General features: G+C 34.6%; 1 protein-coding gene across 1 annotated transcript; it reads right to left on the bottom strand.

The window, feature by feature from the left end:
• Positions 1 to 51,411: 51,411 nt before the first annotated feature.
• LOC128220656 (interferon-inducible GTPase 5-like) lies at positions 51,412 to 55,149 on the bottom strand. Its single transcript, XM_052929138.1, has 3 exons — positions 54,494 to 55,149; positions 53,320 to 53,979; positions 51,412 to 52,784 (listed from the first exon to the last, which is right to left on the bottom strand). The coding sequence occupies exons 1-2, from the start codon at positions 54,881 to 54,883 to the stop codon at positions 53,338 to 53,340; spliced, it is 1,032 nt and encodes a 343-aa protein (XP_052785098.1). The 5' UTR covers positions 54,884 to 55,149; the 3' UTR covers positions 51,412 to 52,784; positions 53,320 to 53,337.
• Positions 55,150 to 72,089: the final 16,940 nt, after the last annotated feature.

The following is a 72,089-nucleotide window of genomic DNA, read 5'->3' on the forward strand; positions in this document are numbered from 1 at the left end:
CCATGAATTTATTAGGTGATTGTTTCAAAAGTTCGCTACATATTAAGGAGAATTATATTTAAATTTCAGGAAATTAATTGATGTGTTGCCATTTGTCGCGTTCATATACACTGAAGCTTATTGAAGTTACGACTTTTTTATTGAAACGGTACCTTGACTATTCGTTTTTTATCGGATATGATCTAACTTTTAATGTATCTATTGGCTTTACTGAAATTGGTATATTGAATTCATTGGTAATAAAATGCCGTTCTTGGTATTTATTGGGCAATATATCCTATTGGAAATAAAACTTTAGCATGTTTTACGTTAACAAATTCAACTGCTTTCTTCCCGAAATAAAGCCACATTATTAACTGCATTTTCTTTTTAATGTGAATTTTATTACAGCCATTCGATGCAATAGCGAATTTGCATCATTATTGATTATATTACATGGAAAATGATATCTGTTTCTTCTTAGTTGCTATTTCATTAATATTGTTTAGAAAGCATCTTTTCCAAGAACCATAACTAGCAAACACCAAGGTATTGTTTACCGATTAAGGAAGGTAACTTTTGTTAACCTATACATTTGAAGTTTGCGTATTTGTGCCATTATATAATTGAAATACAAGCATTAAATAATGTTGATCTAACATATGTCTGCAATAGTCTCCAACATAGTAACTTTTTGTGGATTTTCTGCAGTTTACTTATGAAAGCTCTGAACGCGTTGACTGGTTGTAGACGCAACAAATGTCATTTTACTTATTTACAACTCTGTCCACAGGCAATGAATATTAAGTCCAATAATCATTTATGTAATTTTCAAAGAATAAAAACTGTATGTTTGAAATATCTTGGCTGCCTTTAATGGGTAATAAATGTGTAGTTTTACTCACTTATTTCTTTATCATAAATGAGTAAAATATTCGTTAGAATATAAATGTTTTGAACATGAGCAAAGCAAATGTCGACATGAAATGCTTATTTTTTAGGATCAAGGTCAAGATCAAGGTCACATATTCACATATGAAATGACTAATTATGAAGAGTAACATAAATAATTTACTTCCGGAAATTTTCATAAAAATCTAACAACACATAAGCAACGGCAAGATTCACATTTTAGAAGAATTCTCACAACAAAACAACTGAACAGCTTATAATCGCTAAATTTGAATTTATTAATAACATTTTGTGTCAAATTTCAATAATATATGTTATGAAGTAAAGTATATACTTTACTCATGCGCAAAAGCTCATTTAAAGAAATGCGCGCAGCTTTTCACACTGAGCACTAAAAACATGCACGTATCTAGGGCCAATTTGAAATTAAGCAGATCGATGCCTTGGGGTCACCGGTTTTTATTTCAAATTCGGGGTTTTTGGTATGACAAAAAACTTTTAAATGTCAAAATTTCAAAACGCAACTGTGTGTTTGCGAATAGTCAACTACGCGCCTGAAGAAATTAAGCATTTGGTTTTGGTATACGAATCGATTAGTCTGAGCCGAGCTGCTCCTGCCATACCGATTAAATCGTTCAGAATACCAAAAATAAACACTTAGGCCGTTTTTGTTGATACAAAACCAGTTTCAGTTTTAGTTTGAATGGTTTCAGCAGCTTCGAAACCGGTTTTGATAGTTTTGCTTGAAGTAACAAATGCATGGTTGTGTATACAGTTTCAACAACATGGCGGAGCTACTGCATGTAGCCATTATTTCTAAATAATTATAATAGCTTTATCATTTAGCTCAGTTGTCCATTGTAAGGCATTGTTATCAAAAATATTGAGTTTCAACAAACGTGGTTGATCACTTTCCGCTATGTTGGTTTCAAAGTGAACTAGTTTTCGGATGGAACGAACCGATGAAACCGCCTCCGGTAGGGGTTTCGATAGTTTCAAAAACCGGTTTCGGTTTTCGTTTGAAAAAACGATAAAACTGGTTTTGGTTTTATTTGTAACTGTAACAACAAATACACAGTTCGTGAAACCGATATAAAACCGAAACCAGTTTATAACCAACAAAAACGCCCTCAGTTATACTTGTTCTACAGAATGTTTAACAATAAACATTAAACTGGCATTTATCGGTTAACGCGAATTCAGAAAGTAATACCATTGTCGGTTTTTAAAATAGCTAGATACTGAAGACATGTATTATTTCAATAAAAGAATTTTATAATGCAGAAGACTTCGCAAGCAAAAGTAGCTTAGTATATTCATTTAACTGTATTATCATCAAAATACTTGTATTATTAACAATATTACTTCACTTTATATGACTGTTTTTAGATATGAATGAAGTGTTTAATCATTATGTAACTAAAATGATGCTTCGAATAAAATAAGAGACAAACAAAATGGAATAAATGTGAAAAATCTAATGCTCGTGCCTTAATACAGTATGTCCATTAGGGCGCGAGCGAACAACTTTCCGAGCAGGTCTAGCACGTGAAATAGACATCATTCTTTCAGCGAAAGGCACTTGATATTTATTCAATATAGTGGAGATGGCACAGACTGTTTTAGTAACAAACATTTTCTTAAACTAAGATGAGCCGAAACTGATAATATTAGAACCAAGTATTTGTGTCGAAACAAATGAACAGCTGACGAAAGCCTTTTTTTAAAGTAAACATACCGAGGATACAGATACCCATTGGATTCGTTTTGATCTACTTGAAGACTTAAAAAATGTTTTTAAGCTTTTTAACTCCATTGTCTCAAACTAAGAGTCCTTGTTACAACAAACACGAATTCAAAAATTAATCGATCAAGCAATAAAACATGAGTCCAGCATCACTAAACCCGTCTGATGGCATATTAATTCAGCTTGTTTATTTTAATTGATACTAACATGAGCCTTTTGCTTGCTAACATTGGGTTTATAAAACGATAAGAAGCCTATAATAGAATATTTGTACAAAAAGGCCGCATTCTCTGAACTGTTGAAGAATGCTTATCTAGGGTTATATACGGTCAAGGCTCATGCTTTTCATGTTCTAAGCCTCTACATAGTTCAAAAGCGCTACTAAACAAGGCAAATGTAATTTGAGTGTACTCCATCAAACGGTCGTTACCCACATAGTTGTAATTTCAAATGCAATTAAGCACTGACTTTGGTCTAAGTTTATTAATGTTCATGGGCGTATTGCCTAACACAGTAATTCTAAGCTGCGGCATATTAATGTCAACCAACGTATGTTATTTGCACATGGAATTTTGCCTGCAGTAATTATCTTTCTTGCTTTCTTTTGTTTGTAAAGTAGTTTTCGTCACAGTACAAACATGACAATGATGGAAGTTCACTACTTGGATCTACCCCTATGTGCATTAAAATGGATGCATTTATTTGGTCATATTAAAAAGGCAAAATAAAATTGGATGAATTTGAGGAGGAATCAAACTAACAACGTTGTCTGTGTTTGGTTAGCATAAAGGTAGAATGAACTGGATTTTACCAAACAATTGTCTGACCTTATTCGAAAAAATAGTATTATTTCGCGTTTAAAATGCTAATTTACCAATACGTAATTGTAGCATTCGGTTAAAAAATAATATAATTTTAGTTTAATTATTTTATTCAAAATAAGGCGATTGGATGAAATCCTTTGTAGTAGTTATTTAGTTATTCAGGCCAAAAGGTTGCATGAGCAAGTAAGTGATCTCTTGTCAGCATAGGTCTCTTTATACGATACTATCAGTTAAATAAAAAAAAGTATGTTCACTACATTAGCTGAAGTAAAAACACCCTTAAGAATCAAACTTTCAAAGAAGACTTACTGCTACAGAACATAAAACAACCTATTACATATGGTGCACAATAATACATACAGCATAAACGTACATTATTATGAGTTGTATTGACTCATATCCTTTGATCTAAAACGACCCAAAAGTGAAGTTTTTATTTAAAGATGACACTATTAAAGATTAAAAAAAAATCTAAACTAATTGAGATGCTGGATATTCTAATTCAATGCTTTTTAGGCTTTTGTTTCGATGTCTATTATATCTGCATTGATTCACCTAGAAAAACTGTATTGTAATATATATAATTATATATGTTCACAATGATCATGGCCTTCTGGATAACCTTTAAATATCGACACCTTGCAATCATATAAAACAAGTTTCATGAGAAGTTTGGACCGTTACAATTGGGGTGTTTTAATATGTAAACAATGTATCATACAGAATCACAGAAGTCACTTATCGTTTTTATAAGAAGGCAATAACAGTCACTAAATGCAGCATGAAGTCTCTCTACTTCACAAGAGCATACGTATTCTTCACACTGTTTAGCCTTTGACCAAAACAAATCTTGTAAAGATTTTCAAAATAAAGTTTAAATATATTGTTTTTACCGTACTTTTCTTTCTTTCTTTTTGTTAAGTGCTTGTTTGAGATAATCGCATTTGATGATTTGATTTTTTTTGTTCCTTCATGCAGTATGAACGCTCTGACGCGATTTTGCAAATTTTCGAAGAAGCGCTAACTAAATCGGTTTTGGGGAGATCCTTTGTTTATATTTAGCAATACCACAAAATATAATAATTCCAAGTCGTCATCTAAAAGTGCCGACAAACATTGACCATAAACCCTCATATGTAGACAACTTCATAGGATTTGCCAAGATTATTAAGAGTATCTGCCTGCAATGGTATCTTAAAAAACTTTATACACTTCTACAATTTTCTAGAAACAGTTATATATATATGATAGCATATCAATTATACAGTGAAAATAGCGGGGGCGCGCCAACAACATTTTCTTATAAATCTGATGATTTGCACTGTCTTTGGTAAGCACATAATAAATCATTACTCATCCTTCCAGTAAATTACTATTTCTCGTTATAAGGCTACGAAATGACAGACGATGGTAATCGAAAGGGTAATCGCTCAGAAAGGAATCTTTTTGCTATAGTAAATCTGATAAATGTCTACTTATAAAAGAGATAGAGCGGAAAAGGACCAGTCCATTAATTGAATGATTTTATGATAAATGTTGACATGAATTATATAATGCTGTAAGTAAAAATTGTAATAAGACTAAAATTGTTAAACTAAAATCCGGTTAATAGGAACAGAACTTTTTTGTCAGGCTGCCAAACTATTTTTTTATTAAAATAAATTGTGTAAATGCCAAAACTTTTTAAAGTTAAATTGAATAACCTGGTCGAACTAATCAAGTAGATCATTAAAATGCCAATGGTCGGATGTTGGTTGAATAGCTTTACTGTCTGAACGTTTCTGAAATGAAATGTGAAGCAAATATTTTAATTATGGTATATAGATTATGGGAAAACGATTCTGTCAAAATATTCACATAATTTATACTGGCATGGCAGTCCATTGTTTATAGGACTTAAGACAGTGGATGATTTTGGACAGGTGGGAATAATTTAATACGGTCCGCTGACCCTCTACAAACTATTGACTTCTATTTTATCAAATGATTTTAGATGCCAGAAAACCCCCAAAATATCAGACTTATTTTATTAGGATAAATTAGGATAAATTAAAAAATATAAAATTAAAGAACGACATCTTTATTGCGTGTTGTTGTCTTATAAAGCATGGATGGTCGTTTTAAGGCTTGAAATAAAACTATTATGCAAGTGGTTTAATACTTACACATATAAAAACAAACCCACAGTACACGATTACTCATCATCAATCCCTGCAAAACAAACCATATACCTACTTAGCCTTAGAATTCAAATATAGAGGGAAAATACCCGCTTAGAAGTGAGTAGGTATTGTAGTTAAGCTTTAGCCGCTTTTTAACAAAGTACAACAAAGTTGTCTTTATGCATCCTCCATTTACATTAAAGTACTTCAGTTGTGCAATAACGTTTTTAACACGTATTTTGTGTGTCATTTTGTTCAGGAAATGCAAGGCTAATAATGCGTGTCCGTTTTCCCATGAAGCTCATATGTTAAAATGAGCTGATGGCATGTTCGTAAAACATTGCTTCTAAGTCAAATCCGGTTTGAAATTGCAAAGATAATTTCATCATGTCATCTACCGTTATGCAAATAGCAATATCAGATTTTTCATTATATTTGACCTAACTGTATCGATTCTTCTTATATATTGTTATTCGATGTAGTTGAATAATTACAATACTCAGTATAATAAATATTATTCTAAATCGGTAGTTATCTATCTATGGTGCAAAGTTTGACAAATTGTTTCTAATTCTGGCTGCCCATGGTTAACTCTCATTATAATTGTCATGAAGGATATAATTATTTGTAACCAAAACGATACATAACGACACATATCTGGCACAATTATGCACGTCCTGGAAGAAATATCCTCTGAAAGCGCGAACTTCAGAAACAGTACGAATCATCAGACTTGGTTTCATTTGAAAAAAACTTGTTTTCATCCAATATAAGTGCAACGATGCCAACGTGTCCTAGCAACGGCTTAAGAAATTGTTCATTTTTCATGATTTAAGGATCATACAGAGCCAAACTCAGTATCAAGGACGTTAACAATGACCCTGTTTAAAAGTGTTTAATTCGTTTGATTGAAATCATTTGAAACCAAGACATTCTAGACGATGTTCATGTTTTCTTCAGAACATAGTAAACGTATCTGGCTTTCTAAAGTAACAAACAGAACTGTTACCGTAAGAAGCTTTCCTTCCAGAATGATATTGAAACTACCAATATTTCATCAGACAACGACGCTTTTTTCGGTTTAAATTGACAGTCCAGATGCTAATTGTCTACAGTTTGTCTGGTAAAACTGTGATTTATTTGCAGAAACCTGACGCTAGTTTTGGCGCTTATTATTTCTTATGGAGTCTGACAGTTGATCGTATTTCAAATGCTAATTATAAATCTGTGTGTACAGTAAATATTTTCGTCACTAACCATTTCTTCCCGAATGGAAAATAAACTAGTTTTTAAACATTCAGAGAACTAATTTTTACTTACCGTTCTGAGGCGATTAACCAAACCAAAGGTATTTTGTTTATTGAATATGTTTTGCCTCTCGTTTAGATTGGCCTGTACCTTGTGCCTTTTAACAGGGTTAAATCATTCAAAGCTTTATTTTTTAGTTTTCATTATTCCATGGCACAGTGGCAACTGCATAGTCAAGTTAAACCACCGATAATTTATTTTTTATTGCAAATGTGTTTAAAGACATAAGAACAAAGACTAAAAAACATACACTCGACAAGAAACAAACATTCGACCAACAAGAGCAATATATTAAATACACATTTAGACATTCAAAAACAGACGGACATGCCATCAAGAAGAGCCAGGAATTATATCAACCTGAACTAGATAAACATTCAAGAGCTGGGCATAATATCAACATGAGCCAGGTTAATATTCTAAAAGAGCCAGGCATACTATTAACATGAGCCAGATAAACATTCAACAAAAGACGGAAATACCACCTATATGAGCCAGGCATGGAATTATGGTGGTACCAAACAAACACGCAAAAAGAAACAGACGAAACTACTAGAATAGGCTTCCTAATAAAAAAAATAATATACAGCTTTTTTTCTGGGAGGTCAGTACAAACCGCATTGTAAGAGGGAGGGAAGGATGTTTAGCAGTTGACGAGCACACAACTATACACTTATACTGCTATAGTAAGTTGCATTTGAACTGTCAGTACAAACCATTTATAATATATATGATATACTAACTGCATAATGAGACAGGAGCGGGAGGGGGGAGTAACAACCGTTAACGACGCTAACCTTACATTAATCAATGTCAAGTATGTCGCCTTTAGACTTTCAGTACTAACCGAGTAATTTACGGCAGCTTTGTTGGAGGCCGTGTAAAGTAGTCTAGCGCTCAACGTCACAATTGCCCAAACGAATGCAACTCCCAAGTCAAACCTTATTATGAATCTCAATACTTCAAGACAATTTAGAGTGTTATGTAAAACTAACAGATAGGGATATTGTGAGCGCCAATATTTTTTCTAGTAAAGATTCTCAACGAGCTTTCATTGTATTACCTAATATTTAATAGAGGTCATTTACTGACTATGACCAATGTACGTCCCAAGGGACCAGTACGGCAAAAATTTATATTACATTCACTCACTACAAGATTTGAAAATAGTGGATATTTAAGAGGAAATGCTAAGGGCAAACATACTTTGAAATTAACTACATATTCTACGATGTAGTAAACTCTAGCCATTTTCACTGACAATTAGCCGCATTCAGTTTCTCCAAAGGGTGAAGGTTAAAATGAACTGAATTTAAACGTAAGAATAATGTATTAAGGCAGCAAGCGACATTACAAAACAAGAGATTTTAGTATCGACTGGCATTAGCGTCATTACAAAAAACATTCAGAACCCCCCCCCCCCCCCCCCCCCCATCTTTCTGTGCTATACATTGTTTTAGGGGCAAAATTGGTCTGGAAACATTGTAAAGATATGATGTGACCGATATAATATGTGTAAAGCGTCCCTGTGCTTATTCGGGTCTTAATAAGTTCTTAATATAATATCTATTTACATTAGTTTATTATTTATTAAGACCATTTTAGCCGTAAAATTAATTTATCGTGTGATTGTTTCATTCGTTACACATTTAAGTGAATTTAACTTGCACAAGTTTTCAAAGTGAAAACAAAGTTGAGGAAATCAATTAAAATGTTGCCATTTATCACCTTCATACAGATGAATGATTATTGAAGTTACGACAAAAAACATTATTAGAACAGCACCCTGACAAGTCTTTTTTGATCGGATATGATCTAATTGTAAATGTTTATAATTGCCTTTCCTTATATTGCTATTTGTATCAACACTTCACAGACATTGTTTATAAATTACGGTTCTTGGTATTTATTTGACAATATATCCTAAATTCATTGGTACTTATGTGCCAATCACCGAGGCAGCGTGTTATCAACCTTCAGTTTCAATACATTTTGTCGGTGCCCCACGAAAAGTGCCACAATTATAAGCATGGAACTTGTGCATTTACGTATAGCAGTGAAAATTATGTATAAATTGTTTTCATTATATACATAGAAGAAACAACAATTACAATGAGACATGTCTTTAAACAGAATAATCTTTAGTGTAACCTAACGACAGATACAGTTTGCTTAAATTTCCAGACTCTAAAAGGGTTTATTTCTGCTTTTGAAATTTGATTCAAATACTTTTAAGATCAGATTTTGTTGAATTCAATTTCAACTAAAATGGTTTAACCAAGACATTCAATTAATACATTACAATTCCTTATTTCCATATGGTTGGGAAACCTTTTAAAATCTGGCTCTACCCTTGAGATTTAGCTAAAGCCGAGATTTAACGTTGCAGCTTAAATTGCATTTCAATGCATTAAATTGATTCAAACAATATTTTTTGGAACCAATTTAAGATATCTGAGAAATGCTGAAGCCGTGCATTAGGACTTTTAACTTTATTTGCTTTAATGTTCCTGTTGCGAATTAAGGAATAGCTATATCTTTAATTGACGTTTTGGTAAAGCTAAAAGCCTTCTCAATCGAATTAATACTACTTCTTGATCGGATTTATGGAATAGAAACGTGCTTCTCAAACCAAAACTTAATTCTGAAAGTCACTCTCTTTATTTCAAGTTTGCATCTGCAAATATGTGTAACCTTAATGATCTTAGTAGCCTACTTATTGAGAGACATTGACAAGAATATAACTGTTGTCATTTAAGTGTATGGACTTGAGATAATGATGGTGTACTTTAATTGTATTGAATAGAGACAACGAGATGGTTGAAACTAAGTGTTTGGGAAAGATGCTTATCAACGTTTACCATTTAAGTATATTGACCGAAAATGAAGCGAATGGATGGAGACTAAGCGAGGGTTGGAATATACGTGTATTGTATCGAAACTAAATGGGAGTTGAGTTATAACGTATGAGTTCAGACCTATGTGATAATTGCCATTTAAATATATAGATTAGATATTATGCGAGGACTGCCGCGATGTAAGTGTGATAGAGACTAGGAAATTAAATATTTTTGGTGTCCGTTTTTCGTCTAAACGGAGCATAGCTGACCACTGTAAGAGAAGGGGTTGAACCAAATGCCTTATTACCGTGGATGAATAAAAATATTGTACCTAATAGATAAAAAAAAGAGTTTTTCAACAATAATTCGTTGGCACTTCCCCCAAAGTCTATTTCGATAACTCCAAAGTTGATAAAGGATATCAAATCCCTACATAAAAAACTTGTATTTGTACCAGCTGATAAAGCAGCTAATAATGTAATCATAGTTTGACGTTTATATTATGTAAATACTATTATTGGAGAGTTACAATCTTCCAGAACTTACATTTCTAGCCAACTCGATGAAGAAAGTGTTATTAAAAATCATATTGATTATAATGCTAAATTTCAATTTCTTTTGAACGATGATCATAAAAACATTCCTACAATACACTGGTTGCCTAAGATGCATAAAATCCGTATAAATCACGATTTATTGTTAATTCTATTTCTTGCTCTACTAAACAAGTTTCATTTTTACACTCATCCTGCTTAACTGCTATAAAGTTTCATGTGACAAAATACTGTAGTAAATGAGAATTCTGGAATTAATCTCTTTTGGTCTATCAATAATGCTTTAGATTTAGTTAATGATTTTGAAAATAGACTGTTGTATAAAGTCTCAGTACTTAATACTTATTACTTTACAACGCTCTATACATCTATTCTACAATCTTTAGTTACAAACAAATTGACTCCTCTTATCGAAAAAAACTTTTGCGAGGGAGAAAACTACTTACATGGGAATTAATGTTAAAAAGGATTTTTTTTACTAATGATCGCTCAGATAAATATATCTATTGGACATGCACTGATGTCATTGAAGTTTAAAATTTTGTACTCAATAATTCTTTTCTTAAATTTGGTAAATGTTTATATAAGCAAACTATTGGAATCCCAATGGGTGCCAATTATGCACCTTTACTTGCAGACCTCTTTTTATACTGCTATGAAAGTGAATATATGTTAAAATTATTTAAGTCTTGAGATTTAGCTCATGTTGATAAATTCGATAGCACGTTAAGATATATTGATAATATTCTAGGTTTAGATAATCCTGTGTTTACAGATAACATTCATTCGATATACCCTTCACAATTGCAACTTAATAAATCTAATACATTCGTTTTAAAAGAATCCTATTTATATTTGCAACTAGAAGTAAAGGAAGATATATTGAGCATCAATCTTTATGATAAACGTGATGATTTTATTGTAGCTTTTCGCATAAATATTGGGCTAACCTGATAAATAAATGTCTAATATGTAATCATTCGTCAGCCCTGATGTTCTCAAGCCGATGTTACTTTTGGACCCATTGTGAATTGAAATACAACGAGTTCCTGTCCTTGTCATGCCAGAACAATGGGCGATGTGTGGACCGGCCAGATGCTTTCGAGTGTCGCTGTTCTCATGGACATACAGGCGACCGGTGTGAACATAAGGTATCAGTAAGCCCGCGGTACGATTAGTCTCACGGTACGAGTATTCTCACGGTACAAGTAGTCTCACGGTACGAGTAGTCTCACGGTACGAGTAGTATCACGATACGAGTAGTCTCACTGTACGAGTAGTGTCACGGTACGAGTAGTATCACGGTACAAGTAGTCTCACTGTACGAGTAGTGTCACGGTACGAGTTATGTGACGCTGTGAGTAGTCTCACGGTACGAGTAGTGTCACGGTATGAGATATGTGATGGTGTGAGTAGTATCACGGTACGAGTAGTGTCACGGTACGAGTAGTATCACGGTACGAGTAGTCTCATGGTACGAGAAGTATCACGGTACGAGTAGTCTCACGGTACGAATAATGTCACGGTACGAGTTATGTGACGGTGTGAGTAGTGTCACGGTACGAGCAGTGTCACGGTACGAGTAGTATCACGGTATGAGTAGTCTCACAGTACGAGTAGTCTCACGGTACGCGAAGTATCACGGTACGAGTAGTCTCACTGTACGAGTAGTGTCACGGTACGACTTATGTGACGCTGTGAGTAGTCTCACGGTAGGAGTAGTCTCACGGTACGAGTAGTATCACGGTACGAGTAGTGTCACGGTACGAGTAGTATCACGGTACGAGTAGTGTCACGGTACGAGTAGTATCACGGTACGAGTAGTCTCACGGTACGAGTAGTCTCACGGTACGAGAAGTATCACGGTACGAGTAGTCTCACTGTACGAGTAATGTCACGGTACGAGTTATGTGACGGTGTGTGTAGTATCACGGTACGAGTAGTGTCACGGTACGAGTAGTGTCACTGTACGCGAAGTATCACGGTACGAGTAGTCTCACTGTACGAGTAGTGTCACGGTACGAGTTATGTGACGGTGTGAGTAGTATCACGGTACGAGTAGTCTCACTGTACGAGTAGTGTCACGGTATGAGTTATGTGACGGTGTGAGTAGTGTCACGGTACGAGTAGTGTCACGGTATGAGTAAACCATGATATTATAAATTATGCCACATGTAGACAAACGCTCAAGGCAGTTTGACTATCTTTCATCGAGATAATATGTGACGAGGCCTTTTAACAGTTCTTTATATTTCAATTACAAGGTACGAACTGCCATTAGGCATATAAATATACGTGATAACTTAATTTTATTAACGTGCAGATAGTCACAAATACGAAGATCCTAAAACTATGAATGACAAATACGGAGATAATCAATGCACGGATTGCCACAAATACGGAGTGACAAAAGGTACGGATTGACTTATGTTATGGGAAACGAAGGTTGTGACTGAAACACTAGTCCTTGATTAATTACAATCTCCACGATGTGTTGTCACATGATATTTCTCTTACCATTGCAATTATACAAATTGACATATTTTATTTATTCATTATATGTGTTATTTACTATGTACAATGTGCAAAGCGAAATTTAACAGTCTGTCTGTCATTCTGTCTCAATATGTTCGTCACCAGTGAGTTCTTATCAAGTTTGGTAAATAACTACAAGTGATCGTAATTTTACCTTTCAAAAAGACAGGTACACACCAAACCGTTGTCACATAAATGTTACATGTACAAATCTCGAGGATGGAATTCATTGCGCATGCCATTACGTATTTATATGCCTATGTAAAAGAAATGGAAAGTTTCAGGTTGAGAGTTCTTTTCCTATTATTTTCATTGCCCTTGAACATTGCATGGTCATTGGTTTACCTAGCATAACAAACATAAGAATACAATATTTCGATAGGTTTCAGAAACCGTTTGAGAGTTTTGACTTGAAGCTGCACTCTCACAGATTGAACGTGTTGACAACGTTTTTATATTTTGTCTTCGAACAAGCCGACTTTTGCGAAAGTGCATGGAAATTACTGATATAAGACTGCTGACAAAAAATAAGATCGCGGATTTTTATATTTAAGTTCAAAAATACTATAACGGTTTAAGCCACAAAACATTAATTTTTGAACGGAAATATTAAAATATGCGATCTGATCTTTTTTTGATCATTAGTTTGCAGATATTTACGCAAAAAAAATCTCTTTCCAAGACAAAAAATAAAAAAAAAGTTGTAAAAACGGTAAATCTGTGAGAGTGCAGCTTTAAATAGCGATGTATACATATTGAAGGTGAATATATATATGTTCTGCTACCAATGACTTTTGTGCTCATGCAATTTTGGCATTGACGGGTAGTAATTTTGGAAATTGATACCCGAGAACCCGTATGGACAATTCACGCCACTGAATACACATGTCATAAAAATGCCCAGTTCATTCAGATTGTAAAGCATCCATGAGTAACCATGTCGACTGAAACAAAAGAAATACTGCTTTCAATAGTTTTAATCGATTGATAAATAATGTGAAAGACAAACCTTTTGAACAATAACGAAATCATCGTATTATGCTGAAAATGGATTCATTATGAATAGACAGCTTGTTATGAGTGTTGATTAAAGTTGTCAGTCATTGTATGTGTCATTTCTCTTATAAACCTTTACAAAATAGCAGGACAGTCTATTTGTTATATGGCAGAACATAAAAAGACACAAAAGTGGTTTTAAAGCGTCTTTAATATTGTTAAAATTACGAAACTGGAAAGATACCAATATTGTGTTGTTGCCTTCATTTATGTTAGTGCAACCAAATTGGCGTCATCGGCAAACAAATGGAGTTGGCAGCTTTAATATAATGAACCAACGAAAGTGTGTATAATTAAGTTTGTTTAAGTCCACGCGAACACGAATTCTACTGTAAGCCATAACTTGGAATTAACTTGCTTTAAAAGGCCATATTTCTGCTGGAATTGCTGGTGAAGTTAGTTTGAAATCGTAAATAATTGCAGTTTTCCAGAAAATGCGGTAAAACGTGGTAAAATAAATCATTTTAAAATAACTATTGCAAACGCGCACAGTCACTGCTTTTTAAAAACATGTCTTATTCCATTTCTATTTGATAATATTGTTGCGCTCTTTCGGGGTTATCATGCCGGAGAGCTGGTTCCCACGAGGTAATACCGTCCCCACACACAATTCAAAATAACGTACTCTCACACAATATTGTTCTAACGACAATGATAAGAAAATGTTGTAGAGAATTGTTTCACAACTGTTGTTAAAAACAAAATTGCGTTCCTCTTAAAACTGTATTTTTTTATAAATTTCAAATGTACATATGAGAAAATGAACCACCGCTGGGGGATTTAATGAAAATCGTTCTTTTACAGTAAAATAGTAATGTCTTGTTCAAATCTACTTCAAAGATTTTTGCTGATTGAATGGCCTACCGGTACACACCAGCTACATATCACACATCAGATTTTGGGTACCTGCCTTGGTTAGAAATAAAAGATAAGTATTTTCGCTCACGTCTCCGCATATGAGGGTTACCGTGCGATTCTTGTTTATTAAAATGATCTACAATATTTGTGCAAAAAGCTACAGAAACAAGCTCAGTAGCAAAACTTTTAAACATAAACCCGGTTTGGTGGCACTAGGCAAACGCCAAAGACATAGAACACAAAATCACAAACAAGAAACAGATGAACAGCACAAAACTCCACAAACGGCACAGTGCATACATACTTTATATAAAAAAAATAGGTATGTTTATCAAGAATTGTTAGGTACCGCCTTGAAACGGTCAGTAAAATGTAAATTTACTGGTCCAGGAGGTTTAAACCAGTTTATGTGCACAAACATCACTCTTATCCCGACAATCCTTAATAAAGATAAAACGCAAAAGGTAAATCTTATCAAAGTATGCATTTACTTGAGGAAACTTATCAATAAAACAAATAATAATTACGTATTAGGTAAAATACAAGACCTCTGATGAAAACGAAGACAAAGAATCTATTTAATCATAAATTGGTTATAGGCATCAATGGCCGCCGTGTTATGTCGACTTAATAAGTTAACAAAGCAAGCATAAACACGTCCAATTATAACTAAGAATTAATCGGTTATATGAATTGTAATGGTCATCTCATGTTTGTCTTTCAGACACCACGTGCAGTGACGTTAAAGGTGCATGCCACTCGAACCCTTGTCACAATCATGCCACGGGTGTCGAGCACTCGGAAACATGTCACTGCGCATGCCCGATAACTTTTTGCGGGAAGACACTGTGTAGTAGTATATATGAGTTGGTGTACTCGTGTTTATTGATATATGTTTCAAAAGTAACCGAGCGTGTACCCCGCAACATTTTGATATTATATAAATTATGATTAAATATTGCCATTGTGTTCGATATTTTTGTTAGCGTTTGTTCAATTCAAACTCATTTAATTTAATGAATGGATTTTTACACACAAATTAGTTGTGCCTATTCATCGCAGTGGATGTGTTTGCGCCTGCTATGTAAGAGTCCGAGATAAGGGGTCCAATAACATGTATATCGTGGCCGGTACGCTGACCCCCATGGTTGTCGTCGTCGGTGCCGTCTTTGTCGCATGCTACTGTCGCATATACGAGAAAAAAAACAACAAGCAGCTACGATAGCACCGCCTTAAGTCCACTGTAAGACGAGCATATTCCTGGTAAATGTATACTCTGTTTGATCAAAAGATTTATTGCCTACAAGTAGCTACGATGACCCCGCCTAAAACACACAGTCAGTCGATCCTTTTTCCTGGTAAGTTTATATCTTCTGTTTAATCGAAAAAAACACTGCCTCAAACATGAGACGAACAAGCAGCTACAATGGCGCGCCTCAGGTCCACTGTCAAAAAGAGTAACTGCCTCAAATATTAGACATTCAAGCAGCTACGAAGACCAGTCGATACTTTTCCTGGTAAAGGTATTCTCCGTGTGATCGAAAGAGTTACTTCCTCAAGTAAAAACATGCACGCAGCTACGATGGTCGCGTCACAAGTCCACAGACAGCCGATCATATCGCTGGTTAGTGTATACTTTATCTGATCGAAAAGTGTAACGTGTCGAAGGACATAATGTTAATATATACAATGAATGTTGCTTCTGCATATACGATGCATACTGCGTTTGCTCCGTCTCAAGCCTACATCCCGCTTATTCGTAGTGAGGCTTTATTATAAAAGGTAATTCTGTTGATCAAGAATGCTTCTGCTGAAAATACGTGCGGTATAAAAATAACAGTGTGCGACTTTAACTTAAGTAGTCTCAGTTTAGTCCATTACATGTTAAAAGGTATAAATGCGTACAGAAATTGTACACAAATAATGCAATATGTAGAAAGTGTAATAAGTGTTTTTGATACATTATAATGTATGGCTTCTCCATATATTTCTCAATCAGTCCTGACTTCGACCGCCCGGCTGCCCAAAAAGGGCATGATAGGTCACACCTCCGTATGGAAACGGGCCTTCTCGAAAACGCCAGCATTTGTTACGAGAACGCCGCATACGAGAGCCAGGCCTCGAACTGTCTTTCTGGCATTCAGGTCAGTTCCCAACCATATAGGACGGATAGAAGTGGTCTTTGAGTAATAATCTTGACTATGCCACAAATCATTGTTTTGTCAAGCTGGTAGAAATAATAGATTTTATGGAAAAGGAATTGTTGAAGAATTTGCTGACGTAACGTTAAACCGTCGTTATGCCATAAATAGCGCCCAATCTTATGATTTCTGTTTGTATTTTATAAATTTAAACAGGCGCTCACCAATCACCGTGAACATGAAATAAACGTATTATTTTTGTATTAGCACAACTAAATCAGGTGTCGTAGCACATGCCATGTTAAAGCAAATACACAGAAATATGTAACATGTACAGCACGATGTATAGGTAGCCGTCACAGACCCACTTTATACAGAAATCGGAAACATTATAACAATCTTGCAAAATATGTTTATTTTGCCAAAAGAAATTTCCCCTATTTGTGCTGAGTTAAACTTTTGTTTTGATAGACAATATATTTTCGTATAACCTGTAATCTTGAAATTGTTAAGGCAAATATGCCGATTTCCCAATACGTTCGGAGCTGAGTTGTTTAAGTTACAGCGTGAAGTATTGTATATAACGTTGGTTTGCAGTAGAATAATGCCATTTCGTGGTGACAAACACGACCAGAGATAAGGAACAAAATTATCGAGAAAACTTGTATTTCACAAGAAAAGGTGAAATGGGACATCAGATTATTTTTGATTCTTAAATATTTCATTCACAATATTGCCGATTCCGCAATCATTTGGAAAAATACGACATTTTCAAGTGAAATATCATCCTCGAGATTTAAGAAAAAAGAAACGGTTATACGAAATGCACCTTGACCGAAATGATGCCGGAAATGGAAGGACACTGAATGAGAGTAATGCATATTAAATGCAATATTTGGTATATTTGATATGAAAGATATTCAGCCAATGAACCTCACAAATGATGAAGAAAAACATTGAAAAAATATTCAGAATCATATCATACCACGGATCGCGTTTCCATTATGAAAACAATACAGGGTTAAATTCAAAATCCTGTATGATTCGTTTTGTTAAATATAATCTCAACATTTAATATCAACAAAGTCATTTGTATTATCGTTGTATACGCATTGCTTATAATAAATACAATATGTACTCAATATTGCTTTAGTATTGACCTTCATACATAATATTATTATGCATGTTTCAATTTAGTTTAATATAAAAGGCCACCTAGGCATGATACAAATCACGCATAGTAGTAATCACATTTAATTTTAGTTAATACTTGTATACCAAATAGTTTGCTAGCCACTTTAAAATTCGGTTACTCGTGCATATATATATTGCATATAAAAAGGTTAATAGTGCATCGAGATTGACCACTAGTGTGAACATCTGCTAGTACTACTATCAGGGAATAGTACAAACCACTGTTAGCCTCATTTAAACCAGTTGCAAGTATTTCTTAGTCCGTGTGTGCGAAACCTGTTTCCGTTCTCGTCATTGTCAACGTAGCTGAATGCGAATCATCCCCTAGACAATAATATGTCTGTTCTCTTTCACATCAAGAATAAATGCCACTGCATAACAATATTAGCAGCGGACTTGTTATCTCATCCTGATTTGGCGCGGTAATTTCCTCAAAACTGACATTTCTAAGTATTAACGGTTTCACCCATATTTTTAAAAAAAATGAGTCGCCGTGTAGACCTTAAAAATTGTCGTCATGTTCTTAGATAACCTACTGTCTTACCCAAAATGTCCAAATGCGACGTATTGGAGATTATAAAAGGCACGATTAATCTAAACTTATCTAGATCCGCAGTTTGTTTTCCTAATGGGCAATTCCTGCCTAGATCCTTATCAACACAGTAGGTGTTATCCAATTTGCACCAAGAGAGGTTTCGAAGCCCGATATGGGGGTTGCACTTCTTTTAACAACGTACAAATATGTATCCTCTGCCGACTGATTCTTCTTATGGAAATTTAAACTCATTGTATCGTAGATTTGCATTTTTTTAATGGATGTTTCATGTTCAGATTTTGACATGGAATGCAGTTGATCTGAGAACCAGTAGTTATCTTACAATCAATTTCACAGTTCTGTTTCGCCTTTCCAATTTTCGATTTAACAAGTATTTGGAGAGGATACAAACATGAGAGATCCTCACCGTAAGAACGTAAGCATTTTCAATCACCTCTTATAGCTTATTTATATTTTCAGACCTGCACATTTTTATAAATGGTTAGAATTTGGCACTTAATTGTGACGAAATGCCACAGAACTCTCCAGAACTTTCTAGAACTATAATTGTCAAACCAGCAGAACTCTAACTCATTAAACCAAACAAAATGTTCAAATGTTATTTCTTTATTAAAAATGTTCCTTCTTAATATTATAATATAATTCTAGATACAATATAACGTTCTTTATGTCTTTACCCAAACATAACTAGCCCTTCCGGACCGCCCGGACTCCCGACTGTCTTATACACAGAACGAACGAATATAAATACTCTGAATATAGGGCAAAACTGTCATAAACACAATTGATCATAGTATATATTTTGACAGTCATTTTAACTAACTGTCGCGGGGTCAATTTGCCCTGCTCTATATGTATGTGTTAGTGTCATATGTCTACATGTATGTTTATCCAGTACACGTACTTTCCAAGTCCATCTTTCTTGTGATAATCCATTTTCCTATTCTTCCATTCCTTTCAGTCATTCCTATCATTCACTAATTCATAGACTAATTTCACTTTCATTTTCGCTTTCACTTTCTATGTTTATTAAAGTAGTTCGCCTCGTGCACAGCTGGTGGCGGTATTTTCCTCCTGCACAGCGCACTTATATTTTGTCGATGGAGACGTAAACATCGTTGGATAAATTTGGAAACTTTATTGTTTCATTTCTTTATAAAAGTGTATTTGGATATTTCCAGGTATGATTTATTACTATAATATACATGTTGGCATTGTGTGAATTTGTCTTTTGTGTAATTTGATGTAGTGGCACTCATATTTTGTCGATGGAGACGTAAACATCGTTGGATAAATTTGGAAACTTTATTGTTTCATTTCTTTATAAAAGTGTATTTGGATATTTCCAGGTATGATTTATTACTATAATATACATGTTGGCATTGTGTGAATTTGTCTTTTGTGTAATTTGATGTAGTGGCACTCATATTTTGTCGATGGAGACGTAAACATCGTTGGATAAATTTGGAAACTTTATTGTTTCATTTCTTCATAAAAGTGTATTTTGATTTTTCCAGTCGCCCTGAGAGACGAACCATTTTCATTCGCGACATAACCTAGGTTTATTAAAGCTTTTATAGTTTTGTGCATAGGATAGGAAAATCCCGATTTATTACATAAGAGGTTGAACTGTAATCAGAGGCTTAGCCTTATAAAAGAAACACGCAACACAAGGTATGTTAATACGCTCAAATGACGGAGGAAAATATTGTCTGGTAAAATAATTAGTTTGCTGGTGTGTGAGAACTCATCTCAGTCTGACCATGAAATCGATGAACTAATATCAGATCAAAGTAAAACAACGGGCCACATGAGAACAAACATAAGGTCATAAGGCCAAATCTTATGTCTTTTCTGTCTGGAACATTATCCTGGTAATGATAAATTAGATTATGTTAAAATTTGTACAGAATGATTCAATTGAAGAAATATCATCGCATTTAAAAAATGGGTTACATGGGGTCAAAATCTAAGTCACAAGGTCAAATCTTAGATATGTTTTGGGGAATATACTAAAAACAATATATCTATTACAATGTTTCTGAATCTTAATCGGAAAGTTTTCTCGATTTAATCAGTGACTGGTTTGATATTGGGTAAAATGAGGTCAGAAACGAGGTAACTATGTCAAATCTTCAAAAATCATACCCAGAACCAGAAGACTGTCGTCTGTAGCGTATCATGGAAACCTTGTCTTGTGGCAATATTTAGAACACTAGTTAATTATTTCTCGCTTCAAATGTCACCAGAAAAAGGTTTTCACGCACCTTTCAAGAAATAATGTTTCACTCTTCTTAGAACTATTTAAAGACCGATCAGACCATTTGCATACTCTGAATCACTGCGCGAATATCCATGACAACCACGAATTGTCGCATATCCGTACGCAACTATTTTCACTAAGCACAAAAGAGTTCCAGCAAAATAATACATTTCTACTTTATTTTGTTTAATCTACCATAGCCGCTCGTGTCAGATAGGTTCATCCCGACCCTCGCGCAGGGTGTTTTGCGGAAGTCGGTAAACCTCGTTTCCGCAAAACACCCTACGCTCGGGTCGGAATGAACCTATCTTACACTCTCGGCCATGGAAGATACTTATAATCTAATTAAAGAGATCGAAGAAAAAACTCCTTAAATCACCGTCATACACTATTTGCTGGATTATAAAGGATATGCAGAAGAGTGGAGGAAACAATACCTCACTAAAATCATCGAGGTCATCAGCGGCTGGTAACAAAAATGATGTGATAGAGGAATGGTAAATGCTTCGGGGAAAAAAATAACAATAATTAGCTTCTTCAATATCGAACAACTTTTGTACATACATTCATTTGATTGAGAAAAAAGGGAATCCAATTAATGATACAAGACGGTTGTCTGCATTATAAATGACGTGCGGAGAGGAAAAACGAAATAATCACAGACTTAATGGATATGTTTGAGAGAAGATGTATGCTCCCGGATCTTTCCTTCTCCTTCACTAATGATAATAACAGTACACAATATAATTAAATGGCAGTGTGTATAATTTAAGCGAATCATTTGCAACGAGTACGGTTTGATAATGAATTACAATGCATACACAATGGCTATTATTAGATGCCTCGTCTATAGGAAAACATTATTGAAACTTTTAAATTGAAAGGTGTTTTTTATTGTATCCATGGTCAAATTTATTTATATCCACTGCGGAAAATGGTTGAATATACGACGAAATGGGGTGCATAACTAATATATGTTGTTTTTATATTGAAAGGTGGCACCTAATATATTTAAGAAGTGTCATCACTGTCATTTTCTCGGGTACTTTTATGGCCTTTCCAATTAGTGCATGTTGCGCGGAGATCATTTATTATATAACGATCAATAAATATAAAAAAGTAAATAAATATCCAGCAGGTTTATATCACTTATACAGTCGAAACTCGATGGCTCGATATTCTAGGGACCGGCCAAAATACTTCATGCCTCGAGAATATCGAGCCAAGTGGGATTGCTTACAGAATGTTATTTTTTTTAGTTACAAAAAAGTATTGTTTACGTCGTTTGTTATTGGCTTCGCTATCTCCGCATAAGAAGAAAAGAGTATTTATTGGACAAAATTTTTAATTTATTTTCTGTTTGTAACGTATTCTTCAAATGCGTTTTTGTTATTGATCTCAAATGCATAGTCGCTTTATTTTAAGTTAAAGGGACTGTACACCAGATTGGCACAAAAAAGTTTTTTTTCTGTAACGAATCTCAGGACAATTACCTAATAGAATGTGTTACGCTTTGATATCATAATTGTAAAAAAAGTACCAAAATGTTAAAAAAAATCATTGTGTCGGAGACCGGGTTCGAACCCGTGTCGCCAAAATTGCAGTCCAGCGTCGTATCCACTGAGCAATGAAGTCTTACTTTAATTTGGTGACATAATCAAGCTATACACCTACCTCGGTAATATCACGAGATAACACCGACTAGCCAATCACGTATAAGGTAGACATACCCAGTAATCCTTTTAAATGGAAAAATACGAAATAACTGCTAAACTTAAATAAATTGTAAACTATGTTGTACTTCAGTTAGTAAGTTTTTATGCATTGTACACATCGATGCCAAGTTAATGTCAGTTTTCGACAATTTTCTTTTTTTTCGCTATTTTATCATACGGAGTACAGCCCCTTTAAATAAGAAGAATAACTTCAAACTTCATATAAGATATATAGTAATGCATTATATACTAGTATACTGTATACACTATTTTTGTAAATGGTTGTGTATATACTAAATAAATTGCTAACAGCAATAGAACTGTTTGTTATTTAAATAGTTTCATTAACACATACAAAAAACGTTTCCCTTTTTTCCTAGTATGTTTCACTTAGTCATTAAATAAACTTTAAAGGGACTGTACACCTGATTGGCAACAAAAATCTATTTTTTCTGTAACGAATCTCAGGACAATTATTTAATAAAATGTTTCATACTTTGTTATCGCAATTGTAAAAAAGATACCAAAATGTAAAAAAAAATCGAATCGGAGACCGGGTTCGAACCAGTGTCGCCAAAATTGCTGTCTGGTGTTGTATCCACTATGCTAAGAAAGCTTACCCTAAACGATTTGAATGTTTAAGCTATGAACCTAACTTGGTAATATCACGTGATAACATCGACCAGCCAAATCACGTATAAGGAATGAATTAGACTAGGTAGATATACCTAGTTATCATTTTAATGATAAAATACGAATTAACTGCGAAAAATAAATTTATTGTAAACTATGTTGTACTTGTTTGTAAGTTTGTATGCATTGTACACATCGATATCATGTTTATGTCAGTTTTCGACATTTTTCTTTTTTCCCGCTATTTCATCATTCGGAGTACAGCCCCTTTAAAGTTTCCGGCACTAACACTTCAAGCCCGTTGAGGCAGCGCCTTAGTTATATTACGATTTGGGACTTGTTTTTATTAACCTATATGTACGTGATAGCATACTCTTAGCAAAACGCATTTCCTACATATCAAATAAAATCGTATATACTTGTCTTGGTACTACGATTGCCGAATTTATTTAGTATTTTGTAAACGCCAAGTCAACCGTTTGTTTTCAACCAGGGCACAACACAGTAAGACACCGGAATATACCGGAATAATCCGGACTATAGCGGAAGATACCGAAATAACAAGAAATTTAAATGAGTGCAAAACTAGTGTCAGAAATGGAATTTAAAGCTGCACTCTCACAGATTGAAAGTTTTGACAACTTGTTTATTCTTTGTCTTGGAACGAGCCAATATTTGCGAAAATCCATGGAAACCAGTGAAATAAGACTGCTGACAAAAAATTAGATCGCAGATTTTAGATCTCTATATTTTTATATTACATTAAAAAATGATGTTTTATGCATTTTTCTTAAACCGTTAGTAACGGTTTACGCCATAAAACATTAACTTTCGAACGGAAATATGAAAATCTACGATCTGATTTTTTGTCAGCAGTCTTATATCATTAGTTTGCAGATATTTACCGAAAAATTTGCCCTTTCAAAGACAAAAAAAGTTGTAAAAGTGGTAAATCTGTGAAAGTGCTGCTTTAAAACCAAATAAGCCTTAATTGAGATTTCAAATTGCATTAAAATCCAAAAGTATGGAATCAAAAAATCGTTCATTAAAATGTCCCAAATGTTCCTTCTGACCATTTTTATTAAGCAGGCCTCATTTATCCCCCATCTGGTTCAAGTTGAACTCTAGCTTCTGTATGTTCCCCATATCTATTGCATTTATTGGCAAATAAGTCACTCACATTTACAATACCGATGTTGTTTGACCTTTATTGAACTGATATTGTTTACGTCCCCCTCCCAAAATCTCCACCCCGCAAGTAACGGATTCTTTGTCCGCCAAAGCATATCCATTTTTTATGAATGAGAAGTCACGTCATTCAAGCGAAAAAATCATAGAACAATTGGCCTTACGTAAATTAGATTCTTCACAATTTCGGTTGACCATGACGAATGTAGAAGATTCCGATGCGAGTGATTGTTTCAGCTAAATGTGTTTTTTCTTAAAGATGCAAAAAAGTACAAAAAGTAAAAAAAGATGTGTTTTAAAACGATATTTCATTAGTTCTGTTTGACCAACTAATATCTCTAGTGCTATGAATGGTATCTTGCTTAACGTTGAGCTTTGTCTCAACTTATTGATCGTATGCAATGTTCTAGTGTTTTAATAGGTAAAATTAGCCGGACTTCAAGATTAAGGTGTGGAAGAAATATCAAGGTTCATTTAACATAAAAGGCCAGAACTTGATGTGGTTAAATTGAGTTTTTCTGAAATGTAAACTTCTGCTTGATTAGTATTTCTACTGCTAGACCCATATATTCAAAGGTACTCACATTGTCCTTGATCAATTGCCCATTTATTCTTATATACGCATGATTTTGTTAATTGGAAAAAAATAATTATTTATATAGACTGCATGCAAAATATGTTTTATCAACAAAATGTTCAAAAACAGTGTGTAGAAAGTTTTCAATGTTCGTAACTTTTAAGTTACATAACTTGATCATGTTGATGCTGATGTTTCGAATTCTCGAACAAAAATATTATACCTATGTACGATTATATGAAACTTACTTTAGTGCTTAACGTTTCAACGCATTTGTTCATATTTTAAGACAGTGTCAGCGAGTTTATATACACGGACTTCGACGCCGGACAATTTTTAACGGTTCAACGCATTTTTTAATATTTTGAGACCTTATAATGGAATTCGTAGACGCCGATCAATATGACCGCTCGTGACTGCAATATTATGCATACGACAAAAACATATATTAAAAAACATATATGAAACACACATACACATCATAAATACTATAAATACTGTGAATGGCAAATGCTCAATATAGATCAATTGTGATATAACAATGAAGTTATGACAATCATAATACATAAACTATCTCTGCACTTCCGCTCTTCCGTGACGGGGCATCTGCTTCACCCCATTGAAGAGCTTCCGGTTTGGTATTGTAGCTGATGTTGCATCTCAATTTCTGTTTGCTTTTGGTTTGAAGGCACAGATGCTGCTGCATCTCCTAATTGAGCTTCCGGTCTGATGTCACGATTTCTGCTTGTTAATATGGAGGTTTCGATCTGTTTAAATGTTTTCTGCTTGCTCGCTGTAATTAGCTCCCGTCTTGTTATCTTTCACTAATACGGCTGCATCTCAATCTTAAGCTTTCGGTCTGATATTATAATTTCTGCATCAATCCTGTACGGAACTTCCGGCTTGGTATCAAGGGCGCTGTTGCATCTCAATATGGAACTTCCGGTCTGATATCATAATTTCTGCTTGATTCATGTACAGAACTTCCGGTTTGATATCACGGATGATGCTGCATCCAAATACGGAGCTTCTGGTATGATGTTATGTGCTTTGCTTGATCCCTGTACAGAACTTCCGGCTAGATATCACGGATTCGAGTGTATCTTAATACGGAGCTTCCGGTTCGGAAGTGCGGTGTTTGTTTGATAATTATAGGAAGCTTCGGCTCTGGTATCACGGTTAATAATGCAGCTCAAAAGGAAGATCCGATCTTGTTAAGCGTCTCTGCTTAAAGATTGCAGATACTTTCCGGTCTGGTTGGTTAACGCGGGTTTGAGTAACTCATTATTTTATTACAAATGTTGGGACATCTGTGGTCAATTATCGCTACTTCCGGTCTGGTGTCACGAGTTCTGATGAGTCGCAATGCGAAACGTCCAGTTTTGTTTCGGGTATTCTGATGATTTACAGTGGGTTACGCCCGGACTAGTGTCGCGGATTCTCTTGAATCACTGCACGCAACGTCCGTTCTGGTGTTGCTGGTGCCGACGGCCCCCTATACATTATCGCCTAAAATAGAATCAATAGTTTTGGTTTAGGACAATTAATTTATTATTACTTGGAAATAGTTCGAATGATGTATTGCAATGGTGAAAATTCATTTTACACTTTCTTACAAGAGTAAACAGATAAAGGCCATTATTTTATTAATTGGTTAACTGATTTAAAAAAAGAAAAGATGTTGGACGGGTGGTGCGAAAGAAAAAAGGAATTCAGACTTGTTAGTTACTAAATTTTTTACAATGCATGTATTTTTCATAGCGTTTGTGGGAAAACCCAAAACAAAAAGATCAAAATATCATTCATTTATAGCAGCAATTACATTGCTTACAGTTGAGTTTTCATTTATTACCCAAACAAAATAATTCGTTAGCCAATTTATTTAAAAAAGGCCTAAGTAATCAACACATTGCATTGTGGTTACATTCATATTTATCGACGTTAACTTTTAACGGTCGGTGTGTAAGGTTTAGGGGTAAAGGTGTTCGCCTCCCACCCAAGGTGTTATAAGTCCCATCGTTTAAACGTTCTTACTATGTCGACAGTTCTTGGCGACCAATATTATGACACAGTTTCATTAATAGTGGGCGAACAAATGGCCTGTACAATGTCAAAAGATTTTTTTTCCTTTTTACCCTAGTGATCAAGTTATTTGACCCAAAATAATCATAAGTATCGTTCGTCTATTTTTCCTGCAGTTGGTCAACATACATTTTCAAGAGAGAATTATGCACCTTGAAACATGTGTGTTTTGCAAATGATTATATAATTGCTAAATCTTATTAGTATATCTGAAAAAGTGTTAAGTTATGACAATCGATAATGATTTGTACACGATAGTGTCGACAATGCCGGATCTCTCCTAAATACGGTACTAAAACGATGAAGTGTCATAATACCTTATAACTCCTAAAATGGCCTATATATATATTACAAAGAATTTGGGCATTGTGTTGGTTCAAACATATGACCTTGAGTAATTGAACACTTGACCTTTTGCCAAACGTTCGTTTCATTTTCCTTATGTTGATTAAAGGACACCAACCAATTTCAAGACATAATTAAACACTTAAGTAATATGTATGTTTTGACATAGTCGTATGTGAATCTTTAAACTGTTTTGATGACTATGATTTTTGCAAGAAATATTTAATTGTCTACACTGCCGCGTTAGGAATTTACGTTTTAAAGTTTAAGGATCATACCTCCATATTCCGAAAGATAGCCTTAATACAATTTAAAGTTTGGATATTAGTATCAGTATGTGATCAGACAAATAACCTTGATGGTGTAACTGGGGGTTATTGAACATCTGACCTATTGACCTACATTGGTTTACCCTGACATAACACAAAGTCAACCTTGACCTTTATATGTATGATAGAAAAATACAATATAACCATCACTTGTGTCATCTGGATTGTAAAAAAGAGTTGTTCAGTATTAAGTAGCGAAACCGTGTTTCTTAACGAAACGTAACCAAATTTCAAATATTGATTTATATTTTAACAGGCTTCATTATAACTTGATTGTTGTTGTGTTTTTTTTGTACAACTCGCGACATCATTGATATTTGCAAAGTACCTAGGCTTTTCTAGTGACCCGTCTAAACTGGACATGTCACACTAACTAACGCGATGCTTTAACATGATCAAGATTGATATTCTGTCTACGTATCGTAGATATTTGGTATAACATGTTCCCCCAGGTACGATTGCAACGTTGTTGATTTCGGGTTTGATCAACTTTTTAACTTGAATATGCATACAAAAGACAAGCATGTTTACAAAGAATAGAGTTGTGGGCTTTCCTTTAGGGATTTGTACTGCTTTACAAATATTAAGTCAGACTTGTGGGCCTTCCTTTAGGGATATGTACTGGTTTACAACTATTAAGTCAGAGTTGTCGGCCTTCCTTTAGGGATGTGTACTGGTTTACAAATATGAAGTCAGACTTGTGGGCCTTCCTTTAGGGATATGTACTGGTTTACAAATATTAAGCCAGAGTTGTCGGCCTTCCTTTAGGGATGTGTACTGCTTTACAAATATTAAGTCAGACTTGTGGGCCTTCCTTTAGGGATATGTACTGGTTTACAAATATTAAGTCAGAGTTGTCGGCCTTCCTTTAGGGATGTGTACTGGTTTACAACTATTAAGTCAGAGTTGTCGGCCTTCCTTTAGGGATGTGTACTGCTTTACAAATATTAAGTCAGACTTGTGGGCCTTCCTTTAGGGATATGTACTGGTTTACAAATATTAAGTCAGGGTTGTCGGCCTTCCTTTAGGGATGTGTACTGGTTTACAAATATGAAGTCAGAGTTGTCGGCCTTCCTTTAGGGATGTGTACTGGTTTACAAATATTAAGCCAGAGTTGTGGGCCTTCCTTTAGGGATGTGGACTGGTTTACAAATATTAAGTCAGAGTTGTGGGCCTTCCTTTAGGGATGTGGACTGGTTTACAAATATCAAGTCAGAGTTATGGACCTTCCTTTAGGGATGTGCACTGGTTTACAAATATTAAGTCAGAGTTATGGACCTTTCTTTAGGGATGTGTACTGGTTTACAAATATTAAGTCAGAGTTTTGGACCTTCCTTTAGGGATGTGCACATGTTTACAAATATTAAGTCAAAGTTGTGGGCATTCCTTTAGGGATGTGTACTGGTTTACAAATATTAAGCATGACTAATGGGCCTTCCTTTTAGGTATGCGTACATGTTTACAAATATTAAGCCAGAGTTATTGGCCCTCCTTTTTTGTATGTCCCCCCACCTCCCACAATCCCAACAATGCTGACAGCTGCAAGACTATGACAGTTCACTGTTTATTTCTTAAGAAACTGACAAGGGTAGAGGAACATTATATACACTACTATTATATTGACTGACAGTCTTTTCAATTTGCCTTTCTAATCTAACGTCAAAATTCTTCATTAAATTCTCAAGAAATCTTTTTAGAAAAGAACATTAAGTGTTTAGAGTACAATAAAACCCCGTTGGCTCGAACTCACATGAACTGGGGAAAATACCTCGAGCCTCGAAAATTCGAGCGAACATTCAGTTCGAGCTAAGGAGGGGATCGAGCCATGCGAATTCGAGCCAACGGTGTTTGACTGTACTTTCTTTAAGAATGAAACATGAGAAAAACTTTTAATCGGCTTGACTCATAATCGAACTTCACTCAAAATATAATAACGCACGCATAATGTGGCATCGTTAGGGTGATATTAATAAAATATTCGATCTATTTCTAAAACCCCATTTGTCATAAATGACCATATAATGAGTCTTGTACCGCTGAATTCACCTCAGAGTAATATTTTCAATGGTTTTTATTAGTTTGGTTTTGAAAGTTTAATAAAATGGTTCAAATTGCAATTCCAAAATACAGTTTATGAATAATTGGTATTACAGCCATCTCATTTTTCTGCAGATCTTCATCAAATATCCGTTCAAATACATTCAAATGTCAATCGACTGTTGACTTAACTTTTGAAACTGTATTCATCTATGGTCAACTTAATGTTCAAAGCACTTACGTGATGCTGATCAAATCTCTGTGAATTCCGCCGATAGGTTGTCATAACTCGCGGCCTGAAAGTAGTATATTCCCGACTTCTCCGCCATGAACAAATAGTGCCCCTCTAGAATATGCTAGATAAAACCGCAACCACATTTGTACCCGGATATAGGCATCTGAAATAGAAGAATACAAAACATCGAGTACCCATACATCTTGTATATTTTTTGGATAATTAATACTCTTTACTCAATGTTGTTTGGTAGATCAGTTTAAACATTCCTTGTTTCAAGTACAACCGCCTTGGGTTCGATTCCTGGGTAAGAAATTGTGATAAATAGGGCAGAAATGACGAAGGGCAAGTAAGAAACCGTAATTATCCTTTACTTTTCACAATCTGTAGAACATCATAGCATACATTAACATGTTCAATCTCCTTGTCTAAATAAATATGCATTGCAATTGTTGGTTCTTTTTGGTAAAATGTTTCCGTTTCTATCAGTTACTGCAACGGTGCCTCAACACAGATTCTGCATTTTATGATGATATTAGTTATGATATGGTGGACATTTTGTTGAACGCTTTTAAAATGACAGGGCGGTGGACGACAAAAACAGCTATTAACTAATGCAGTATTAGCCAAAGTTTGAATAACTGATACATCGTTTAAGCCTTGTTAAAAAGAGCTCCTGCTCCTAATGATCACTCATTTAAACTTCCTTTAAATAAATGCGAAAACGAGATCCCTACAACACGACACTACAACAATGGCGATCTACGGAAATGCAGTTGCCAACTAATACTGTATTAACCAAAGTTGGATTAACTGCCTTTTCGATTGATCTTCATATATCCTACAACGACAACATAGTGATCTAGATCTGATAAGCGCTTGCGGAGGCAGCTCCGCTCATGAAAGTCTCTCTAAGCCGCCTAGGTCCCTGTCGCTACCTGCACATAGAGTTCTGAGGATATCTGTCACAGATTTCTAAAAGGCGTCGAGCGCGTGTCCACCAAGGTTGAGCAAAGAGTCATTCCACTTACAAGATAACCCGAACAAGCGCTACCAAACCTAGACAACCGTACCATCGCTATAGTTAAACTAATATTTTGCAGTTTCACTCATTTATGTCAATTTCTTCATTTACTTATCTCATTTAGGTATAAACTTTATCGATACATCATATATCCTCGCATTAACGTATGTTTGAGTGATGCTAAATCGAAAGAACCAACACATGCTTTATGAAATGTCCGCATTAAAAATTGACAACTTTGACAACCGTGTTAAGTAATAAGCACATTATTCGATAAAGGGAAGCACTAACACACATAGAACATGCAGAAAAACTATACAGCATTGACATAGTTCATATATTTAAACAACAATAATTAATTCAAGTTATGCAACTTAGCTTGTTTCCTCCATTTCTGTGTCAGTCAAATGTTTTGTTCAAACTACTGATACTTCAAGTATTTTAAAGATGTGTGAAATATAAATTAATACAAGGTAAAGACTGACTAATCCGTTACTGATTGTTTACCCTCAAGTTATACTACACATAAAGCCAAAACCCCTACAATATGTTATAATAAAGTATAAAGAAAAAATTATGGATTCGCACATCGGTAAAAATCGCTCATCATTGTTGGTTGTGGTGATAATTGCTTAACAGTGTGCTACATGCTTCCATAAGAGAAAGGCCTTTTGTTAGTTTCATACCCGCGGCAATTGGCAATATGTTTAACTTTCAATCAAAACCGTTTCTTCCATTGCCACGAATGTTAAACAATGGCTCCAGCTTTTTAAAGAGCTGTATACAAAAAGACCAAAGCCACTTCCAAACTAGAGATTATTTTATAATGATGGCCACTCTTTGCCTCTAGCTCGGAAGTGTCATTGTTTTTGTTTATGTATGAACCGAGGGCCAGCTGGGGCCACACTAAATGGAATGTCGATCATTCTTTGAAATTTAATAAAAATCATTTTCTGAGTCTAGAAAAAACGGTACATACATCAACAAATAGGTAATCAATATGTTTAGATATTAACCCTAAAATAATGACCTCTTTGGAATAAAACGTACGATTTCAGCCAATGAAATTGCAGATAGGCAATCATTATCATTAAGAGTTTTTACTTTTGCGGCTATTAAAAGGGCCGCCCACTGCAACTTGTCCGATACACACCCCTGTGTCAGATTATGCGCTGACAATGTGTCAGCCAATAAGGCTGTATTCTAAGTCAGTTCCGTGATAACCTGAAGTTAAATCTGAATGACTAAGAAGGGTTATGTTCGTTACGATCACCCTTCCCATTATTCAGCCATTAAGATTTAGCTTCTCGTCATGTAATTATAAAGAGCACATTTTTTCAGTACTATATTGTATATAAAATGCGGAGTATTCAATGGATTTAAAAACGAGAGGGTACGAAAGATATATTGTAAATATGTCAGTGGCAATGGCACGGCCACTAAACGCCAGCTCCGCCACTTAACGATGGTGCAAAGAAAATGAGCTGTCGACACTTCCGGCTCAGCGCTGTGTTACTTCTGCTACAATATGGTTTAACCCCGACGTGAAGCAATCATGACTTAAATTGTGTTTTAACACAAGTGAAATGAGATGGAAGTGAAGAGATACGGATGCTATACACTAGCTCGATGCGATGTTCATGAATGTGCTTGGTGTAAATTACCGATACACGGGATACAACTTTCCTGGATCGAACCAGTATTGAGTACACCACTGTTTCAAGTACTAACCTTCAATTGCCCAGCGAAATGCAAAGGGAGCTAATGGTACCATATCTTTAATTATGTGGTTAATATAGCTATTATAGATACAGGGCCATTCAAACCAATGCGAAACTGATTACCAAGCGTAACGCGTTTTATTTCGTATCAACGCATGGCGTTATATCAAAGTAAGGCAATTCCATTTCAGTCCGTTGACTTATTTCCATCTTTATAGGCATTAAAGCTGAATAGTTTGTGACTTCATGCCGGAAATACTTGATCTACTTTTGTGTTTACATTTTTACCCGATGTTTGTACTCGCCAATCCTTTTTCTTCTTTTAAGAAACTTTTTTTTCTAAAGTTGTTTAGTGTTAAGTTCACAAGTGGAACTTCCCTCCCATATATGGTGGATGGGTCGCGACGCACTATGTATGCATCAGTGTTATATTGAATGCAAATTTGTCAAGTTGGTCAATGAACTGTAGAAAATATGTGTAATATGTGTAATGGTGTCTCATATATACTTCAAAGTACATCTGAACGTTAGAAATGCAAAAGCATTTCTGAAAATAACAGTCGAACACTGTTGTCTCGAACTCGCTTGGCTCGAAATCTCGTTTTGTCGCCGGTCTCTCTAAGTTTGAGTCAATGGGGTTTGACTATACGTATTAATTCTTAAATTTATTTAACGATAGACATGCAAACACATTTACATACACGTTCACAAAAATATAATTGCATGTTCCACTTCTGTTTACCAATTTGCAGCGTGTTGTCATATGTAACCAGTAACTTTCTCACAAGACGGTGTTGCAACACAAGTTTCTGTTACCTAGCTATAGATAGCACATGTACATATGGAATATAAGGAATATCGCTTGTATTAGAACGCGTTATTATTGTAGCATCGCTATCATTAGAACAAGTAAGTATCGTAGCATCGCTATCATTAGAACAAGTAAGTATCGTAGCATCGCTATCATTAGAACAAGTAAGTATCGTAGCATCGCTATCATTAGAACAAGTAAGTATAGTAGCATCGCTATCATTAGAACAAGTAAGTATCGTAGCATCGCTATCATTAGAACAAGTAAGTATAGTAGCATCGCTATCATGAGAACAAGTAAGTATCGTAGCATCGCTATCATTAGAAAGTATTGTTGTATCGCTATCATTTGAACACGTAAGTATAGTAGCATCTCTATCATTAGAACAAGTATATCGTAGCATCTCTATCATTAGAACAAGTAAGTATTGTAGCATCGCTATCATTAGAACAAGTAAGTATCGTGGCATCGCTATCATTTGAACACGTACGTATTGTTGTATTGTTATCATTTGAACACGTAGGTATTGTTGTTTCGCTATCATTAGATCAAGTCAGTATCGTAGCATCGCGATCAATAGATCAAGTAAGTATCGTAGCATCGCTATCATTAGAAAAAGTAAGTATAGTAGCATCGCTATCATTAGAACAAGTAAGTATAGTAGCATCGCTATCATTAGAACAAGTAAGTATAGTAGCATCTCTATCATTAGAACAAGTAAGTATCGTAGCATCTCTATCATTTGAACACGTACGTATTGTTGTATTGTTATCATTTGAACACGTAGGTATTGTTGTTTCGCTATCATTAGATCAAGTAAGTATCGTAACATCGCGATCAATAGATCAAGTAAGTATCGTAGCATCGCTATCATTAGAACAAGTAAGTATCGTAGCATCTCTATCATGAGAACAAGTAAGTATCGTAGCATCGCTATCATTAGAACAAGTAAGTATCGTAGCATCGCTATCATTTGAACACGTACGTATTGTTGAATTGTTATCATTTGAACACGTAGGTATTGTTGTTTTGCTATCATTAGATCAAGTAAGTATCGTAGCATCGCGATCATTAGATCAAGTAAGTATCGTAGCATCGCTATCATTTGAACACGTAAGTAGTGTTGTATCGCTATCTTTAGAACATGTAAGTATTGTAGACCGCTTGAGTATCACAATCATTAGAATGCGTAAGTCTTGAAGCACCGCTATCATTAGACGGATTGAGTATCGCTTTCATTAGACCGCTTGGGTATCGCTATCATTAGACCACTTGAGGTTCGCTATCATTAGACCGCTTGAGTATCGCTATCATTAGACCGCTTGGGTATCGCTATCATTAAACTGATTGAGTATCGCTATCATTAGAATGCGTATGTCTTGAAGCATTGCTATCATTAGAACACGAAATGGTTTACATTTATGTACATATTACAGTACATTTCAAATCAATTCATTACTATCATCAACGTCGTTCAAGGGCAACTGATTTCTTAATATAATTATGAAATATTTATAAGAAAAGAAGGAATCGCCGTAACAAAATGACACACATAAAAGCATAAAGATAAACGCCATGTGTGATGCGTCTTTACGATTTGATAAATCATTCCCTGAAAGGGGCTGTTTCACTTATTGGCACCAAAAAAGTTTTGTACTGTAACGAATCTCAGGACAGTTATCTAATAGAATGTGTTACGCTTTGATATCTTAATTGTAAAAAAGTACCACAATGTAAAAAATATGTGTCGGAGACCGGGTTCGAACCCAGCGTCATACTCACTGAGATACAAAGGCTTACTCTAATCGGGTGACATAATTAAGCTATACACCTACCTCGGTAATATCCCGTCGTAACACCGACTAGCCAATCACGCATAAGGAATGAATTTTACCTGGTAGACATACCCAGTAATCTTTTTTAATTAAAAAATACGAAATAACTGCTAAACTTAAATAAATTGTAAACTATGTGGTACTTCAGCTAGTAAGTTTTAATGCATTGTACACATCGATGCCAAATTTATGTCAGTTTTCGACAATTTTCTTCTTTGTTTTCGCTATTATATCATACGTGAAACAGCCCCTTTAAACCCTCCGAGAACTACATTAAAGGCACATTCCAAAGACTGTTATATGTAATGTCTAGAATAAACATTGAAATTACAGAACCAAATACGATATCGTAATAAAGTAATGCAATCCATAAGAAGACAAATATGGAAAAAAAATATCCGAATTTCCTTGCAAGAGTGGAATTGACTTCAAAAGCAAAATAAACATTTCTAAAGATCATTCATTTATCTTAGATTGGACATAAAATAAAACGCGACCCGCAATTTCTTTTCAATTGTCCAATCTTGTAAAATATCGAAACTTACAAATTTGAAAATCATGATGATGATGATGATGATGATGATGATGATGATGATGATGATGATGATGATGTAAAAATTAATTATGTTTCACTCTTATAATTGACGTTGCCCTCGGGGACAATATCAGCTCCTAATGGTATACGTTCGAGGATGAAAATTATTGACGAATTATAGACTGTTAAAACACAACTTAATATTTCCTATATTTCTTTTAGTCAATTGACCAATTTGCATGCAATCTGACACTGATTTCTAGTATTTCACGACCCATATACTATAAATGGGGATAATGCCCCAGTTTAGTAGTTAATCTGAAACAACGTTTGTAAAAAAATGCGTTTCACCTAAAAACTTAAAATTGGTTGAACGCAACCCATCCCGCTTCTGAGGACGATTTCTTTGTTTTCATTATAGTTGAGTGTAGCCGAACTGTGTGCGTATCGATCTATGTCATGGTAAATGATTTACTATTTAAAAGCTTATTTTAAATAACAGATGTTGCTTATCAGTTTGCTTGATCTATTGAAAAAGTGGCATTAAGATGTCTGCGCATAAACCCGAAATAAAATGACGTTCTATGTAAAATGAAAATATCCGGAGCACGAGGGCAAACAATGCGGTGAAAAGGTAAACATTAAAAAGCTTATCAAGTAGATCCTATATGTTCAGACTGCTTTTCAAATCGTAAACCATTCATCTTCAAAACGAACAAATATGGAAATTAGCCAGTAGCCTGAAATGGTACATGCCCAACACTCATTTTGTTACCTGGAATATTTATGTGAAAAACCCGAACATTTCCTTCCAGTTCTGATCATATTCGGATACATTTGGTACGGTATTAATTGTTATTCAACATGGCATGTGTATTCATAGTATTGTTAAATAAACTTCCACCCACAGTTGGGGAGATTTGTAGCGTTACAAGGGTACATCAGTAATGTCAAATAAAGATTATCCCTTAACGCTCATTATTGTAGCTAATATCTGGTCAGTGACAAAGACGTTTGCTATTTGGTGGTGTGGGTGGAGGGGTACCTTTGCGTAGCACACCTTGTTCAAATTTAAATCTGAAATGACCCCTGCATATTGTAATGATACTGGTACAATTCATTATTCACAGGGTCAAAATCTAGCCTGTTCAGGAATTTAGGATTTATCATCGTCAGGCTGACATTGTTGTATACTGTACGTGGCTGAACATCATTTGTTTTTGTTAATGTTCAATTTACAAGCATCTTTGAATGATTTAGAATCCATATGTTTTACTCGTTTTTTGATAATAACCAAAACAGTGAGGGGACGGAATACTATATTTGTAACTGATTCGCGGACGCAGAAGTTGATGTTGCGATTTACTGGCTTCCGTTTCATCGTCATTGTATATATCAAAATCGAGAGCCAGTACCAATGGAAGTACATATAGCGCGTACAGCAGCGCCAAGGGAGGCAAATCAGTCGCGTGTTTCGGAAAATGTGAAACAGGGGCTAGTTTGTAAGAAAACTACAATCTTATTTTACTGAATATAATCTTGCATTAAACTTGAAGGGGATCAATCTTTTAAATCGCTAAGTAACGAATACGTGTCGAATATGATTCAGTTTTACTTAAAAAATTCGGTTTATTTTATAAGTTGCTTTTTCTTAATTTAAAAGTATTCTTTAAAATTTAATGGCGACGAGTATGATCATATAACGATATTATTTTACAAATAACCAACACCAACCTGATGTCATTGGATTTGACCCTTGCCAATAAACGGGGTTTGTGTTTAAAATTTACACTACTGGACTTGTTTCTGTAGTTTTTCATATAAATAATGCATGGATATTTTCAATTCCATTTTTAAGGGTCCTCTTGAACAAACATTTAAATAGACATAAATAAACTTTGTTATGATCATATAAAGCCACGAGGACTCAGGAGGGAGAAGGGATGAAGCATGAATGAGTGACGAGAAGGCTTTTGTTTCTTTGTGTGTAACCTTAAAGGCTTAGTTTAAGCCTTCTATAAGTGACCCCCACCCCAAAACCGGTGTATAGTACACAATTTATGTGTATTGATCTTAATATAATTGCCTGATGCATTTTTATGAGATCTCCAATCTGAGTATCCTGCTGTGCAGCTTTGGAGGTCTCATTATAATGTTGAACCCGAAATGGCCCTAAGCCAATAAACCAATATATAGGAAATACGCCCCTACTGTGACACCAGTGCAATTAGCAAAAAAATGCATAGCAGGGGATGTTCATGAAATACATTCCTTAAACTAGGTCTTTAGGCTTTGTGTAGCGTTTGAAGTAGTTCTGAAGGGTAACAATTCGTCTAGATTCGAGTTTTGAATTTATCTACTTTTTTCCTGGAGGAATATGTTGCTGCATTAACAATAATGGTATACATGCGCCTATTCCAAAGTATTTAGATGCAGTGAAGCCTTCAGGATTATAAAACGTTTTTATTTCATCTGAAAAATACACTTGGTGCGAATCAGCTTGTTTCATGATGCTACTATAAAATAAAAGTGTTTTGAGATGTTAAACCGCCGTGTGTGTTTGGGGGACAAGTTTTTAGTCCTGCTTTGATGAAGAAAACGGGTCATTTTTTCACTAGGAAATAAGATGAGGAAAATATATTAAAATCATTGACTGTCAAAATATAATGAGCCTCACCGAAATGAAGGTAGGGTTAGTTATGCTGAACAGACGACAGCTTTCACTAACAGCTTGCTTCATTTTCATTCGAAACCTAAAGCCACTTTGATCGACGTGGAATTACAAAGAATGGAAGAAGCCACCAAAAAACAAAAGGGCATGGCTTAAAGGATGGATGCTTGATGGATGTTTGATGCTATGAAGCGATATCTCAACTATCAACCAATCAAGAGGACATAATTAACTAAAAGGCATAGAGTATTACGAACAACAGGCGTAGATTGTATTTCGAAAAATTCTGAATTGTTACCACATATCTAATTGTTAAAGTCAATAAGCAGGCGGATATGGTATGAAAAAAATGTAGATAATACCAAGCTACTTTCCACACAGAATAAGGACTCGATTATATACGCTTATATAAATCTTAATTAAAACCCAGTTGTTATAGTACAAGGCCCCAGTAAAACGACACTTTCTTTAATCTTCTGACAATGGCCCAACGAATGTAAGAATTGAAACGTATCTGCAACTAGCTTCAGACTTCCATGGGAACTGCCTGCATCGGAGTCCTGTTATGGAGCAGCATATATCATCATTATCATTACACAAAGGGTAAGACATAGCATACTGGCCAGGTTTTTAGAACTGTATCCAAACACATATATTAAATATGTACTGACCAATATCAGACAAAATTTCTTAATAATAACAACTCTCATTCATTTTTATCAATTACATTACAGCTGTGGTCAATAATCGTGTTGATGCGTGTACACACTTACGAGACGGAATATACATTGAATGAATTCAAAGGTTAAAATGAGAAATTTAAAAAAGAGAAGATTTTCGCTGTGTTTTAGTATGGATAATCGCCGGTCAGACGAGCCTTGTTCCAATTTCCTTTTATTTTATATTGTAGAAAACAATATGTTTATCATGGTAAAAAGCTTTGCGTTTTAATATTGTCACTGTTATTGTTATGATCAAATGCATCCATTCATGGTCTGTCCTTAGTGTTATTTCATACGTGATATAAACCTCGGTCACGAATCCTTATAGGCATAAAAAAGTATGGCCTATTATCTTTATCCGAGTAATATACATAAATGGAGAAAAGCAAGATGGTAATTATCTGTAATTTGTTGAATGTTTTAGTGTTTACTAAGACTAGCTTTGGCCCCAGCCTATTTTGCTTCTTAGTTCGTTTATTCTTTGGTCACTTTGTCGACGCAATTTGAAGAAATTACATTTATTTGGAAGTAATAACAAGCCAGGTATTTTTCTCGGACAGTATTATGACAATTATTTTCATAGTATAAACACGAATGGGATCGCCGTGAGGATTCTAATTAGATGATGTAGAAGTATCTCATAAATGCTCACTGACTAGAAAAAATACATTTGCTCAGTGTTTGAGTTTTTGTCTCTACCACTTGGATCACCACGAGGCTTCTGATTTGATCATTTAAAACATCTCACGAATGCACACTGAGTAGTAAAGATACATTTGCTACAAAGACTAAAAGATATATCTATTTTTAACTTAATTACTTTACAACAATTTTGAAACAGATTATAACAGCATGATAATAATTACTCTCGTTGACACGATGTCACACGGAAGTATGGTCTTTTGTTTTATGGGAAATCGGCTTGGTGACCACAAACCAAACTCAAATGCGCCCAGGACTGGCATCGAACCCGGGTTGCCTTGGTGAGAATCGAGTACGATAACCACCGCGCTAACCGAACAACCTGCTAATAAATATATAATTTGCATTGCTTAACTATTCAGTAACATCAGCAGTTATTCAGACAATAAAAATAACTACAACTTAATCAATTTTCTTAAACTTTATTAAGTTAGTTCATTTCATAGCAAAACAAATGTACTTTTACTACACTTTCGATGAAAGGGTGTTTCTCTTAACATTGCAAGAGCTATGTGCCTTGCTAGTTGCTTCTCTTAATTATTATATTGTCAGCTGGAAACGGTCTTTTTAATTCTTTTCCGTTATTTTTTGCCTTTGCGGGAGTAGGGGGGAAGCATGTGTAGGGCTTTAATTGACATAGCCGACGACGAGCCTACGTGTTGACAAAAAAACTATATAATTCTGAAAATAATAAATGCTTTTGTAAAGAAAATTAGTAGATAAGTTCTGTCTGTTTCACAAAAATGGTTCAGGGACAAACATATTGTCCTACGTCCCATTGCAAAACGGATAATATATATTATTCAGATACAGAAGTTAGTCTTTCTGTCTATGTTTTGATGCATAGAAGAAGATACTACCTGAAGTTGCTTTAGATAACATGTTCTCTTGATGATTTAAAAGAACAAATTACAGATGGCTTTCAAATGTATCTCTGAACACAGAAAAGCAGCAGCATAGTTTGAATGTCAGTCCTGGTTTTAAAATATAATTAATCAAGACATCTTTTGCGTTTTCTGCCATGGAACATGCAAAGGAAAGGTCCAATAAAATCTCTGTTCAACGAACTGTTCATTTACAATTACAAGACATGCAGTTTGAAGGCTGTTTAAAATGAGGAGAGTAAATCTACATTCCTGTCCACTGAAAAGTCATAGTGGACATATTTTACATAGGTTTTGGTGCAAACATAAGTACAACTATTGCCCATTGACATGTTCTAAATTTGAATTATTCGGGTGAGGGCCTGCCGACTTCTGCTTTAGGAAATTGTTAAAGCATAAATATCAGACATCAGAGCGCTATATGAAAACATTTACAAATATAAAGTTGTTTTAATCATTTTGTACCCTTCATCAGGGTGAAAGAAGAATATTCACTCAAAATATTTAAGAAAAGTTTTTACACAAAGCTTTCAAGGTAAGAGGGTTCTTAAATGATTCCTACAAAGTAAGAAAACACATGTTTTTTATGCATTTTCGCAAGAAGTTTTTCATGAGAAGTGCTTCAAGTGTGGCGTTCATGTCCTCCTATTAGGCATGCAAAAGCATTTAGAGGTGTGCAGAAATTCAGAATCAGTAAAGTATCTGATTCGTAATCAAATTAACTAAAATAAACTCAAATATGACAGTAATTTGACGTTATTTAATGCCTTCCCCCCTCGACAAAATTTGTGTGTGGGGGTCGGTGGTGGAATGGGTATGATATAATATAGATTTGACCTTGTCTGTCCATGCGTGCTTCCATTTGTTTAAATGTGTGTGTTGCAAACTTTGGTCGTTCATACGTGTTTAACTTTCCAACCAACAGTCATGAATCTATGGATAATTGTTGTTGAGGTGATGAAAATGTGCCCCTGAACCAAACCTGAAGAGTGGGCCTTTATTACCTAATGCATTGCATTGAGACTATATACAATGATACTCACACCCAACCCACTCACACAACCAAGTTATTTACTTTTATTTTTCATGCAATGCTAAGTATGGCCATTCATTATTCGACTTAGAAATTGTGGTTAAAGTTTTGTATGTAACCACATTAAAGTCAATATCCAAGCAAAAACATCATGTTTTGCTTTGATACTTTAGACATATGTTCTAAACTATCCAGTCTACGTAATCAATAATGTGAGATAACTCAATTTAATATAATGCATATAATTGTCCTTTATTTTTCGACTTAGATATTCTGGTGAAGGTTTACCATGTTAACACACATAGCTTAATTTGTCAGCAACAACTTGATATATTGCATTTACACAATGATACTCAACCATACGTCCTACATCCGTAAAAAGTTAGATCACTCTATTTTGCATTAAATGCTAACTATGACCGTTTATTTAAGCGACTTAGAAATTCTGGTTTCTGCATGTTACCATATTTGAGTTAATATCTCAGCAAACAGATCATATATTGCATTGAAACGTAAATCATGTGTTCCCAATAATCCAACCACTTAATCAGGTAAAAGAACTCTATTTTGCATAAAATGATTATTATGTCCCTGTATAATTCGATTTAGAAAATCTGGTTAAGTTTTGCATGAAACCACGTTAATGCCAATATCTCAGCAAATACATAATGTATTGCATTGACCTATACAAGGTCCCCCAGCGATCCAACCTTATGAAATAAACAAGTTGTATAACACTTTCTCGCATATAATATAGATTTTGCACCTTTATTATTTGACTTAGAAGTTCTGGTTAAGGTTTATACAATCAAGTATGATATCTTTATCCTGCATATGGTTCTATTTTCCCCCTTATTATTTGACTTAGAAATTCTGGTTAAGGTATATACAATCAAGTATGATATCTTTATCCTGCATATGGTTCTATTTTTCCCCTTATTATTTGACTTTGAAATTCTGGTTAAGGTTTATACAATCAAGTATGATATCTTTATCCTGCATATGGTTCTATTTTTCCCCTTATTATTTGACTTTGAAATTCTGGTTAAGGTTTATACAATCAAGTATGATATATTTATCCTGCATATGGTTCTATTTTCCCCCTTATTATTTATCATTGAAATTCTGGTTAAGGTATATACAATCAAGTATGATATCTTTATCCTGCATATGGTTCTATTTTCCCCCTTATTATTTGACTTTGAAATTCTGGTTAAGGTTTATACAATCAAGTAGGATATTTCTATCCTGCATATGGTTCTATTTTTCCCCTTATTATTTGACTTTGAAATTCTGGTTAAGGTATATACAATCAAGTAGGATATTTCTATCCTGCATATGGTTCTATTTTCCCCTTATTATTTGACTTTGAAATTCTGGTTAAGGTTTGACATGTTTTTTGCATTTCAAATTTTACATTGATCAATGCATGTTTCACCAAAACGTTGCAATCCTTTAAGTAAAAAGGGACGGAGCAGCCGAGCGCGCTGTCTCTGGGACAGCTCATGTTAGTTAAGATAGCAGCATTGCACTCAGATTTCAACTTTTATATATGCGGTCTTTGACATGGTCGTTTTCAAGATCAATGATTGCTCTTAGATTTTGATTTTGTCTTACCTTTTTCTAATGTGCTACACTTTGTGTTTTGAAACTGGTAGTGAGCAAGTCGAGCCATACAGGGGTCATGTTGGGTCTCTTATTTTATACCAGAGGAGTGTTCCACTAGGTGTTATCAGGATTTGAATTTAATAAGTTTTGTTTGTTCTATATAAAAGCTGCAACATCAAGTGAATCTGCATTTACAAATAATTTTTTAGATGTTTATATGTTTCCACAATAACTCACTTACATATACAACTTGACAAGCTTATTCAATGTTGTGAAAGTAAATATTACAACCTGCTTGCCCAGCAATGCTGACAATGATAACAATATTATAGAAGTCTAAACATATTTTATGTACACAGTCAACATAAATTACTGTGTTTTCATACAAGTCAAACGAAATTCAGGGAAATTAAAAATGTCCAAACTGTCTGCTAAAGTATGCCAAAACAACATTATGCAAGTACTTATTTTTTGTTGATTCACGTTTGAATCTTGATTTGAATCGTTTATTTAGAGGTTTATTTATAGTTGTCATTATTATATTTTACAGAACTCTAGGTAAGGTTGTTTGTAACTATTTAATTTTCTGATTCTGTTTTCATCACCATTCATGCCTGTCTAATCTAATATATATAATAATATATACTCGTGTGGAAGGGAGAAAAAATAGAATAATAGATACAGGCACGAAAATCTTCTTTTTTGTTTGTTGGTTATAGTTAGGTATATGGAAACAAATAACACTCACTAATTTTCCGTTTACAAATTTTATTCATTAAGTAGCTGTTATGTAACGAAAATTGGTTATGTGACCATGATACCAATAAAAAGAACCAGAGGGTAGCCACATACGTATCTGTCCATCCATTCGTCGACAGTTCTAAATGTTTTGTTTTGTTCAAAACTTCAAACCCATTCTATCTATAGAATTCAAACTGTAAGTGTTTAGGTTAAGCATCTCACGATTAATTCTTAACTGAACATTCTTAATCGTACGTCTAATTGTAACTAGCCTTTAATTTGTACTTAGGGAAAACATACTATATCTTGAGTTGTTTTTATACCTTTGGCCTCAAACAACAGGCGATACTTGTATTTGGATGGGTTTGTTTTAGAATTTGTTTAATCGCTTAAAGTTATGGGATAAACCGAATCCTTCTACTTCAAACTGACCAGTATGAAACACACCGTCATATACAAAAACATTTTCAACGACAACCCAACGCTTATTTACTCTAATGACGACACGATTTAGTGGCCATAGGAAGTATATAGAGAAAGCGCAATTCAATGTGCGTAAACGAAACATTTGTTTAATGTCCCAAGTGTTATTTACTGTATATTTTTGCGTCTTTGGTTTACTTCGTTTTTACTAAAAACAACAGCTTATATATGTAATACCAGACGAGCAGTTTATTGAGTGATGACGTGCAGCCGACAAAGAAAAAACACATGTAAGATATGTAAAACAGTTACATTTTAGCACTGAAATAAGCATTGGCTATAAAAGTCCTACACTGTGCCATCGACCGGCCAGAAAAAACCAGAGACGGTTAACTCTGGAAACCTGTGCTCATTTGCGAAATGTCGGCTCACAAAATATGAATGTTGAGCTTCATTCTTTTGTCTGGATTCATTTTATGATTCACATTCGACATAATGTGCAATAAGAAGAATCTAAACTATGTATACAGCGTGAAGTCGACTGGTAGGATTACCACATAACAACTTGACACCTATATCATGAAATCCTCGGGCAAGACTGACCAATCTACATCTTACTGTAAAAACTCTCTCGTATCCCGATAGACAAAAAATTCACGTTATACTATCGAAACGCGTGAAATAAATATTCTAGAGGCTGGCATTTATAACCGATTCAACTATGGCATGCAGCTTTAACACATGTACGTAATTCAGTTACCAGTCATGAACTTTCTATGAAACTGGACCAGAGTTAACACACACATAGGTTAGATAATACTAGATTATAGAAAATGCCAGATATGGGTCTTTGTTTTATTGGTAGTAAGATTTCTAGCTTGCTTTTTTAGCAATACTAGGTTAATACGCATTTCACAAAAAGTAGTTTCCATCTTTCCATCCTTCGTTACTACGTAATTGAGTCCATAAATACATGAACAATTTATGATAGATTTCATGATCATTAGTTAGAAAAAGGCCTATTATGAATACTTAACATGCATTAATGATATAACAAACTTTTTAATAGCAAAATATTCTTATTTGGTCAATTAATCTGCTTTATGTGGACTTTCGTTAAGTCATTCGAGGATGGTTTAACTTGTCAATGACTATACTTCAAATAATAATTTCATCAACCACTCTATAATGAAGTCATTTACTTTCAATGCCAAGTTCATCGAAAATGCGGTACATGATGTTAAATATGCTGTTTTACACTGGTTGTGTCATAAGCTCAGAAAAAGTGATAAATTTACGATAACGGTCCCTTTAAGCATAACATAACTTTATATATTACAACTCAATTGCATGCATATGTGAAGGAAAGTTCGAAAAGAACGATCTTCATGTGAATACGGCAACATGTGGCTAGAGTAAAGAAACCACTTGTACGTATCTTGTTTAAACATAATCATGTTGTATAACTTTGGAGATTTTTTTGTTAACAAGGTTTTCAACGAAAACCTGGTAATCATAATTATGTCGATTTGCGCCACCGGTGGGATTCTAGAAATATAGCGATGAGATATGGTACATCGGTTGCGCAATTGAAGATCTAGCTTGGGATTACTTTTGGGGTTGTTGTGTCCAAGTCAAGGTCACTGTTACTAAAAATAGATATTATTTTTGCTTTGCTTTGGTGAGGAGTGATGAATAGCAACACAAGTTGGCATGTATCAACCCCACCTGAAGATTACCTTGGCATTGCATTTGAGTCAAAAAGTCTTTGGATGGTGAAGTAGGGGCTGGTAAAGACAACTAACTGATGTTGTCAAACGGAAGTTTATAAAGACAGCCTTTAAAGAATTTAATGATGCAATGACAAGTGTCTGGTAAAAACAGTAAATATAAACTTAAGTTTATTTTGTTCGTGACGAGGGAGAAGATGAAGGCGGGTTGACCAGGGAATTTTACAACATTTGTACAGAACAAACACTGTCCTTGAAATGGGTCTTTTCATCTTGCGCTGGGCATTCTGGAAAAAAAGACAAATGTATTGATGGGTGAAGCAACTGCCCTTGCAATCATTTCTGGACCCACTGGACTAAAATGTTTCAATCCGTTGCTGGCTAAGTTCATCTGTTTTGCCGAGGCCCAAAATCTTGTTAACATGCCATACGAATATATTGGATTATTTCTTATTCTAAAAGCCATACAATAAGTAAGTTAGAAACTGCTGATCATCAAGGCTAGCCATTTGGATATTCAATTAACTTATTAAATATGCCAAATCTGTCACATGTAGCCGACCTTTAAAACAGTTCGAACATATTCAACTTCAATTATTATACACATGTGAATGATTGTTTTGCTTAATATTGTAATGTATAAGGCATATATATGGTGAACAAATTAGATTTGAGCACTATTGAGATATGTAGAGTATTTAAAAGTTTAAGGCCTTGGTCCCATTTTTTCTGTGTCAACACCATGATTAAACATGGTCCCAGTTAAAAATTTACTTAAAAAAATAGTTTATTAATTTGCGACCAAGTCCCTGTACAATAAATCCGTAATATTCCACAAGCATTGATGTATTTTTAATGCTGATGTTTTAATAACCATGTAATTGTAATTTAATGCCCCCACACGTTCGGCATATTCAAATCGAACCTTCCGTTCGTCCGTGCGTCCGGCCCAAGTTTTCGTGTCCGAACTGTACTTTTATCTATTATTGACGTATTTTAAAATAATTTGCAACACGTGTTTGACATACCAAGCCGACATGTCGCGTGTGAGACCCGTGTCCCTACCTCTAAATTAATGCCACACTAAGTATTTGTTTACCAAGGAATGCTGTATATAAGTTCATAAAGTAAAGGTGGTCGTGTCCGGACTTGTACAGACTTATTTTTTAAATAATTTGCCACATGTGTTTAACATATCAACACGCCGTGTCCTATCTGCGAGCCGTGTCCCCACCTCTCCCTACCTCTTAGGTCAAGGTTCGACTTAGTGTATGTATTCTAAGTGATCTAGCATATAAAGACCTTAAGTATTGGTGGCCGTGTCCGGGCTGTAACATTCTGTCGTATAGACCTATTTTTAAATAACTAGAAACATGCGTTCGTCATATCAAGATGGCGTATCGCGTGTAAGACCCGTGTCCCATCCTCTAAGGTCAAGGTCACACTGAGTGTTTAATTTGCTTTTCACTAGGATGGCTACCACGCTTGGCTCTTGAATCAATTGTCTTATGGGTGCATAGTTGACGGCAAAATGAAAATGATTTGATTTCAGCCCTGGTCAATCGATTGTTGTAGTTTCAAAAGTATCGGATTTATAGACGCCATTAAAACTAGTCCAAAATCAGTCTAGCACCCTGATGGATACTTCTATGCATGTGAACATAAAAAACCTCTTACTGTTGTGCATTTGGTCGTAAAATGGAGATGAGGTAATTTTATTCTAGGTTAAACGAGTGTTTAAATAAAATGACGAGATATGAGTAAACTTCATCATGCAAAGTTAAATGAGTGTGTAAAGGAGGATTTGTATGCCAGTCAAAAGTCATGATTGCCCTTGGATAGCCGAACCATGCTTAAAACATGCATTATTCGTCATACAGCTGCACATGTGTTCGCTTATTGTTATTGAGGTTATTACTTGAGGTCAAACGGGTATTTTATCAAAAGTATGGTATGCCTGAAAGAGATTAAATACAGGCTCACATCTTCTTTGCACTCGGACGAGAAACATGCAACAAACGTCTTAAGGGGGCTCATGTGGTCGCTATATGAAAAGTTGGTATAAGCAACCGATATCAAACAAGTATAACTATTGAAATCATTGGAGTTCTATGTCCATATCGGAAGATGAATGCTGTCACCGTTAAAGGGAACATGCAACAGTCGCCTTAATGGGAAATATTTGGTCGTTAAATGTCGATGCAGTTTATTAATCTCAGGTCTAACGAGATAAATTTCTTATCAAGTTTATCGAAAGCATAGGATGGCTAGAATAGACTAACCATCCCGAAACTGGCCACAAACTTGCAATGTTGTTGAAAATATTGCGGACAAGAACAATTGTTTGACGGGAGGCGCTTTTCATTCGCTAATGTAAATCAGGTCAATTAATCCAAGTCACCTTATTCATAAGACCCCATCTCGATCAAGTATGTTTATAAAAGTTTTTTGGATGTTTATACGATGTTGATACTTGTCCGAAGTGGTACTGGCATTTCGATAGCTGTTACCTTGTATGCAAACCTGGATAATTCATGTCGCTTAATGCAAACGATCGCATGTCAAACAAGTGATTTGTTTGAAATTGTAAGGTGCCTTTAATAACTTAAACTAGTTTTAAGTCGCATAGTTACAGACATCGAAGAACGAGCCGGACTTATGTCTGGTTTTAATATCCTCGACGCATCTTTTCCCCAAAAACGTTTATTTGCATAAAGAAGCCAATTGTTATCCGTATGACGATTGTTAAATGTTCGCAAGAATGTTTTAACCATCAAAGTAGTGCGAGACAGGCTTGTGATTGGTTATAATCCCCATTTAACGTCCACTACATTCGATAAAACATAGTTCGACCTGGTCAGCTACCAAATCTACATATATAACGAGTTATGCATGTTCGCACGTGCAGGAAGAGCCATTCGAATGCAAGACAGACTTGGGACTAGTTTGAATACGGTCTCTAGTCATCCCTTTCATTCTATAAAACACTCATTGACCTGGTATAAACTTACCTAATTATCAATAAACGACTCAAAGTTGCCTCCGTAAGACAATTGTGGCATGTTCACAGTCATGATAGTTGATTGCAATACAAAACTGTCGTGGTTTTTAATCTACAATGTCAATAAAAACACTTTTGTCGTGAGGTAAAGTGACCTCATATATTTTACCAAATAGCAGGATAGCAGATGAGTATTGCATGTTTGCATGATAACAACCATCTAGATGAAAAACCGAATTGAACTGGTTCTTTTCTCATCTAGGCACCCCATTCGTTCGATAAACATACTTGTTTGAATTGAGATATATGATCTAACCTGGATTTCAGACAATCGAGGCATATTCGATACCCAAATATATATATATATATATATATATATATATATATATATATATATATATAAATATATATATTGCTTTACAAAACTTTTTCGTTGCAAACAAATTATGTAAATCAAGTTATATATGACCACTAATTCATTCAAAAATACCGGTTAATACTGACAGAATGGAGGAGCTGATTTTCAACAAAATAAAGGAAATGGTTCTAATAATACACGTTTAAAAAACATTGAATGAATCCGTCAAATGACTTGTTTTATAAGTATTGTAATTTGAGGATTATCCAATTACAATTAACAGACCAAGACATACTTCTATGTAAGAGGACACTGCTTTTAAAATGATGTATTTCAAGTAGACACCAATAGTGTATGTAAATACTTTTTCACTATTTGGATGCGTATTCATAAAGTACTTGTATTGGATGGACCGAAGATAAAAGGGACTGTACACCAGATTGGCACCAAAAAAGTTGTGTTTTTTTCTGTAATGAATCTGAGGACATTTATTTTATGAAATGTTTTACTCTTTGATATCATAATTGCAAGAAAATTCCTAAATGTAAAATAAAAATCGAGTCGAAGACCGGGTTCGAACCGGGGTCGCTAAAATTGCAGTCCATTGATGTATCCACTGTGGTACGAAGGCTAACCCATAACGGTTGGAATATTTCAGCTATATACCTGACTTGGTCATATCGCGTGATAACATCGACTAGCCAATCACTGAATTCTACTAGGTAGACATACCTAGTAATCTTTTCTAATTGACAATTACCAAAAAACTGCGAAAAAACATTAATTGTAAACTATGTGGTACTTCAGTTAGTAAGTGTTAATGCATTGTACATATCGATACCAAGTTTATGTCAGTTTTCGACAATTTTCTTTTGTTTTCGCTATTTCATTATACGGAGTACAGCCTCTTTAAGACCTAAGGTTTGTCAAAGTGGCTGTGCATATATATGTTTCCATTGGATAGAGTTTAGTTCAAATTTAGGTAACGAGTATTTTTCCCTGTCTTTCATTTCCGGATTTATTCGTATATTTATTTAAGTATTTTAGACCATTTTGCCTTGGTGATTTTATGTAAGTAGATGTGTGATATAATATATAGTAGGTAGCAGGTTTTTCATTTATCAGGAATTCTATATGATATTAAAACACTTGCACATGTTGCATCATTGTAAAGTTCTGTTAAATTTTTGAAGTCATTAAAATTCAAAAATTATGTAGATACTTCGACTTTATTATTGATATGTGTATTTAGGAATGTTTCTACGCCTTTATTTTATGTGATACCTACAGTAAGAATGCACTGGTCCACCAAAGGTTTCTCCCGGGCATTAATATTAGTTGATTTATGTGATTAGAAATCGACAAAGGTATTTACTAAGAATCTCTTCACGCATAGGTCGAGAATATATACATTTACACTTCAAGGATATATATTGACTGACATGGTTATCAACGATAGTAGAATACTCATAAATATAATATATTTATCAATATAAAAAAATGCGATGATCAAAATAAAATATAATATACTATTTTGATCATTTAAATTGGTTATTGCTTTTTTCTAAGAGACTAAATGATTGACAAACGGATGTTTAATGTGCATATTTTTAATCGATCTACAATAAAGAATTCAGCCACACTGAGTTGTACAATTTAGTACAAATGCTCAATATATACTACAAATTCTCAGACATGTCTCATATAAAATGTGTATACCGTATTGGAATAATTTCATTACTAAAACATGTACGTCTTTATTGGTATGACACATCACTCTAAGTATGCATTTTTATAACAATAACAAAGAATAATACATTTGTGTCTTCAGCGGATAAAAAGTGCCTTATATTTGCGCAAAGACGTAAGGTATAGAAATAATTCAAATATACAAAGACAAATAATACAATGAAAAAGAAAAGGCCCAGTAATAAAATATTAAACTATAAACCTTGTGTAGAAGCACAAGGCAAGATCCTTAATAACATCGAAAGTTCAAAAACTATGACACGTATAAACATCACAAACAGACCAGATACCCATCAAATTACCACCTTGGAACGGTTACTGTAAGACGAGTCTGCTTGAGGATTACACAAGGTAGCATGGCCATTATCGCAAACTTGTCAAAACATGTATCAATAATTACACAATTATCAAAGTTTCACGTTTCAAAAAAATATAGCACAGAAAATCTCCCCAACACGATCATTTACAACATGTCTTGCCAGAGACGGAATACTCATCCACAACGAGTTTAATGTATATAAGGTAAAAACAGTAAATACACAAAATCGGCATTTTTAGTAGGTTCGTGCAGAGGACTGGTTTGAGACATGACAGTCAATAAACATCTTTATTTCCTCTTTTTTCTGTTCGACTATTTCGCGGATAGATACAGCGATCTTTGAAACGTTTCCTTTATGAACATCCCACGAATCTTTCAAAGCAATGGCAGCCTCAAGTGGGACAATGATTACAGACATTACTCCTGTTGCAATTTTAAGTCTTTTACCGGCTTTTGAAAGGATATTGAACGCGTTTGGGTCCATGTTGTTTATCGCTTGAATGAATGATTGCAATGATCCAGCTGAGAGTGTAGACCCTAGCCCTTTTCTGTCGATGTATATGAATTCTGGCTTGTTTTGCTTGCTATATTTTGCTCTTACATTTCTCAAGGACCTTATTCCGACGACGATTCCTCCTAACACTGCTGCCTGAATGAGTGTTGCTCCAAATGTCTGAGGACTTGCTAAAAATAAGACACCCAATGACACAATTGTAGTTGAAACAAGGGTTGTCACCTTTTTGACGTTTTTTGAGGGTTTTCCAGCTTCTTCTAGACAATTGGCGATACTTTCCAGATACTCTATCAACTTTAAAAGGTAAAATCGTTCGTCTGCATGCAATTGTCTCTGAAAAATGCATATATTATAATCAGTATTTATATTTTTTATATGTATACACAGCTTTGATTATATGTTATAATGAAGTTTCCGTTACATACACCATCTCTTTTTTAAAACAAATTTAAATAACGAACAATATTTTATCAAGAGTTTAGGAATATTTCATCTTTAACAAAACTTCCAAGTTAAACCAGTAGCCTAAATTTTCCTTAACTCCATGTATTGATTTTGTTTTCTGTAAATTCGTATTCTATTACAGGAAAAAAAGGAATGAATTGCGGGGTTGATCGGGCTATGAACGCAATTGGGCTGGTCAAAGTGTGTTGAAAGTTATGGCAACAATACATTTAAAATATAATAAATGAACAATATTAAGATATGGAAGTTGAGGTGTAAATATTGAAAGGTTAAGGTGACAGTACATATACGTAAAATGTTTGTAGTTTTTGTTTTACTTCATGCAGTTAAAAGGCCGATTATTACATATAACTTTAATATACAGCGGTTATTTTGGTTTCGTTTTGTAAATCAGTTTATGTACCTGCTTGATATTAAGGAGTTAAAAACATTCCTTAAGTCTTGGCATGTCATATGAGTTTGGTTCAACATTACTAACAAGGAGTACTTGTATCTTTGGAAGATTTTCGTCACACAGTTCCTTCTGACACTCTTTCCGAATATCTTCAATCACTTGTTCTGCAGTAAATCCATCACGGACACCATTTAGGATTTCTTGGTCCATTTTGGTTCTAACAAATCTGAATGATTTTCCATCCAGTACAAGAATCTTTGCAATTTCGGCCTCCACATGAAATTCACGAGCACCACAGACGATTATGAAATAATAAATATACCTTTTAAGCTTTATAGTGTATTTTAAATAGCTATTTTCCTTTAAGTCACTGCTTGAAACATTTTTGATTCCTGGAAAGTCGACAAAAACAATGTCTTCGGAATACTTATAGAAATGATTTCTCCTTGTAGTGTTTATATGTCCTTGTTTTGCTGCGCCTTTCTCGCCTGGTTTGATACCTCGCAAACTATTCATTAAGGAAGACTTACCGGCTCCTGCCGATACAATCAAACCAATATATAATTGATTTTCTTGGAAAACCCCACATTCGACAGTTATTTTCCTCAAGTTTTTTATTTCTCCAGTGATTTCTTCTCCAAAACTTTGTAAACAATCGCCTGCTATTGCCTAAAAACAGTACACACTTGATGTTTAACACGATGATATATATCAATATAAATACTATTCGAACCTGAAGACATTATGATGAATACATTACTCTCGGCGTGAACCACTACCAATTTTGCAATTGTACAGCTGTTTATAAGGTTTTTTTGGATTGTAGTTTTGGTAAATGAAGAGAGAGAGAGAGTGAGAGAGAGAGAGAGATGGAGAGAGAGAGAGAGAGAGAGAGAGAGTGAGAGAGAGAGAGAGAGAGGGGAGGGGGTGGAAAGAGAGAACGAGACATATAGGGAGAGGGAGGAGGAGAGAGAAGGGAGAGAAGGTGGAGGGAGAGATAGAGAGTAGTTCCGTTCATCTGACTGACACCATTACATATTATACAGGTAGTAACATGATGAAATGATAGCCATTTTTATTATTACACACGTACATGTTTACCAAATTGTGTAAAATGCAGAATATATTGAGGTTTGTTTTCTATATTGTTAATGAAGAATGAATTTTTATCATATAAACTCACCAAGGTTTCTTCAATTTCGTCGACTGATAGCGCCGCTTGAATGGTACAGGGAATCGTTAAGCACACATCTTGCCATTCTTTTAATGAACATCCTTCTTTGGAAGATTTGACGACAAATCTACTAGAAAACAGAATTAGAGTTATGATACGTGTGAACAACACTTTTTGTGTATATTCTGATTCTTCCGTAACTATCAGGTATTCAGAGATGACAGCTTGACAAGTCATTATATTGAATTTTCTTTCCCCCCAGATACGCCATATTTTATCCAAATCGTTTTGAGTAGGGATAAAGCGAAGGAAATCTTTGACAATCTTCAGAATGTTTTCTTTTTTGGAACAATGTACACCATATTCATCACCAAACTTGTCAACATTTACAATACACATCTCTTTCTGTTCGCATGTTTGGGTCCATATGAAGGTTATGTTACTTTTGCATTTTGCACACGTCTCTGTTATTCGACTTTTGTAAAGAGTACAACCTTCATTTATTATTTTTATTTTGTCCGTCCAAGCATTCAAAATTTGTGCATTGGTGTAATGTAGTAATGCACTTCTCGCAACGAAACGTGCATTAAATGCAACATTTGACACAGTGGTCAAACGGGCATGACCGTCTTGAGTCACATTTTGGTAAAAAGAAGTGGTAACATTACGAAAAAACCAGATTTTATAAATATTGCATTTCAAATATCCGTGTGTACACCAAGCAGTCTTATAATACAGCGTGATTTATGTTTTACCTTCTGGTCAAAGACAGTGTGGAAAATGAACTGATACTTGCAAGTAGACTGGATGACCCAGTTAGATCTTATCATTGCAAGGTGAGTCGAGGTAAGACACATGTTATGCATTATATAGATTCAAAAGTATACGTATGTATTGTGAAGGATATGCTCCGTACGCTCGGCTGATGTTTTTCTCAAAATTTGCTGCTGTATTTTAACCCTTCAGTATATAAATCGAAATGCTCTCATATCATTGGTAAATTGGATATATTTTGTCATCTTTAAGGCAAATAAAACAAAAACTTTGTTGAAATAATCATTTACAAATTTCCAAAATAATAAATAGAAGTTTTACCTGCTTTCAATTTTGGAAATTGTCCAAAGTATGTTCTATGAGTTTCTTTATAAAGAAATGCATACAAAGTTCGGCTAGATTTTGCGATCTCTGTTGTTGTTGTTTTTTCATTTGTTCTTCGAATGAGCCGGTAATTTAGTGTGATTTTTGTATTACCCTTACTCGTTTCAGTTGTGCTATTGTTCATACAAATCGGGAGAACTGTATGGTTCAGCGCATGAATGAATTGAAACCCCGAGTAAACTGCTGCTACGCTAACCGTAGACAGTAACCCAAAAATGTATGTATGACGTACATAGGTGTGGAGAAAATAAACTTAAGATTTAAAAACTCAAAATGATCTAACAGGAAATAGCAATGATTTATAGCATTTCAAGAATGTCAGACAATCTCATAAGACTGTTCATCTCGAGAAAAGAACGCATATGTAAATCACTGGTCGCTAGATTTTACAGCTCATATGCACTAATACAAATATCTCTTCACATCACTGTTTTTATCAAAGTTTTTTGGATGCATATTTAGGTATATCCATATCTGACCCTATGACAAGTTAGTGAATCAAAAAGTATCATCCTTATCAGACATATAAAATGTTTGTATTTGCAGTACCGTGGTTTGCTGTAGGGGTATGACTTGTGTTAACAGTTAGAATTCATAAAATACAAATAAAGAAAACCTCCACTTTATATCAGCCTTATAGCCTTTGACAACTTCTTATCGGTGATTGTGTGGGACGTTGCGTTTATTCAGTCAGTTTTTAAAAATGGATAAAATAAGCACTTTAAACACACTCGAGCGCCGGCATCTGTCGCCCATAATGCTTGCTTAATCGCTTTTAGCGATATTTTGCAATTCGGACGTTATTCTTGATACACGTTTTTGGACTGGGCACTTGTGGTCTCGGCCCACAACGAGATTCTGCTTTTGTTATATGAAACATTACTCCAGTTCACCACATTATTATGAATTTGCAGAAAATATTTCAGCTTTAACACTCTATTTTTCCACAAATTATTAACACTTGTCTGTTGATTAAACACAAGAAAACCATATCAAGCTGGTTTTAATTTTCTGCTACCATCATTTCTTTTCAGTCACTATCTACAACGTACATGCGACGCAGTCATGACCGTATCTCTAAAGTCAACTGTGTACCCATCCTTCCCCCAAAAAGGTTCTGCAAAATATAATTCAAAACCACATTAGACCACACCAGATTTATATTTTGTTCCTCGTATTTTTGCCAAAAGAGCGAGCAAAAAAATAACGTTTTTTTCAGTTTACATAAAACATGAAGCGAGCGAAGAGCGAATTTTTTTTTTTAATATATTCAATATAAAGAAGAAAGAATGTTTAATATAAATGCTCTTTAACCCATTAGAATTCAATCTTTAACATAATCTCTATTGGACAATGGAAACATGTTTGAATACACACTATTTATCCATCCGTTTTTAGTGAGCCAAATATATGAATAAACTTAATTTCTAAGATAATTATAACATATTTTAAGTATGATGATCCTTCATAATAAAAATAACTCTGCTTTATGAGAAGGATTGAAACCAAGTTGTCTACTTGAATCACTTTGACATTATTTGCAACTGTATATAGACATTTATTAAGATTCATTTAAATTCGGAGTTTAAAAACAATCCTGCTTTACACAGGCAGCATAATACATTTTAATTACCGGACATAATGTCGTATTGAATGTCACACTATATGCAGTTTCATTTGCTTATCCAAATGAAAAGTATTAGGGTATATTCATATTAGTTTTAAGGTCATCGAGCTATTTTTATTCATCCCAGATTATGCTGTAAAGAAAACCTAAATGAATGTAATTAGCTAAGGCTTACCTATTATTTGGTCTATCGGGACCAGTGTTCCATTGTATACTGATCGCTATTTGAGACCATATATTTGTTCGCGATTGTTGTGTTTGACAGTATTTGGTCAAAAAATGTCTTTGAAACATCATTTTGGACCAAACAATGAAACATATCACTGTTTGTTTTTACAGCATCGACATCATAAGGTCAAGTTCTAATGAGGAGTATCATGACTTGAAGCAAGTAAGAGTCAATTTTCATCATTCCAATTTCCATCCTCAAAATAAATACTAATTACCGGGTATGCAATATTATTGCTACTTGAATCAGGTACACATATACATTGCATAATTAATGATCATGTTGTACTTGGAATTATGAGTAATAACTTCGAGCACGGTCACAACACATTTTTTGTAAAGAGAACATGACATTTCCAAAATAAATGAGCCATGGTGTTTTCATCGGAACTCGCCATTTTGATTGAATTTATTGAAACTTATGCTTAACCGTTCGATTTACACTTTAAAAATCTACGCATCGTTTATTTCCCTTCACAAAAAGAAACTAGAAATGCATAAGAAAATTATAATTGATTATATTTCAGCTTTCAAAACAGCTAATTATCACACAATAATCCGGTTGCCGATGAAAATATAGGTGAGTTCGCACAAGAAAAATAAAATTTTCTTTACGTTTTCCAAACAAGAGGTGCGGTAAATCCGCGGAACGAAACATAAACTTGGTGTGGCCTTAAATGTTTTACATGTAAAAATGCCAAACATTTCGTCATAATTCCGTCCAATTAAAAATATGCATGTTATGAGTACAATAAAGCCAAATAAAAGATTTCCCAAATGTATTATATTCTTCTTTGTCTTTGTATTGCGAGGTTACTCAAAATGTCTGAATTATATTCAACATCAATATTAAAAGTGTTTTGCAGAATATCATCTAGAATGTTATTTTCCATATATGCCCAGCTAGATAGAAATATGCACCAGGATATCTATTTCGTAATAAAAAATATTATAATCAATAGATTTAGTTCCACTTTTCTCATATCTATTAGCCCTCGGTTGAAAATAGTTAACACACAACATTTTATCGTGCATTGAACGAAATATAGGAATGTTGATATATAACACTACGCAATCCGCATATTTATGGCATACCCTAATGATAAAATCACTTTTTATCAACTCAATATTAATGTAAACAGCTATTCTTCCAAATTTAAAGCATTTAAGGATCTCGATCTTACACAATCAAAACTTATTCAAGATAGTTTGGTCGGTTTACCTATATGATTGGTATATGAAACACACCTAATATATTTAAAGGGGAGTAGTAAAGGCAGTAGGTCAAAGGTCAAGGTCATCAATTTAAGTAATTACATCCAATTGTTAGACAAATAAGTATGAAAGCTGAATTGAATTCCGTCTGAAAAATAGCTCAAGAATTGTCTGACATGAGGCTATGAAACCGCGGTTTTAACCGGCCCTAACCAAGCAGATGACGCATTTTATTTACGGGGTCAGTAGTTCAAAGTCATGGTAATGGTCATCATGAAAACCTTGTCTGCACAATAACTCAAGAACGATAATGAAACTACAATGGTAGATTGAACGATTCTTTTCGTCTGTAAATGGTTACGTTTTCGGCAATCTGTCTAATAAACACATTTTGTTCACAATAACTCGATATATTAAACAACGATTGCTAGTTGCACTTACCCTGTAGAGGACCCATATTGGTTTTGGTACTCATTAGGCCAATGGTGTTTGTCATGGTCAACAGTGTTATGAAAACATGCTCTCCATAATAACTCAATTACCATGTGTCTTAGACCCCATTAGAACTAGAATGATGGATTGAATTTGACTATTTGAAGATTCCTGGCATTCATTTCGGTCAGAAGTGTTCTTTCAACACTGTTATGGATACTTTATATACACAATAACTCGATTACGTTTTGACTTAGAAAAAAGAAACTTCTGCGATGGGATGCTCCTGCCGAGTCGATGGTACTTTGTTTTAAGAGATAGAATGTCAAAGGTCACTGTCAAATTCAAATTAAAGGTGTTTCAAAAATTATGTCTGTACAACAACGCAATAGAAATTTGACTTGAAGTCATGAAACTACAATGGTTGGTTCAACTTTATTATTTGGAGATTACTAAAAAATGTGAGTATAAATAGGGTAAAGGTCACGGTCTTACCAAAACTTTGTTCACATATTAACGCACAAACGGTATGATCTAGGAAAAAATACTTCTTTAGTGGTAAATTGCATTTTACAAGTAAATCAAACTGGGAGTCCATATGGCTAATGTCAGTATTACGATTAACAATGCAATGCGCCTATTGTTTTCATAATAACTTTAGAACGGTTAAGTCTAGTATCATGAAATTTCATGTGTAGGTTGCTCTTAACCACTCATTGCCTTTGGAATTAGTATGTCAAATGTCAAAGTTGCAGTTAAGTGGTATATAACACATTCCGTAAAATAACGTAAGGATTTGACTACTAAAGATACTCCTTGTTAGATTGAATATGCTAGAATATGACCCCTTATGAACTTTAGTGAGTAGGTCAAAGGTGAAGATAACACAAAGTAAAGTTGTTAGGAAAATAACATGAGCACCGTTCAACGTAGGACTATGACATTTTATTGATATGTTGTTTTTAGCAATAGATGAGTCATATTTCAGAACAATTACGTGCCACTGAGGGACATATGACATTATTAGGACCGACCAGTCAGCCCTCGAATCTGTACCGAGGCATTAGCCGTGGTCCATTTACCTTCAAAACATGACTGGCCGTAGCCATTTGGCCCGAAGTGGTGTGTTTAATTTCTTAAATTATAACGAACACTTTATAGTTCCATTCAATATTTCAGTGTGCTCTTTATGCTTTTTTTACAAAGCGCAAACATGAAAATAATAGCCCCTGTTGAAATCGAAAGCAGCACTCACCAGTTTTACGAGGTCAGCGGTCCATACAATATGACGTCAGAGGTCTATTTTACGCCTCCAACATAGATTACGCATCGTCATTGGTCCAGGACTGGTCACGCGGTGACCCTATAATTTTCCATATTGTGATACCAAATTTATATCGTACAAAAATGGCGTCTATTTTCCGATTCCGATGAATAATTGAATAATTTAAATGTTAACAGGTTGTTGACTTGATATATACATTACGGGGTTAGTAGGTGACCTTATATGGGATATACGGGGCAAGGAAAACAATATTCGATACGGTTTCCTTTGCCTCGTATATACCCGTAACTTATAATATTATATATTTGGCGAGGTCCGGACCGGCCAACATTTGATATGGACCGCTGATGTCATAAAAAATGGATTATTAATACGGGCTCTAAACCGAGCGAAGCTCGGCAGGGCCCTATTACGGTCACACATAGCACTACTTTCGTTCAAAAGTTGCACATACTATCAGCCTGAAAAAAAGACGTAAAGGTGATGGAACCAGTATTGTTTTGTTCATAAACTACATTGAGCGCGTGCATGCCGGACACCAATTTAAACTATGAGATTCGGCGAAATAGCGCCCTACTAGTTATTAAAATAATTCAAAATATGCTTATAAGCAATTACTATGAATACTTTTGGTTAACTCAAAACACAAATAAAACATATTTCTATACAATATAATAGTTGTTTAAGTGATTTGAAAGTTTGCAATTTGTGATAATTGTATGGTTTAAGGGATTAGATACCAAATGGTCTCAAAATGGGCAAGTACGATTGTTTTTTTTTTAAAACAAGCCTTGAAAAAATAATACAAGCTACATGTAGTAAACAAGTGAGGCTGATAACAATTTATTTTACATGATTAAAAAAATATTTTATCGCTGTCTTAGCTAAATTCTCCCATTTTAAAATAGCGCATTCTGGTTTCTCAGTTTATAGTGTGTTTATTTAACGTGTAGGTCACATGATTAGTACAGATGATTTACTGGGATTTATGTGTAAACAAACCCAGTAAATTTTGCATCAGAACAATATGCAAAAAACTGCAAAGATTCATGTGTCAAAAGCCATGTGATACACCAGTAAGTAAAATTCAATACGTTGTACACAACAATATAAATTCTGTACAATTTTTCTATTTCTTGCAACATTATCATCTGGTGTCTAGGCCCTTCTAGTCCCAGTTTGTTTTAACGATTTCCCCCATAGTACACAAGTAAATGAGGTAAAAAAATGTTCCAAGTTATGCCCCTTCATAGTATGCACAAGTTGTGCAAAAGCATTAAACTTAACCAATCATTCAAGATATTCACATGAAACTTTGTACACATGCTCAAAGTAACATTATTATGCTTACATGTAAGAAGGCCAATATCTATGGGTTTAATTATTGTAATAATGAGCTTTATCAGTATAGGAACCTGATGCCGCCAATTATAATGTACTTACTCCTTCAATATAAAACCATAGGAACCTAATGCCCTATAAATGTAATTTACATACTCCCTCCTTCAAGACGGAACCCCTAGGAAAATGGTGCCCCCCTCCCCTCCCCCCTGCAATAGTAATTTTCATACCCACTCATTCAAGGTGTAACCTTAGGAATCTGATGCCCCAAATAGTAAATTCTGTACTCTTTCAAGATATAACCATAATAACCTCATGTCCCTCAATAGTAATTTACTTACTCCTTCAAGATATAACCATAATAACCACATGTCCCTCAATAGTAATTTACTTACTCCTTCAAGATATAACCATAAGAACTTCATGTCCCTCAATAGTAATTTACTTACACCTTCAAGATATAACCAATGGAACCTGATGTCCCCCAATAGTAATTGACTCAACCCTTCAAGATCAATAATATCTGTCATGTGTTCCCGTTCCGAATAGAAAAATCCGTCCTGAGGGCACCTGCGTTGCCAGGTAACGAGGCTTGCCGAGTTACCGGCTACGCAGCGTGCCAGAGGGTCGGATTTTTGTATCCGGAACGGACACACATGATAGATATTTTTTCTAGCATGCATTAAATTACATTTTTTGTGAACAAAATACATAAATAAGCGCATTTTTGTACATATCACCAAAAAGCGCGTGCGATGATGTTCACTGACGTCATGACGCGCATTAATTTGTATTCACTGCATACGTCAATAAGTTCCTTTGACATCACGTCTTTTAAGGGTTATTTTGTTGTTATTTTATTATTTTTTTTAAAGTTAATGCAAATGGAACTCATCTATTTAAACCTCATAATCAGGTTACATAAAGTGTATTATAAAAGGAATGGAAATTATTACGTCACAGCGCTTGACTCGTCTGGCAAAGGGGGATGCCAGATGGAGTTTTCCAGCACGGCTGAATTCACCGGAAATGCCTATCCGGTGTGCTAGAAATAACAATAAGAACCTGATGCCCCCCATTGTAATTAACTTACTCACTCAAGATATAAACATAATACCTGATGCCCCAAAAAGTAATTAACATACTCCTTCAAGATATAATCATTGGAACCTGGTGTCCCCTTATTGTAATTTACTCACACCTTTTAGATAAAACCATTGGAACCTGATGCCCCAAATAGTAATTTACATACTCTCTCAAGATAAAGCCATAGGAACCTGATGCCCCCAAATAGTTATTTACATACTCCCTCAAGATAATTTATAACCAGAAGTTCCTGATGCACCCAATTGTAATATACCTATTCCCTCAAGATATAACCATAAGAACCTAATGCCCCCCAATTGTAATTTACTAACACACTCAAAACATAACCATGTGCACCTGGTGCACCAAATAGTTATTTACATACTCCCTCAAGATATAACCTTAGGAAACTGATGCCCCAAATAGTTATTTACATAGGCTCTCTGTCAAGATATAACCATAGGAACCTGATGCACCTAATAGTAATTTACATAGGCTCTCTGTCAAGATATAACAATAGGAAACTGATGCCCCAAATAGTTATTTACATAGGCTCTCTGTCAAGATATAACCATAGGAAACTGATGCCCCAAATAGTTATTTACATAGGCTCTCTGTCAAGATATAACCATAGGAAACTGATGCCCCAAATAGTTATTTACATAGGCTCTCTGTCAAGATATAACCATAGGAACCTGATGCCCCAAATAGTTATTTACATAGGCTCTCTGTCAAGATATAACCATAGGAAACTGATGCCCCAAATAGTAATTTACATAGGCTCTCTGTCAAGATATAACCATAGGAACCTGATGCACCTAATAGTAATTTACATAGGCTCTCTGTCAAGATATAACCATAGGAAACTGATGCCCCAAATAGTTATTTACATAGGCTCTCTGTCAAGATATAACCATAGGAAAATGATGCCCCAAATAGTTATTTACATAGGCTCTGTGTCAAGATATAACCATAGGAAACTGATGCACCTAATAGTAATTTACATAGGCTCTCTGTCAAGATATAACCATAGGAAACTGATGCACCTAATAGTAATTTACATAGGCTCTCTGTCAAGATATAACAATAGGAAACTGATGCCCCAAATAGTAATTTACATAGGCTCTCTGTCAAGATATAACCATAGGAAACTGATGCCCCAAATAGTTATTTACATAGGCTCTCTGTCAAGATATAACCATTGGAACCTGATGCACCTAATAGTAATTTACATAGGCTCTCTGTCAAGATATAACAATAGGAAACTGATGCCCCAAATAGTAATTTACATAGGCTCTCTGTCAAGATAAAACCATAGGAAACTGATGCCCCAAATAGTTATTTACATAGGCTCTCTGTCAAGTTATAACCATAGGAACCTGATGCCCCAAATAGTTATTTACATAGGCTCTCTGTCAAGATATAACAATGGGAAACTGATGCCCCAAATAGTAATTTACATAGGCTCTCTGTCAAGATATAACCATAGGAACCTGATGCCCCCCAATAGTTATTTACATAGGCTCTCTGTCAAGATATAACAATAGGAAACTGATGCCCCAAATAGTAATTTACATAGGCTCTCTGTCAAGATATAACCATAGGAAACTGATGCCCCAAATAGTTATTTACATAGGCTCTCTGTCAAGATATAACCATAGGAAACTGATACCCCCAAATAGTAATTTACATAGGCTCTCTGTCAAGATATAACCATAGGAACCTGATGCACCTAATAGTAATTTACATAGGCTCTCTGTCAAGATATAACCATAGGAACCTGATGCACCTAATAGTTATTTACATAGGCTCTCTGTCAAGATATAACCATAGGAAACTGATGCCCCAAATAGTAATTTACATAGTCTCTCTGTCAAGATATAACCATAGGAACCTGATGCACCTAATAGTAATTTACATAGGCTCTCTGTCAAGATATAACAATAGGAAACTGATGCCCCAAATAGTAATTTACATAGGCTCTCTGTCAAGATATAACCATAGGAACCTGATGCACCTAATAGTAATTTACATAGGCTCTCTGTCAAGATATAACAATAGGAAACTGATGCCCCAAATAGTAATTTACATAGGCTCTCTGTCAAGATATAACCATAGGAAACTGATGCACCTAAATAGTAATTTACATAGGCTCTCTGTCAAGATATAACCATAGGAAACTGATGCCCCAAATAGTAATTTACATAGGCTCTCTGTCAAGATATAACCATAGGAAACTGATGCCCCAAATAGTAATTTACATAGGCTCTCTGTCAAGATATAACCATAGGAAACTGATGCCCCAAATAGTAATTTACATAGGCTCTCTGTCAAGATATAACCATAGGAAACTGATGCCCCAAATAGTAATTTACATAGGCTCTCTGTCAAGATATAACCATAGGAAACTGATGCCCCAAATAGTAATTTACATAGGCTCTCTGTCAAGATATAACCATAGGAAACTGATGCCCCAAATAGTTATTTACATAGGCTCTCTGTCAAGATATAACCATAGGAAACTGATGCCCCAAATAGTAATTTACATAGGCTCTCTGTCAAGATATGACCATAGGAAACTGATGCACCTAATAGTAATTTACATAGGCTCTCTGTCAAGATATAACCATAGGAAACTGATGCCCCAAATAGTTATTTACATAGGCTCTCTGTCAAGATATAACCATAGGAACCTGATGCCCCAAATAGTTATTTACATAGGCTCTCTGTCAAGATATAACCATAGGAAACTGATGCCCCAAATAGTAATTTACTTAGGCTCTCTGTCAAGATATAACCATATGAAACTGATGCCCCAAATAGTAATTTACATAGGCTCTCTGTCAAGATATAACCATAGGAAACTGATGCACCTAATAGTAATTTACATAGGCTCTCTGTCAAGATATAACCATAGGAAACTGATGCCCCAAATAGTAATTTACATAGGCTCTCTGTCAAGATATAACCATAGGAAACTGATGCCCCAAATAGTTATTTACATAGGCTCTCTGTCAAGATATAACCATAGGAAACTGATGCCCCAAATAGTAATTTACATAGGCTCTCTGTCAAGATATAACCATAGGAAACTGATGCCCCAAATAGTAATTTACATAGGCTCTCTGTCAAGATATAACCATAGGAAACTGATGCACCTAATAGTAATTTACATAGGCCCTCTGTCAAGATATAACCATAGGAAACTGATGCCTCCAATAGTAATTTACATAGGCTCTCTGTCAAGATATAACCAGGAACCTGATGCACCTAAAAGTAATTTACATAGGCTCTCTGTCAAGATATAACCATAGGAAACTGATGCACCAAATAGTAATTTACATAGGCTCTCTGTCAAGATATAACCATAGGAAACTGATGCACCTAATAGTAATTTACATAGGCTCTCTGTCAAGATATAACCATAGGAAACTGATGCCCCAAATAGTTATTTACATAGGCTCTCTGTCAAGATATAACCATAGGAAACTGATGCCCCAAATAGTAATTTACATAGGCTCTCTGTCAAGATATAACCATAGGAAACTGATGCCTCCAATAGTAATTTACAAAGTCTCTCTGTCAAGATATAACCATAGGAATCTGATGTCCGCAATGGTTATTTACTAACTACTTTAACTTTACTCAGTCCGTTAATATTCATAAAACCCCACCATGAGCAATTTACTCTATCCTTTGAATCATAATACCCATACGAACAAGATGACTGCCAACAACAACAATTTACTCAGTTCCACAGGATCATAATAATCATAGGCACCTGATCCACCAACAACAATTTACTAAATCCTTCAAGATCATTAAAAACATAGGAACTTGCTGCCCCCAAGCAGCAATTTGATCAGTCCTGCAATATTTAAAGAAACATTGGAACCTGATCCCCTCACCAACAATTTACTTAGTCCTTCAGGGTTACAATAACATGAGAAACCTCCAGCCCACTAACAGCAATTTACTCAGTCCTTCAATATATAACCATAGAAACCTGATGCCTACAAGAAACAATTAACTTAGTCCTTCAAAATCATAAAAATTAAAGGAACCTGCTGCCCCCACAGCGCTTTACTCAGTCCTTAAAAAAAACAATAGGAAGCCGATCCCCAAAACAATGCTTCACTCAGTCCTTCAAGATTATAATAATCATCAGAACTTGACCCCCCAGCATCAATTTACAAAGACCCCAAAGATCACAATAAACAAAGGAACCTGCTGCCCCCTGAAATAGCAATAAACTCAATATTCAAGATCATGATACACATAGGAACCAGATGCCCCCTTAAACAGCAATTTACTCAATATTCAAGATCATAATAAACATAGGAACCTGATGCCAACTCAAACAGCAATTGACTCAATATTCAAGATCATGATACACATAGGAACCAGATGCCCCCTTAAACAGCAATTTACTCAATATTTAAGATCATAATAAACATAGGAACCTGATGCCCTAAACACCAACAATTTACTTAATATACAAGATCATAATAAACATAGGAATCTGATGCCTCCCTGACAGCACTTCACTCAATATTCAAGATCATAATAAACAAAGGAAACTGATGCCCTATAAAACAGCAATTTACTCAATATTCAAGATCATAATAAACATAGACACCTGATGCCTCCCTGACAGCACTTCACTCAATATTTAAGATCATAATAGACATAGGAACCTGATGCCCTATACAACAGCAATTTACTCAATATTCAAGATCATAATAAACATAGACACCTGATGCCTCCCTGACAGCACTTCACTCAATATTTAGGATCATAATAAACACAGGAACCTGATGCCGTAAAAAACAGCAATTTACTCAATATTTAAGATCATAATAAACACAGGAACCTGATGCCCTAAAAACAGCAATTTAATCAATATTTAAGATCATAATAAACATAGGAACCTGATGCCCTAAAAACAGCAATTTACTCAGTTTTTAAGATCATAATAAACACAGGAACCTGATGCCCTAAAAAACAGCAATTTACTCAACATTTAAGATCATAATAAACACAAAAAACCTAGAGCCCCCTGAAACAGCAATTCAATAAACTACAAAAGGTATTTGATGCCAGCCAACAACAATTTTCTCCATTTTTTCAGAATAAAGCACATATTTTCCTGCCAAAATCATTTTTTGTCTACCCCAGAATAACTAAAACCCTTGTGACTTCCAACACTCACTTTCCCTGTCATAAACAAAAAAGGCAGCTGAAGCCGGCAAACAGCAATTTCTATTTTCCTACCTGGAATAAGAACACATGCCTCTATTTTATGTTTATTATTGTATATGTGAACTGCACCAGACAGCAAAGTGTTTCATGTCAATGTTAAAATCACATCAATTAATGCTAATTGATGAGTAATATTTCATAAAATGATAAATTAGGACCTTAAAACTGGCATGGACCTTAAAAACACATCACATTATGACCAACACCATTCTGTTTAAGTCACATGACACTATGACATCATAATTACTGCAAAGCCTAATTCTACTTGTTTTAGGGTAATGCAAATTTGTGCTTACATTGAAGCATTCAATGACATTATTCAAGAAAGGATGTATACTAGTTGTCACAATTTGCATTTAAAGAGAGAGAGAGAGAGAGAGAGAGAGAGAGAGAGAGAGAGAGAGAGAGAGAGAGAGAGAGAGATAATTTCATTGCCACTATCTATTTAAGTGGCTTTAAGCCATTCTGTTGTATCCACATTTTAGCTTGTCTGTTTTTTTAATGACAAGTTCTTTATTTTTATAGCTTAGGTGTCTTCATTGGTGTCTTTGTGCAAACCTTTAACCTAACCAACTCTCAAAAACACTTAAGATATTCAAATGAAACTTAGTACACAAGTTGTTAAATAAATTAAACCCATGTTCAACAAGTTCCATATTTGGATTTAAAAAATAATTGGAACAAAATCATGCAAAACCTTTATTTCGGCCAAAACTTTATAACCATTCATTGTATTAATATAAAACTGTGTGCAGATTTCACTTGATGTAAGACGCAATTGTGTAGCAAGGCCCATTAAAAATTGTTGAATTGTGTCCCTTGACAGTTCGAAAAGGTGATGCAAAAACCTGAACATGGCCATAACTTCAAATTCATTAAAGATATACAGATGAAACATTGAGCACATGTTACAAGTGACAAAATGCACATGTGTAGCAAGGCTCATAACCTTTTATGAAAATCAGTTACTGCCCTTTGATAGTTTGAAGAAGACATGCAAAAACTTTATTTAAGAAATAAGTTAAAAACCATTTCAGGTATGAACGTGAAACATTTTATTACTATATTAAGTAAGAAATGTTGAGTTTTGCCCCGTATTGATTAAAAAGGACGAGCGTTCTCTTTCTGTAGACAGCAATGACCTGATATTAAGATTTTTGTATCCCCTTTGTAACTAGCTTGGTTTGTTTTTTATTCTTTTTTTCTGACAGCCACTGTCTTCTCTAAATACAAAAATGTATTTTGGTTTTTGAATTAGTTGTAGTTATGTTTGCAATTTTTGCATAGTTTGAAAATTTGGAAATTGAATTACTGATAGCTGTTACGGTAAGTTTTGTTTAGGACAGAAAATGGAGTGATAGGAAGAAGAGGCCTGTCATGGATATTAGACAGGGTTATTTTACATCATGAAAACCTACCCGTGCACTAGGCAAGATACACCTAGCAGGAGATAGCTTGGTCTTCATGGATTTGAGCTACAGGATCAGGAATTTTTTTGCGACGCAAATAAAGAAACATAATGGATGAAAAGGCACATGGATGTGGATAACATGAAGCTGTGTCTTCTTCAGGAGCATGCATGTGCTGCTACAGGATGACAGTGTTCAACATCATAGTGACCTCCTCCGCCAGTGCTTCGTGATGTCTTTGGTTACATTTGTTGTTTGTACATCTTTGATATTTTATATTTGTATTTTGTTCTATATTTATTTTTTGTAAAGCAACATTTATTGTGATGATTTTTGTTTGTACCTTTCTTTTTTCTTAGTAAAATGTGATCCCCAAAACCTCTTGTGTATATCAAATTACTTTTAAACATGCAACTATTGCTATGACCTGGGTTTGATTTAAGCTGTTTGCTTTAGTAAATTCTAACTAGTGTATATATTGTTTTAACTGAATTTGTTTTAAGCTTTTGCTGGCAGCCATGATCTGTGAATTAAGTGACTTTTAACCATTGTCGTGTTAGCAATGATCTATGTATTATGTTATTTTTAACCAGTTTCATGTAACCTAAGATAGTTTTTGGCTCTTTTTGAGGCAGCCGTGATTTTTGTATCAAGTTATTATTGAGATGTTTTGTTGTAACCTTAGTTTGATTTTGGCTCCTTTTCGACAGCCATGATGTATGTTTAAATTCACTTTTACCAATATCGTGTTACCTTAAGTTATTGTTGAACTATAATGTGGTTTGCAATTTAAGCTTGCATTGAATTTGTGCTAGCCATGATTAATGTATTAAGTTTCAAGTGATCTGCTATGTATGTAACCTTAGTTTGTATTCTTCTCTTTTTTGTTGCAGCCATGATTCAAGCATTAAGTTATTATAAACCTGCTATAGATGTTGTAACCTTAGTTTGCATTTGGGTATTTTTTGTGGCAGCCATGATCTGTGTATTATGCAATTACATGTATTAAACATATATATTGTTACCTCAGTATGTATTTGGCTCTTTTTTGTTGCAGCCATGCTCTGTGTATTATGACATTTTTGAACAGGTTTATTGGTACCTCAGTTTGTATTGTGCTGTTTTTGTGGCAGCCATGAACTGTGTATTATGTCATTATAATACAGATATATTGGTACATCAGTTTATATTTGGCTTTCTTTGTGGCACCCATGCTCTGTGCATTATGTCATTATTAAACAGGTATATTGGTACCTCAGTTTGTATATGGCTCATTTTGTGACAGCCATAATCTTTGTATTATGCCATTATTGAACAGATATATTGTTACCTCAGTTTGTATTTGGGTCTTTTTGTGGCAGCCATTATCTGTGTATTATGTCATTATTATACAGGTATATTCGTACCTCAGTTTGTATTTGTTTTTTATGTGGCAGTCATGATCTGTGTATTATGTCATTATAAAACAGCTCTTTTGTTACCTCAGTTTGTAGTTGGTTCTTTTTTGTGGCAGCCAAGATCTGTGTATTATGTAATTATTAAACAGGTTTATTGGTACCTGAGTTTGTATTTGGATCTTTTTGTGACAGTCATGATCTGTGTATTATGTCATTATTAAACAGGTATATTGGTACCTCAGTTTGTTTTTGACTCTTTTTGTGGCAGCCATGATGTCTGTATAATGTCATTATTAAACAGGTATGTTAGTACCTCAGTTTGTATTTGGCTCTTTATGTGGCAGTCATGAACTCTGTATTATGTCATTATTAAACAGCTATATTGTTTCCTCAGTTTGTATTTGGCTCTTTTAGTGGCAGCTATGATATGTGTATTATGTCATTATTGAAAAGGTATATCGGTACCTCAGTGTGAATTTGGCTTTTTTTTGAAGCCATGATCTGTGTGTTATGTCATTATTGAACAAGTGTATTGTTATGTCATTTTGTATGTGGCTCTTTTTGTGCCAGCAAAGAGCTATCTGTGAATTATGTTATTATTGAAAAGGTATTAGGTTACCTCAGTTTGTATTTGGCTATTTTTGTGACAGTCATGATCTTTGTTTGTTATCATTATTGAACAAGTATATTTTTACCTGAATTTGTAATTTGCCTTTTTTGCTGCAGCCATGATCAGTGTAGTTTGCCCATATTGAACAGGTATATTGGTATCTTCGTTTGTATTTTCTATTTTTGTGAGAGCCATTCTTTGTGTATTATTTCATTATTGAACAGGTATATTAGTACCTCAGTTTGTATTTGGCTTTTTTGTGACCGTTATGATCTGTTTTATGTCATAATTGAACAGGTTTATTGTCATTTCATTTTGTATGTGGTAACTTTTGTGGCAGCACAGACCTTTCTGAATATTTTGCCATTATTGAATAGGTATTTGGTTACCTCAGTTTGTTTTAGCTCTTTTTTGGCAGCCATGATATGTGTATAATGCCGTTATTGAATAAGGATATTCGTACCTCAGTTTATATTGGGCTCTTTTTGTGACAGCCATGATATGTGTATTATGCGGTTATTGAATAGGTATATTCGTACCTCAGTTTGTATTTGG

This window comes from Mya arenaria, chromosome 15 (genome assembly GCF_026914265.1).
Source record: "Mya arenaria isolate MELC-2E11 chromosome 15, ASM2691426v1".
Taxonomy (NCBI): Eukaryota; Metazoa; Mollusca; class Bivalvia; order Myida; family Myidae; genus Mya; species Mya arenaria.

Coding starts and splice junctions, on each gene's coding strand:
- LOC128220656 (XM_052929138.1), bottom strand. CDS start 54,883: ATGTGTATTGTAAATGTTGACAAGTTTGGTGATGAATATGGTGTACAT. Junction 53,980..54,493: donor ACGAAATTGAAGAAACCTTG/GTGAGTTTATAT, acceptor TACTGTTTTTAG/GCAATAGCAGGCGATTGTTT.